Here is a 72089-nt window from a genome sequence, read left to right as displayed (position 1 = left end):
ACATCCATACGGTACGAAACCTCACCAAAAAGATGCAATACCGTACGAGTACATCCATACGGTACCAAACGACACCAAAACGGTACAATACCTTACGAGTACTTCGTTACGTTACCAAACCACACCAAAACGGTGCAATACCGTACGAGTACATCCATACGGTACCAAACCACACCAAAACGGTGCAATACCGTACGAGTACATCCATACGGTACCAAACCACACCAAAACGGTACAATACCGTACGAGCGCTTCGTTACAGTACCAAACCAAACCAAAACAGTACAATACCGTACGAGTACATCCATACGGTACCAAACCTCACCAAAACGGTGCAATACCGTACGAGTACATCCATACGGTTCCAAACCACACCAAAACGGTACAATAGCTTACGAGTACTTCATTACGGTACCAAACCACACCAAAACGGTGCAATAGCATACGATTACATCCATACGGTACCAAACCACACCAAAATGGTGCAATACCGTACGAGTACATCCATACGGTACCAAACCACATCAAAACGGTGCAATACTGTACGAGTACATCCACACGGTACCAAACAACACCAAAACGGTACAATACCTTACGAATACTTCATTGCGGTACCAAACCACACCAAAACGGTGCAATACCGTACGAGTACATCCATACGGTACCAAACCACACAAAAACGGTACAATACCGTACGAGGACATCCATACGGCACCAAACCACACCAAAACGATGCAATACCGTACAAGTACATCCATACGGTACCAAACCACACGAAAACGGTACAATACCTTACGAGTACTTTATTACGGTAACAAACCACACCAAAACGGTGCAATACCGTACGAGTACATCCATATGGTACCAAACCTCACCAAAACGGTGCAATAACGTACAAGTACATCCATACGGTACAAAACCACACCAAAACGGTGTAGTACCGTACGAGTACATCAATACGGTACCAAACCACACCAGAACGGTACAATACCGTACGAGTACTTCGTTACGGTACCAAACCACACCAAAACGGTGCAATAGCATACGAGTACATCCATACGGTACCAAACCTCACCAAAACGGTGCAATAACGTACAAGTACATCCATACGGTACAAAACCACACCAAAATGGTGCAGTACCATACGAGTACATCCATACTGTACCAAACCACACCAAAACGGTACAATACCGTACGAGTACTTCGTTACGGTACCAAACCACACCAAAACGGTGCAATACCGTACGAGTACATCCATACGGTACCAAACCACATAAAAATGGTACAATACCGTAGGAGTACATCCATACGGTACCAAACCACACCAAAACGGTGCAATACCGTACGAGTAAACCCATACGATACCAAACCACACCAAAATGGTACAATACCGTACGAGTACATCCATACGGTACCAAACCACACCAAAACGGTGCAATACCGTACGAGTACATCCATACGGTACCAAACCACACCAAAACGGTACAAAACCGTACGAGTACTTCGTTACGGTACCTAACCACACCAAAATGGTACAATACCGTACGAGTACATCCATACGATACCAAACCACACCAAAACGGAACAATACCGTTCGAGTACATCCATACGGTGCCAAACAACACCAAAACGGTGCAATACCGTACGAGTACATCCATACGGTACCAAACCACACGAAAACGGTATAATACCGTAGGAGTACTTCGTTACGGTACCAAAACACACCAAAACGGTACAATACCGTACGAGTACATCCATACAGTACCAAACCACACCAAAACAGTGCAATACCGTACGAGTACATCAATACGGTACGAAACCTCACCAAAAAGATGCAATACCGTACGAATACATCCATACGGTACCAAACGACACCAAAACGGTACAATACCTTACGAGTACTTCGTTACGGTACCAAACCACACCAAAATGGTGCAATACCGTATGAGTACATCCATACGGTACCAAACCACACCAAAACGGTACAATACCGTACGAGTACAGCCATACGGTACCAAACCACACTAAAACGGTGCAATACCGTAGGAGTACTTCGTTACGGTACCAAAACACACGAAAACGGTACAAAACTGTATGAGTACATCCATACGGTACAAAACCACACCAAAACGGTGCAATAGCGTACGAGTACATCCATACGGTACCAAACCACACCAAAACGGTGCAATACCGTACGAGCACATCCATATGGTGCCAAACCACACCAAAATGGTACAATACCGTACGAGTACATCCATACGGTACCAAACCACACCAAAATGGTGCAATACCGTACGAGTACATCCATACGGTACCAAACCACACCAAAACGGTACAATACCTTAAGAGTACTTCGTTACGGAACCAAACCACACCAAAACGGTACAATACCGTACGAGTACATCCATACGGTACCAAACCACACCAAAACGGTACAAAACCGTACGAGTACTTCGTTACGGTACCAAACCACACCAAAATGGTACAATACCGTATGAGTACATCCATACGATACCAAACCACACCAAAACGGAACAATACCGTTCGAGTACATCCATACGGTGCCAAATCACACCAAAACAGTGCAATACCGTACGAGTACATCCATACGGTACCAAACCACACGAAAACGGTACAATACCGTAGGAGTACTTTGTTACGGTACCAAAACACACCTAAACGGTGCAATACCATACGAGTACATCCATACGGTACCAAACCTCACCAAAACGGTGCAATAACGTACAAGTACATCCATACGGTACAAAACCACACCAAAATGGTGCAGTACCATACGAGTACATCCATACGGTACCAAACCACACCAAAATGGTACAATACCGTACGAGTACATTCATACGGTAGCAAACCACATAAAAATGGTACAATACCGTACGAGTGCATCGTTACGGTACCAAACCACACCAAAACGGTACAAAACCATACGAGTACATCCATACGGTGACAAACCTCACCAAAACGGTGCAATACCGTTCGCGTACATCCATACGGTACCAAACCACACAAAAATAGTCCAATACCGTTCGAGTACATCCATACGGTGCCAAACAACACCAAAACGGTGCAATACCGTACGAGTACATCCATACGGTAGCAAACCACACGAAAACGGTATAATACCGTAGGAGTACTTCGTTACGGTACCAAAACACACCAAAACGGTACAATACCGTACGAGTACATCCATACAGTACCAAACCACACCAAAACAGTGCAATACCGTACGAGTACATCAATACGGTACGAAACCTCACCAAAAAGATGCAATACCGTACGAATACATCCATACGGTACCAAACGACACCAAAACGGTACAATACCTTACGAGTACTTCGTTACGGTACCAAACCACACCAAAATGGTGCAATACCGTATGAGTACATCCATACGGTACCAAACCACACCAAAACGGTACAATACCGTACGAGTACAGCCATACGGTACCAAACCACACTAAAACGGTGCAATACCGTAGGAGTACTTCGTTACGGTACCAAAACACACGAAAACGGTACAAAACTGTACGAGTACATCCATACGGTACCAAACCACACCAAAACGGTGCAATACCGTACGAGCACATCCATACGGTACCAAACCACACCAAAACGGTGCAATACCGTACGAGTACATCCATACGGTACCAAACCACACCAAAATGGTACAATACCGTACGAGTACATCCATACGGTACCAAACCACACCAAAATGGTGCAATACCGTACGAGTACATCCATACGGTACCAAACCACACCAAAACGGTACAATACCTTAAGAGTACTTCGTTACGGAACCAAACCACACCAAAACGGTACAATACCGTACGAGTACATCCATACGGTACCAAACCACACCAAAACGGTACAAAACCGTACGAGTACTTCGTTACGGTACCAAACCACACCAAAATGGTACAATACCGTATGAGTACATCCATACGATACCAAACCACACCAAAACGGAACAATACCGTTCGAGTACATCCATACGGTGCCAAATCACACCAAAACAGTGCAATACCGTACGAGTACATCCATACGGTACCAAACCACACGAAAACGGTACAATACCGTAGGAGTACTTTGTTACGGTACCAAAACACACCTAAACGGTGCAATACCATACGAGTACATCCATACGGTACCAAACCTCACCAAAACGGTGCAATAACGTACAAGTACATCCATACGGTACAAAACCACACCAAAATGGTGTAGTACCATACGAGTACATCCATACGGTACCAAACCACACCAAAACGGTACAATACCGTACGAGTACTTCGTTACGGTACCAAACCACACCAAAACAGTGCAATACCGTACGAGTACATTCATACGGTAGCAAACAACATAAAAATGGTACAATACCGTACGAGTGCTTCGTTACGGTACCAAACCACACCAAAACGGTACAAAACCATACGAGTACATCCATACGGTGACAAACCTCACAAAAACGGTGCAATACCGTTCGCGTACATCCATACGGTACCAAACCACACAAAAACAGTCCAATACCGTACGAGTACATCCATACGGTACCAAACCACACCAAAACGGTCCAATACCGTACGAGTACATCCATACGGTACGAAACCTCACCAAAACGGTGCAATACCGTACGAGTACATCCATACGGTACCAAACCACACCAAAATGGTGCAATACCGTACGAGTACATCTATACGGTCCAAAACCACACCAAAACGGTACAATATCGTTCAAGTACTTCGTTACGGTACCAAACCACACCAAAATGGTACAATACCGTAGGAGTACATTCATACGGTACCAAACCACACCAAAACGGTACAAAATGGTACAAAACCGTACGAGTACTTCGTTACGATACCAAACCACACCAAAATGGTACAATACCGTACGAGTACAACCATACGGTACCAAACCACACCAAAACGGAACAATACCGTACGAGTACATCCATACGGTGCCAAACCACACCAAAATGGTGCAATACCGTACGATTACATCCATACGGTACCAAACCACACTAAAACGGTACAATACCGTAGGAGTACTTCGTTACGGTACCAAAACACACCAAACGGTACAATACCGTAGGAGTACATCCATACGGTACAAAACCACACCAAAACGGTGCAATAGCGTACGAGTACATCCATACGGTACCAAACCACACCAAAACGGTGCAATACCGTACGAGTACATCCATACGGTACAAAACCACACCAAAACGGTACAATACCGTACGAGCGCTTCGTTACAGTACCAAACCACACCAAAACAGTACAATACCGTACGAGTACATCCATACGGTACCAAACCTCACCAAAACGGTGCAATACCGTACGAGTACATCCATACGGTTCCAAACCACACCAAAACGGTACAATAGCTTACGAGTACTTCATTACGGTACCAAACCACACCAAAACGGTGCAATAGCATACGATTACATCCATACGGTACCAAACCACACCAAAATGGTGCAATACCGTACGAGTACATCCATACGGTACCAAACCACATCAAAACGGTGCAATACTGTACGAGTACATCCACACGGTACCAAACAACACCAAAACGGTACAATACCTTACGAATACTTCGTTGCGGTACCAAACCACACCAAAACGGTGCAATACCGTACGAGTACATCCATACGGTACCAAACCACACAAAAACGGTACAATACCGTACGAGGACATCCATACGGCACCAAACCACACCAAAACGATGCAATACCGTACAAGTACATCCATACGGTACCAAACCACACGAAAACGGTACAATACCTTACGAGTACTTTATTACGGTAACAAACCACACCAAAACGGTGCAATACCGTACGAGTACCTCCATATGGTACCAAACCTCACAAAAACGGTGCAATAACGTACAAGTACATCCATACGGTACAAAACCACACCAAAACGGTGTAGTACCGTACGAGTACATCAATACGGTACCAAACCACACCAGAACGGTACAATACCGTACGAGTACTTCGTTACGGTACCAAACCACACCAAAACGGTGCAATAGCATACGAGTACATCCATACGGTACCAAACCTCACCAAAACGGTGCAATAACGTACAAGTACATCCATACGGTACAAAACCACACCAAAATGGTGCAGTACCATACGAGTACATCCATACTGTACCAAACCACACCAAAACGGTACAATACCGTACGAGTACTTCGTTACGGTACCAAACCACACCAAAACGGTGCAATACCGTACGAGTACATCCATACGGTACCAAACCACATAAAAATGGTACAATACCGTAGGAGTACATCCATACGGTACCAAACCACACCAAAACGGTGCAATACCGTACGAGTACACCCATACGATACCAAACCACACCAAAATGGTACAATACCGTACGAGTACATCCATACGGTACCAAACCACACCAAAACGGTGCAATACCGTCAAGTACATCCATACGGTAACAAACCACACCAAAACGGTACAAAACCGTACGAGTACTTCGTTACGGTACCTAACCACACCAAAATGGTACAATACCGTACGAGTACATCCATACGATACCAAACCACACCAAAACGGAACAATACCGTTCGAGTACATCCATACGGTGCCAAACAACACCAAAACGGTGCAATACCGTACGAGTACATCCATACGGTACCAAACCACACGAAAACGGTATAATACCGTAGGAGTACTTCGTTACGGTACCAAAACACACCAAAACGGTACAATACCGTACGAGTACATCCATACAGTACCAAACGACACCAAAACCGTGCAATACCGTACGAGTACATCAATACGGTACGAAACCTCACCAAAAAGATGCAATACCGTACGAATACATCCATACGGTACCAAACGACACCAAAACGGTACAATACCTTACGAGTACTTCGTTACGGTACCAAACCACACCAAAATGGTGCAATACCGTATGAGTACATCCATACGGTACCAAACCACACCAAAACGGTACAATACCGTACGAGTACAGCCATACGGTACCAAACCACACTAAAACGGTGCAATACCGTAGGAGTACTTCGTTACGGTACCAAAACACACGAAAACGGTACAAAACTGTACGAGTACATCCATACGGTACAAAACCACACCAAAACGGTGCAATAGCGTACGAGTACATCCATACGGTACCAAACCACACCAAAACGGTGCAATACCGTACGAGCACATCCATACGGTACCAAACCACACCAAAATGGTACAATACCGTACGAGTACATCCATACGGTCTCAAACCACACCAAAATGGTGCAATACCGTACGAGTACATCCATACGGTACCAAACCACACCAAAACGGTACAATACCTTAAGAGTACTTCGTTACGGAACCAAACCACACCAAAATGGTACAATACCGTACGAGTACATCCATACGGTACCAAACCACACCAAAACGGTACAAAACCGTACGAGTACTTCGTTACGGTACCAAACCACACCAAAATGGTACAATACCGTATGAGTACATCCATACGATACCAAACCACACCAAAACGGAACAATACCGTTCGAGTACATCCATACGGTGCCAAATCACACCAAAACAGTGCAATACCGTACGAGTACATCCATACGGTACCAAACCACACGAAAACGGTACAATACCGTAGGAGTACTTTGTTACGGTACCAAAACACACCTAAACGGTGCAATACCATACGAGTACATCCATACGGTACCAAACCTCACCAAAACGGTGCAATAACGTACAAGTACATCCATACGGTACAAAACCACACCAAAATGGTGCAGTACCATACGAGTACATCCATACGGTACCAAACCACACCAAAACGGTACAATACCGTACGAGTACTTCGTTACGGTACCAAACCACACCAAAACAGTGCAATACCGTACGAGTACATTCATACGGTAGCAAACAACATAAAAATGGTACAATACCGTACGAGTGCTTCGTTACGGTACCAAACCACACCAAAACGGTACAAAACCATACGAGTACATCCATACGGTGACAAACCTCACCAAAACGGTGCAATACCGTTCGCGTACATCCATACGGTACCAAACCACACAAAAACAGTCCAATACCGTACGAGTACATCCATACGGTACCAAACCACACCAAAACGGTCCAATACCATACGAGTACATCCATACGGTACGAAACCTCACCAAAACGGTGCAATACCGTACGAGTACATCCATACGGTACCAAACCACACCAAAATGGTGCAATACCGTACGAGTACATCTATACGGTCCCAAACCACACCAAAACGGTACAATATCGTTCGAGTACTTCGTTACGGTACCAAACCACACCAAAATGGTACAATACCGTAGGAGTACATTCATACGGTACCAAACCACACCAAAATGGTACAAAACCGTACGAGTACTTCGTTACGATACCAAACCACACCAAAATGGTACAATACCGTACGAGTACAACCACACGGTACCAAACCACACCAAAACGGAACAATACCGTACAAGTACATCCATACGGTGCCAAACCACACCAAAATGGTGCAATACCGTACGATTACATCCATACGGTACCAAACCACACTAAAACGGTACAATACCGTAGGAGTACTTCGTTACGGTACCAAAACACACCAAACGGTACAATACCGTAGGAGTACATCCATACGGTACAAAACCACACCAAAACGGTGCAATAGCGTACGAGTACATCCATACGGTACCAAACCACACCAAAACGGTGCAATACCGTACGAGTACATCCATACGGTACCAAACCACACCAAAACGGTACAATACCGTACGAGCGCTTCGTTACAGTACCAAACCACACCAAAACAGTACAATACCGTACGAGTACATCCATACGGTACCAAACCTCACCAAAACGGTGCAATACCGTACGAGTACATCCATACGGGACCAAACCACACCAAAACGGTACAATACCGTACGAGTACTTCGTTACGGGACCAAACCACACCAAAACGGTACAATACCGTACGAGTACATCCGTACGGCACCAAACCACACCAAAATGGTACAATACCGTACGAGTACATACATATGGTACCAAACCACACCAAAACGGTACAATACCGTACGAGTACATCCATACGGTACAAAACCACACCATAACGGTGCAATACCGTACGAGTACATCCATACGGTTCCAAACCACACCAAAACGGTACAATAGCTTACGAGTACTTCATTACGGTACCAAACCACACCAAAACGGTGCAATAGCATACGATTACATCCATACGGTACCAAACCACACCAAAATGGTGCAATACCGTACGAGTACATCCATACGGTACCAAACCACATCAAAACGGTGCAATACCGTACGAGTACATCCACACGGTACCAAACAACACCAAAACGGTACAATACCTTACGAATACTTCGTTGCGGTACCAAACCACACCAAAACGGTGCAATACCGTACGAGTACATCCATACGGTACCAAACCACACAAAAACGGTACAATACCGTACGAGTACATCCATACGGCACCAAACCACACCAAAACGATGCAATACCGTACAAGTACATCCATACGGTACCAAACCACACCAAAACGGTACAATACCTTACGAGTACTTTATTACGGTACCAAACCACACCAAAACGGTGCAATACCGTACGAGTACATCCATATGGTACCAAACCTCACCAAAACGGTGCAATAACGTACAAGTACATCCATACGGTACAAAACCACACCAAAACGGTGTAGTACCGTACGAGTACATCAATACGGTACCAAACCACACCAGAACGGTACAATACTGTACGAGTACTTCGTCACGGTACCAAACCACACCAAAACGGTGCAATAGCATACGAGTACATCCATACGGCACCAAACCTCACAAAAACGGTGCAATAACGTACAAGTACATCCATACGGTACAAAACCACACCAAAATGGTGCAGTACCATACGAGTACATCCATACTGTACCAAACCACACCAAAACGGTACAATACCGTACGAGTACTTCGTTACGGTACCAAACCACACCAAAACGGTGCAATACCGTACGAGTACATCCATACGGTACCAAACCACATAAAAATGGTACAATACCGTAGGAGTACATCCATAGGGTACCAAACCACACCAAAACGGTGCAATACCGTACGAGTACACCCATACGGTACCAAACGACACCAAAATGGTACAATACCGTACGAGTACATCCATACGGTACCAAACCACACCAAAACGGTGCAATACCATACGAGTACATCCATACGGTACCAAACCACACCAAAACGGTACAAAACCGTACGAGTACTTCCACTACAAGAAAAATTACATTGGGTGACGAATGAAAATCGTCGCAAATTGTATGTTTTTCGTCACAAATAATATAGGTGACGAAAAAAAATTTGTCGACTAAAGGTTGTCGAGGATTCCTATCTGGTGACGAAATCTATTTTTCGTCACCTATAGTGCCTTTTGGTGACGAAAAATTTCGTCACGGAAAAATGACTTGGTGACGAAATTTTCTTCGTCACCTATTGTGCTTTTTTGATGACAAAAAATTTCGTCACAAATTATTCCCTTCGACTCGTCAAAGGTGACCCATTGGTGACGAAATTTTTCGTCACGAAAGACATTCTTATATGTGAAAAAATCTCACTTTCTTGCTCCTGCGGGGTTTCGAACCCGAGTCTCCTACGTTTTGCACGCATGCTTTAACCAACTACACCACACAAACTTTTCAGCATATGTTTGAAATATCTAATATATAACACATACATTGAATATTAAAATATATTTTGAACGTCATTTTGAACTATTAAACATTAAAATTAGCAATTTTAATAAACATGAAAGTCGTAGCTCTTTATGTTATTGTTCAAACCCAATTTAGATTATCTCAATCGGAGTTCTGAGCAAAGAGTTATGCCCGAAATATACTAGGTGACAAAGCGTAATTCATAAATTTCGTCACCAAAGGATAAATTTTTCGTCACTAAAAACGTAAAAAGAAGACGAAAATATTTTTCGTCACCAAATTGGTTCATTTGGCGACAAAATATTTTTTCCGTCACCGAATAGTTATCTTTGGTGACAAAAAATAATTTCGTCTCCTTTTTTACTCTTTTGGTGACGAAAATTTTATTTTGTCGCCAAAAAGGAGCCTTTGGTGACAAAAATATCTTTTTCGTCACTAAATAGTTATAGTTGGTGACAAAATAATTTCGTCAAGGAAGTTATCAAAACAGTGACGAATTTATTTTTTTGTCGCCAAATATACTCATTTAGCGACGAAATTAAATTTTGTCGCCACTTTTTCGTCACTAAACATATTTTTTCTTGTAGTGTTCGTTACGGTACCTAACCACACCAAAATGGTACAATACTGTACGAGTACATCCATACGATACCAAACCACACCAAAACGGAACAAAACCGTTTGAGTACATCCATACGGTGCCAAACCACACCAAAACGGTGCAATACCGTACGAGTACATCCATACGGTACCAAATCACACGAAAACGGTATAATACCGTAGGAGTACTTCGTTACGGTACAAAAACACCCCAAAACGGTACAATACCGTACGAGTACATCCATACAGTACCAAACCACACCAAAACAGTGCAATACCGTACGAGTACATCAATACGGTACGAAACCTCACCAAAAAGATGCAATACCGTACGAATACATCCATACGGTACCAAACGACACCAAAACGGTACAATACCTTACGAGTACTTCGTTACGGTACCAAACCACACCAAAATGGTGCAATACCGTATGAGTACATCCATACGGTTCCAAACCACACCAAAACGGTACAATACCGTACGAGTACATCCATACGGTACCAAACCACACTAAAACGGTGCAATACCGTAGGAGTACTTCGTTACGCTACCAAAACACACCAAAACGGTACAATACTGTACGAGTACATCCATACGGTACAAAACCACACCAAAATGGTGCAATAGTGTATGAGCACATCCATACGGTACCAAACCACACCAAAACGGTGCAATACCGTACGAGTACATCCATACGGTACCAAACCACACCAAAATGGTACAATACCGTACGAGTACATCCATACGGTACCAAACCACACCAAAATGGTGCAATTCCGTACGAGTACATCCATACGGTACCAAACCACACCAAAACGGTACAATACCTTAAGAGTACTTCGTTACGGTACCAAACCACACCAAAACGGTGCAATACCGTACGCGTACATCCATACGGTACCAAACCACACCAAAACGGTGCAATACCGTACGAGTACTTCGTTACGGTACCAAACCACACCAAAACGGTACAATACCGTACGAGTACATGCATACGGTACCAAACCACACCAAAACGGAACAATACCGTACGAGTACATCCATACGGTGCCAAACCACACCAAAACGGTCCAATACCGTACGAGTACATCCATACGGTACCAAACCACACGAAAACGGGGCAATACCGTACGAGTACATCCATACGGTACAAAACCACACCAAAATGGTGCAATAGCGTACGAGTACATCCATACGGTACGAAACCTCACCAACACGATGCAATACCGTACGAGTACATCCATACGGTAACAAACGACACCAAAACGGTACAATACCTTACGAGTACTTCGTTACGGTACCAAAACACACCAAAACGGTACAATACCGTACGAGTACATCCATACGGTACCAAACCACACCAAAAAGGTACAATACCGTACGAGTACATCCATACGGCAACAAACGTCACCAAAACGGTGCAATACCGTACGCGTACATCCATACGGTACCAAACCACACCAAAACGGTACAATACCGGACGAGTACTTCGTTACGGTACCAAACCACACCAAAACGGTACAATACCGTACGAGTACATGCATACGGTACCAAACCACACCAAAACGGAACAATACCGTACGAGTACATCCATACGGTGCCAAACCACACGAAAACGGTGCAATAGCGTACGAGTACATCCATACGGTACCAAACCACACCAAAACGGTGCAATACCGTACGAGTACATCCATACGGTACCAAACCACACCAAAAAGGTACAATACCGTACGAGCGCTTCGTTACGGTACCAAACCACACCAAAACAGTACAATACGGTACGAGTACATCCATACGGTACAAAACCTCACCAAAACGGTGCAATAGCGTACGAGTACATCCATACGGAACCAAACCACACCAAAACAGTGCAATACCGTACGAGTACATCCATACGGTACCAAACCACACCAAAATGGTACAATACCGTACGAGTACATCCATACGGTACCAAACCACAACAAAACGGTGCAATACCGTACGAGTACATCCATACGGTACCAAAGCATACCAAAACGGTACAATACCGTACGAGTACATCCATACGGTACCAAACCACACCAAAACGGTACAATACCGTAGGAGTACATCCATACGGTACCAAACCACACTAAAACGGTACAAAACCGTAAGAGTACTTCGTTACGGTACCAAACCACACCAAAACGGAACAATACCGTACGAGTACAACCATACGGTACCAAACCACACCAAAACGGACCAATACCGTACGAGTACATCCATACGGTGCCAAACCACACCAAAACGGTGCAATACCGTACGATTACATCCACACGGTACCAAACCACACCAAAACGGTGCAATACCGTACGAGTACATCCATACGGTGCGAAACCTCACCAAAACGGTGCAACACCGTACGAGTACATCCATACGGTACCAAACCACACCAAAACGGTACAATACCGTACGAGTACTTCGTTACGGTAACAGACCACACCAAAACGGTGCAATACCGTACGAGTACATCCATACGGTACCAAACCGCACAAAAACGATACAATACCGTACGAGTACTTCGCTACGGTACCACACCAAAACGGTGCAATGCCGTACGAGTACATCCATATGGTACCAAACCTCACCAAAACGGTACAATATCGTACAAGTACATCCATACGGTAAAAAACCAGACCAAAACGGTGCAATACCGTACGAGTACATTCATACGGTACCAAACCTCACCCAAACGGTGCAATACCATACGAGTACATCCATACGGTACCAAACCACACCAAAGCGGTACAATACTGTACGAGTACTTCGTTACGGTACCAAAACACACCAAAACGGTACAATACCGTACGAGTACATCCATACGATACAAAACCACACCAAAACGGTGCAATACCGTACGAGTACATCCGTACGGTACCAAACTACCCCAAAACGGTGCAATACCGTACGAGTACATCCATACGGTACCAAACCACACCAAAACGGTTCAATACCTTACGAGTACTTCGTTACGGTACCAAACCACACCAAAACGGTGCAATACCGTACGTGTACATCCATACGGTACCAAACCACACCAAAACGGTACAATACCGTACGAGTACATACATACAGTACCAAACCACACCAAAACGGTGCAATACCGTACGAGTACATCCATACGGTACCAAACAACATCAAAACGGTACAAAACCGTACCAGTACAGCCATACGGTACAAAACCACACCAAAACGTTGCAATACCGTACGAGTACATCCATACGGTACCAAACCACACCAAAACGGTACAATACCGTAGGAGTACATCCATACGGTACCAAACCACACTAAAACGGTACAAAACCGTACGAGTACTTCGTTACGGTACCAAACCACACCAAAACGGAACAATACCGTACGAGTACAACCATACGGTACCAAACCACACCAAAACGGACCAATACCGTACGAGTACATCCATACGGTGCCAAACCACACCAAAACGGTGCAATACCGTACGATTACATCCACACGGTACCAAACCACACCAAAACGGTGCAATACCGTACGAGTACATCCATACGGTGCGAAACCTCACCAAAACGGTGCAACACCGTACGAGTACATCCATACGGTACCAAACCACACCAAAACAATACAATACCGTACGAGTACTTCGTTACGGTAACAGACCACACCAAAACGGTGCAATACCGTACGAGTACATCCATACGGTACCAAACCGCACAAAAACGATACAATACCGTACGAGTACTTCGCTACGGTACCACACAAAAACGGTGCAATGCCGTACGAGTACATCCATATGGTACCAAACCTCACCAAAACGGTACAATATCGTACAAGTACATCCATACGGTAAAAAACCAGACCAAAACGGTGCAATACCGTACGAGTACATTCATACGGTACCAAACCTCACCAAAACGGTGCAATACCGTACGAGTACATCCATACGGTACCAAACCACACCAAAGCGGTACAATACTGTACGAGTACTTCGTTACGGTACCAAAACACACCAAAACGGTACAATACCGTACGAGTACATCCATATGATACAAAACCACACCAAAACGGTTCAATACCGTACGAGTACATCCGTACGGTACCAAACTACCCCAAAACGGTGCAATACCGTACGAGTACATCCATACGGTACCAAACCACACCAAAACGGTTCAATACCTTACGAGTACTTCGTTACGGTACCAAACCACACCAAAACGGTGCAATACCGTACGTGTACATCCATACGGTACCAAACCACACCAAAACGGTACAATACCGTACGAGTACATACATACAGTACCAAACCACACCAAAACGGTGCAATACCGTACGAGTACATCCATACGGTACCAAACAACATCAAAACGGTACAAAACCGTACCAGTACAGCCATACGGTACAAAACCACACCAAAACGTTGCAATACCGTACGAGTACATCCATACGGTACCAAACCACACCAAAACGGTACAATACCGTAGGAGTACATCCATACGGTACCAAACCACACTAAAACGGTACAAAACCGTACGAGTACTTCGTTACGGTACCAAACCACACCAAAACGGAACAATACCGTACGAGTACAACCATACGGTACCAAACCACACCAAAACGGACCAATACCGTACGAGTACATCCATACGGTGCCAAACCACACCAAAACGGTGCAATACCGTACGATTACATCCACACGGTACCAAACCACACCAAAACGGTGCAATACCGTACGAGTACATCCATACGGTGCGAAACCTCACCAAAACGGTGCAACACCGTACGAGTACATCCATACGGTACCAAACCACACCAAAACGGTACAATACCGTACGAGTACTTCGTTACGGTAACAGACCACACCAAAACGGTGCAATACCGTACGAGTACATCCATACGGTACCAAACCGCACAAAAACGATACAATACCGTACGAGTACTTCGCTACGGTACCACACCAAAACGGTGCAATGCCGTACGAGTACATCCATATGGTACCAAACCTCACCAAAACGGTACAATATCGTACAAGTACATCCATACGGTAAAAAACCAGACCAAAACGGTGCAATACCGTACGAGTACATTCATACGGTACCAAACCTCACCAAAACGGTGCAATACCGTACGAGTACATCCATACGGTACCAAACCACACCAAAGCGGTACAATACTCTACGAGTACTTCGTTACGGTACCAAAACACACCAAAACGGTACAATACCGTACGAGTACATCCATACGATACAAAACCACACCAAAACGGTGCAATACCGTACGAGTACATCCGTACGGTACCAAACTACCCCAAAACGGTGCAATACCGTACGAGTACATCCATACGGTACCAAACCACACCAAAACGGTTCAATACCTTACGAGTACTTCGTTACGGTACCAAACCACACCAAAACGGTGCAATACCGTACGTGTACATCCATACGGTACAAAACCACACCAAAACGGTACAATACCGTACGAGTACATACATACAGTACCAAACCACACCAAAACGGTGCAATACCGTACGAGTACATCCATACGGTACCAAACAACATCAAAACGGTACAAAACCGTACCAGTACAGCCATACGGTACAAAACCACACCAAAACGTTGCAATACCGTACGAGTACATCCATACGGTACCAAACCACACCAAAACGGTACAAAACCGTACGAGTACTTCGTTATGGTACCAAACCACACCAAAATGGTACAATACCGTACGAGTACATCCATACGGTACCAAACCACACCAAAACGGAACAATACCGTACGAGTACATCCATACGGTGCCAAACCACACCAAAAAGGTGCAATACCGTACGAGTACATCCATACGGTACCAAACCACACCAAAACGGTACAATACCTTACGAGTACTTCGTTACGGTACCAAACCACACCAAAACGGTGCAATACCGTACGTGTACATCCATACGGTACCAAACCACACCAAAACGGTGCAATACCGTACGAGTACATCCATACGGTACCAAACCACGCCAAAACGGTGCAATACCGAACGAGTACATCCATACGGTACCAAACTGCACCAAAACGGTACAATACCGTACGAGTACTTCGCTACGGTACCAAACCACACCAAAACGGTGCAATACCGTACGAGTACATCCATACGGTACCAAACCCCACCAAAACGGTACAATACCTTACGAGTACTTCGTTACGGTACAAAACCACACCAAAATGGTGCAATACCGTACGAGTACATCCATACGGTACCAAACCACACCAAAACGGTGCAATACCGTACGAGTACATCCATACGGTACCAAACCTCACCAAAACGGTACAATACCGTACAAGTATATCCATACGGTACAAAACCACGCCAAAACGGTGTAATACCGTACGAGTACATTCATACGGTACCAAACCGCACCAAAACGGTGCAATACCGTATGATTACATCCATACGGTACCAAACCTCACCAAAACGGTGCAATACCGTACGAGTACATCCATACGGTACCAAACCTCACCAAAACGGTACAATACCGTACCAGTACATCCATACGGTACAAAACCACACAAAAACGGTGCAATACCGTACGAGTACATTCATACGGTACCAAACCTCACCAAAACGGTGCAATACCGTACGAGTACATCCATACGGTACCAAACCACACCAATGCGGTACAATACCGTACGAGTACTTCGTTACGGTACCAAAACACACCAAAACGGTACAATACCGTACGAGTACATCCATACGGTACAAAACAACACCAAAACGGTGCAATACCGTACGAGTACATCCGTACGGTACCAAACCGCACCAAAACGGTGCAATACCGTACGAGTACATCCATACGGTACCAAACCACACCAAAACGGTGCAATACCGTACGAGTACATCCATACACGGTACCAAACCTCACCAAAACGGTACAATACCGTACAGTACATCCATACGGTACAAAACCACACCAAAACGGTGCAATACCGTACAAGTACATCCATACGGTACCAAACCACACCAAAACGTTACAATACCTTACGAGTACTTAGTTACGGTACCAAACCACACCAAAACGGCGCAATACCGTACGAGTACATCCATACGGTCCCAAACCACACCAAAACGGTACAATACCGTACGAGTACTTCGTTACGGTACCAAACCACACCAAAACGGTGCAATACTTACGAGTACATCCATACGATACCAAACCACATAAAAACGGTACAATACCGTATAAGTGCTTCGTTACGGTACCAAACCATACCAAAACGGTACAAAACCATACGAGTACATCCATACGGTAACAAACGTCACCAAAACGGTGCAATACCGTACGCGTACATCCATACGGTACCAAACCACACCAAAACGGTGCAATACCGTACGAGTACATCCATACCACACCAAAACGGTATAATACCGTACGAGTACTTCGTTATGGTACCAAACCACACCAAAACGGTACAGTACCGTACGAGTACATCCATACGGTGCCAAACCACACGAAAACGGTGCAATACCGTACGAGTACATCCCTACGGTACAAAACCACACCAAAACGGAACAATACCGTACGAGTACATCCATACGGTGCCAAACCACACGAAAACGGTGCAATACCGTACGAGTACATCCATACGGTACCAAACCACACAAAAACGGTACAATACGTAGGAGTACTTCGTTATGGTACCAAAACACACCAAAACGGTACAATACCGTACGAGTACATCCATACAGTACCAAACCGCACCAAAACGGTACAATACCGTACGAGTACTTCGCTACGGTACCAAACCACGCCAAAACGGTGCAATACCGTACGAGTACATCCATACGGTACCAAACCCCAACCAAAACGGTACAATACCTTACGAGTACTTCGTTACGGTACCAAACCACACCAAAATGGTGCAATACCGTACGAGTACATCCATACGGTACCAAACCACACCAAAACGGTGCAATACCGTACGAGTACATCCATACGGTACCAAACCTCACCAAAATGGTACAATACCGTACCAGTACATCCATACGGTACAAAACCACGCCAAAACGGTGCAATACCGTACGAGTACATTCATACGGTACCAAACCTCACCAAAACGGTGCAATACCGTACGAGTACATCCATACGGTACCAAACCACACCAATGCGGTACAATACCGTACGAGTACTTCGTTACGGTACCAAAACACACCAAAACGGTACAACACCGTACGAGTACATCCATACGGTACAAAACAACACCAAAACGGTGCAATACCGTACGAGTACATCCGTACGGTACCAAACCGCACCAAAACGGTGCAATACCGTACGAGTACATCCATACGGTAACAAACCTCACCAAAACGGTACAATACCGTACGAGTACATCCAAACGGCACCAAACCACACCAAAACGGTGCAATACCGTACGAGTACATCCATACGGTACCAAACCACACCAAAACGGTGCAATACCGTACGAGTACATCCATACGGTACGAAACCTCACCAAAACGGTGCAATACCGTACGAGTACATCCATACGGTACCAAACCACACCAAAACGGTGCAATACCGTACGAGTACATCCATACGGTAACAAACCTCACCAAAAGGGTACAATTCCGTACAGTACATACATACGGTACCAAACCACACCAAAACGGTGCAATACCGTACAAGTACATCCATACGGTACCAAACCACACCAAAACGGTACAATACCTTACGAATACTTCGTTACGGTACCAAACCACACCAAAACGGTGCAACACCGTACGAGTACATCCATACGGTACCAAACCACACCAAAACGGTACAATACCGTACGAGTACTTCGTTACGGTACCAAACCACACCAAAACGCTGCAATACCGTACGAGTACATCCATACGGTACAAAACCACATAAAGACGGTACAATACCGTATGAGTGCTTCGTTACGGTACCAAACCATACCAAAATGGTACAAAACCATTCGAGTACATCCATAAGGCAACAAACCTCACCAAAACGGTGCAATACCGTACGCGTACATCCATACGGTACCAAACCACACCAAAACGGTACAATACCTTACGAGTACTTCGTTACGGTACCAAACCACACCAAAATGGTGCAATACCGTACGAGCACATCCATACGGTACCAAACCACACCAAAACGGTGCAATACCGTACGAGTACATCCATACGGTACCAAACCTCACCAAAACGGTACAATACCGTAGAAGTACATCCATACGGTAGAAAACCACACCAAAACGGTTCAATACCGTACGAGTACATTCATATGGTACCAAACCTCACCAAAACGGTGCAATACCGTACGAGTACATCCATACGGTAACAAACCACACCAAAACGGTACAATACCTTACGAGTACTTCGTTACGGTACCAAACCACATGAAAACGGTGCAATACCGTACAAGTAAATCCATACGGTACCAAACCTCACCAAAACGGTGCAATACCATACGAGTACATCCATACGGTACCAAACCACACCAAAACGGTGCAATACCGTACGAGTACATCCATACGGTACCAAACCACACCAAAACGGTACAATACCGTACGAGTACTTCGTTACGGTACCAAACCACCCCAAAACGGTACAATACCGTACGAGTACATCCATACGGTACCAAACCACACCAAAACGGTACAAAACCGTGCGAGTATTTCGTTACGGTACCAAACCACACCAAAATGGTACAATACCGTACGAGTACATCCATACGGTACCAAACCACACCAAAACGGAACAATACCGTACGAGTACATCCATACGGTGCCAAACCACACGAAAACGGTGCAATACCGTACGAGTACATCCATACGGTACCAAACCACACGAAAACGGTACAATACCGTAGGAGTACTTCGTTACGGTACCAAAACACACCAAAACGGTACAATACCGTACGAGTACATCCATACGGTACCAAACCGCACCAAAACGGTACAATACCGTACGAGTACTTCGCTACGGTACCAAACCACGCCAAAACGGTGCAATACCGTACGAGTACATCCATACGGTACCAAACCCAACCAAAACGGTACAATACCTAACGAGTACTTCGTTACGGTACCAAACCACACCAAAATGGTGCAATACCGTACGACTACATCCATACGGTACCAAACCACACCAAAACGGTGCAATACCGTACGAGTACGTCCATACGGTACAAAACCACACCAAAACGGTGCAATACCGTACGAGTACATTCATACGGTACCAAACCTCACCAAAACGGTGCAATACCGTACGAGTACATCCATACGGTACCAAACCACACCAATGCGGTACAATACCGTACGAGTACTTCGTTACGGTACCAAAACACACCAAAACGGTACAATACCGTACGAGTACATCCATACGGTACCAAACCACACCAAAACGGTGCAATACCGTACGAGTACATCCGTACGGTACCAAACCGCACGAAAACGGTGCAATACCGTACGAGTACATCCATACGGTAACAAACCTCACCAAAACGGTACAATACCGTACGATTACATCCATACGGCACCAAACCACACCAAAACGGTGCAATACCGTACGAGTACATCCATACGGTACCAAACCACACCAAAACGGTGCAATACCGTACGAGTACATCCATACGGTACGAAACCTCACCAAAACGGTGCAATACCGTACGAGTACATCCATACGGTACCAAACCACACCAAAACGGTGCAATACCGTACGAGTACATCCATACGGTAACAAACCTCACCAAAAGGGTACAATACCGTACAGTACATACATATGGTACCAAACCACACCAAAACGGTGCAATACCGTACAAGTACATCCATACGGTACCAAACCACACCAAAATGTTACAATACCTTACGAGTACTTCGTTACGGTACCAAACCACACCAAAACGGTACAATACCGTACGAGTACATCCATACGGTACCAAACCACACCAAAACGGTACAAAACCGTGCGAGTATTTCGTTACGGTACCAAACCACACCAAAATGGTACAATACCGTACGAGTACATCCATACGGTACCAAACCACACCAAAACGGAACAATACCGTACGAGTACATCCATACGGTGCCAAACCACACGAAAACGGTGCAATACCGTACGAGTACATCCATACGGTACCAAACCACACGAAAACGGTACAATACCGTAGGAGTACTTCGTTACGGTACCAAAACACACCAAAACGGTACAATACCGTACGAGTACATCCATACGGTACCAAACCGCACCAAAACGGTACAATACCGTACGAGTACTTCGCTACGGTACCAAACCACGCCAAAACGGTGCAATACCGTACGAGTACATCCATACGGTACCAAACCCAACCAAAACGGTACAATACCTAACGAGTACTTCGTTACGGTACCAAACCACACCAAAATGGTGCAATACCGTACGACTACATCCATACGGTACCAAACCACACCAAAACGGTGCAATACCGTACGAGTACGTCCATACGGTACAAAACCACACCAAAACGGTGCAATACCGTACGAGTACATTCATACGGTACCAAACCTCACCAAAACGGTGCAATACCGTACGAGTACATCCATACGGTACCAAACCACACCAATGCGGTACAATACCGTACGAGTACTTCGTTACGGTACCAAAACACACCAAAACGGTACAATACCGTACGAGTACATCCATACGGTACCAAACCACACCAAAACGGTGCAATACCGTACGAGTACATCCGTACGGTACCAAACCGCACGAAAACGGTGCAATACCGTACGAGTACATCCATACGGTAACAAACCTCACCAAAACGGTACAATACCGTACGATTACATCCATACGGCACCAAACCACACCAAAACGGTGCAATACCGTACGAGTACATCCATACGGTACCAAACCACACCAAAACGGTGCAATACCGTACGAGTACATCCATACGGTACGAAACCTCACCAAAACGGTGCAATACCGTACGAGTACATCCATACGGTACCAAACCACACCAAAACGGTGCAATACCGTACGAGTACATCCATACGGTAACAAACCTCACCAAAAGGGTACAATACCGTACAGTACATACATATGGTACCAAACCACACCAAAACGGTGCAATACCGTACAAGTACATCCATACGGTACCAAACCACACCAAAATGTTACAATACCTTACGAGTACTTCGTTACGGTACCAAACCACACCAAAACGGTACAATACCGTACGAGTACATCCATACGGTACCAAACCACACCAAAACGGTACAAAACCGTGCGAGTATTTCGTTACGGTACCAAACCACACCAAAATGGTACAATACCGTACGAGTACATCCATACGGTACCAAACCACACCAAAACGGAACAATACCGTACGAGTACAACCATACGGTGCCAAACCACACGAAAACGGTGCAATACCGTACGAGTACATCCATACGGTACCAAACCACACGAAAACGGTACAATACCGTAGGAGTACTTCGTTACGGTACCAAAACACACCAAAACGGTACAATACCGTACGAGTACATCCATACGGTACCAAACCGCACCAAAACGGTACAATACCGTACGAGTACTTCGCTACGGTACCAAACCACGCCAAAACGGTGCAATACCGTACGAGTACATCCATACGGTACCAACCCAACCAAAACGGTACAATACCTAACGAGTACTTCGTTACGGTACCAAACCACACCAAAATGGTGCAATACCGTACGACTACATCCATACGGTACCAAACCACACCAAAACGGTGCAATACCGTACGAGTACGTCCATACGGTACCAAACCTCACCAAAATGGAGCAATACCGTACCAGTACATCCATACGGTACAAAACCACACCAAAACGGTGCAATACCGTACGAGTACATTCATACGGTACCAAACCTCACCAAAACGGTGCAATACCGTACGAGTACATCCATACGGTACCAAACCACACCAATGCGGTACAATACCGTACGAGTACTTCGTTACGGTACCCAAACACACCAAAACGGTACAATACCGTACGAGTACATCCATACGGTACCAAACCACACCAAAACGGTGCAATACCGTACGAGTACATCCGTACGGTACCAAACCGCACGAAAACGGTGCAATACCGTACGAGTACATCCATACGGTAACAAACCTCACCAAAACGGTACAATACCGTACGATTACATCCATACGGCACCAAACCACACCAAAACGGTGCAATACCGTACGAGTACATCCATACGGTACCAAACCACACCAAAACGGTGCAATACCGTACGAGTACATCCATACGGTACGAAACCTCACCAAAACGGTGCAATACCGTACGAGTACATCCATACGGTACCAAACCACACCAAAACGGTGCAATACCGTACGAGTACATCCATACGGTAACAAACCTCACCAAAAGGGTACAATACCGTACAGTACATACATATGGTACCAAACCACACCAAAACGGTGCAATACCGTACAAGTACATCCATACGGTACCAAACCACTCCAAAACGGTACAATACCTTACGAGTACTTCGTTACGGTACAAAACCACACCAAAACGGTGCAACACCGTACGAGTACATCCATACGGTACCAAACCACACCAAAACGGTACAATACCGTACGAGTACTTCGTTACGGTACCAAACCACACCAAAACGCTGCAATACCGTACGAGTACATCCATACGGTACAAAACCACATAAAGACGGTACAATACCGTATGAGTGCTTCGTTACGGTACCAAACCATACCAAAACGGTACAAAACCATTCGAGTACATCCATAAGGTAACAAACCTCACCAAAACGGTGCAATACCGTACGCGTACATCCATACGGTACCAAACAACACCAAAACGGTACAATACCTTACGAGTACTTCGTTACGGTACCAAACCACACCAAAATGGTGCAATACCGTACGAGCACATCCATACGGTACCAAACCACACCAAAACGGTGCAATACCGTACGAGTACATCCATACGGTACCAAACCTCACCAAAACGGTACAATACCGTAGAAGTACATCCATACGGTAGAAAACCACACCAAAACGGTTCAATACCGTACGAGTACATTCATACGGTACCAAACCTCACCGAAACGGTGCAATACCGTACGAGTACATCCATACGGTACCAAACCATACCAAAACGGTACAATACCTTACGAGTACTTCGTTACGGTACCAAACCACATGAAAACGGTGCAATACCGTACGAGTAAATCCATACGGTACCAAACCTCACCAAAACGGTGCAATACCATACGAGTACATCCATATGGTACCAAACCACACCAAAACGGTGCAATACCGTACCATTATATCCATACGGTACCAAACCACACCAAAACGGTACAATACCGTACGAGTACTTCGTTACGGTACCAAACCACACCAAAACGGTACAATACCGTACGAGTACATCCATACGGTACCAAATCACACCAAAACGGTACAAAACCGTACGAGTAATTCGTTACGGTACCAAACCACACCAAAATGGTACAATACCGTACGAGTACATCCATACGGTACCAAACCACACCAAAACGGAACAATACCGTACGAGTACATCCATACGGTGCCAAACCACACGAAAACGGGGCAATACCGTACGAGTACATCCATACGGTACCAAACCACACGAAAACGGTACAATACCGTAGGAGTACTTCGTTACGGTACCAAAACACACCAAAACGGTACAATACCGTACGAGTACATCCATACGGTACCAAACCGCACCAAAACGGTACAATACCGTACGAGTACTTCGCTACGGTACCAAACCACGCCAAAACGGTGCAATACCGTACGAGTACATCCATACGGTACCAAACCCAACCAAAACGGTACAATACCTAACGAGTACTTCGTTACGGTACCAAACCACACCAAAATGGTGCAATACCGTACGAGTACATCCATACGGTACCAAACCACACCAAAACGGTGCAATACCGTACGAGTACGTCCATACGGTACCAAACCTCACCAAAATGGTGCAATACCGTACCAGTACATCCATACGGTACAAAACCACACCAAAACGGTACAATACCGTACGAGTACATTCATACGGTACCAAACCACACCAAAACGGTGCAATACCGTACGAGTACATCCGTACGGTACCAAACCGCACCAAAACGGTGCAATACCGTACGAGTACATCCATACGGTAACAAACCTCACCAAAACGGTACAATACCGTACGAGTACATCCATACGGCACCAAACCACGCCAAAACGGTGCAATACCGTACGAGTACATCCATACGGTACCAAACCACACCAAAACGGTGCAATACCGTACGAGTACATCCATACGGTACGAAACCTCACAAAAACGGTGCAATACCGTACGAGTACATCCATACGGTACCAAACCACACCAAAACGGTGCAATACCGTACGAGTACATCCATACGGTAACAAACCTCACCAAAAGGGTACAATACCGTACAGTACATACATACGGTACCAAACCACACCAAAACGGTGCAATACCGTACAAGTACATCCATACGGTACCAAACCACACCAAAACAGTACAATACCTTTTGAGTACTTCGTTACGGTACCAAACCACCCCAAAACGGTGCAATACCGTACGAGTACATCCATACGGTACCAAACCTCACCAAAATGGTACAATACCGTACCAGTACATCCATACGGTACAAAACCACGCCAAAACGGTTCAATACCGTACGAGTACATTCATACGGTACCAAACCTCACCAAAACGGTGCAATACCGTACGAGTACATCCATACGGTACCAAACCACACCATGCGGTACAATACCGTACGAGTACTTCGTTACGGTACCAAAACACACCAAAACGGTACAATACCGTACGAGTACATCCATACGGTACAAAACAACACCAAAATGGTTCAATACCGTACGAGTACATCCGTACGGTACCAAACCGCACCAAAACGGTGCAATACCGTACGAGTACATCCATACGGTAACAAACCTCACCAAAACGGTACAATACCGTACGAGTACATCCAAACGGCACCAAACCACACCAAAACGGTGCAATACCGTACGAGTACATCCATACGGTACCAAACCACACCAAAACGGTGCAATACCGTACGAGTACATCCATACGGTACGAAACCTCACCAAAACAGTGCAATACCGTACGAGTACATCCATACGGTACCAAACCACACTAAAACGGTGCAATACCGTACGAGTACATCCATACGGTAACAAACCTCACCAAAAGGGTACAATACCGTACAGTACATACATACGGTACCAAACCACACCAAAACGGTGCAATACCGTACAAGTACATCCATACGGTACCAAACCACACCAAAACAGTACAATACCTTTTGAGTACTTCGTTACGGTACCAAACCACACCAAAACGGTGCAATACCGTACGAGTACATCCATACGGTACCAAACCACACCAAAACGGAACAATACCGTACGAGTACATCCATACGGTGCCAAACCACACGAAAACGGTGCAATACCGTACGAGTACATCCATACGGTACCAAACCACACGAAAACGGTACAATACCGTAGGAGTACTTCGTTACGGTACCAAAACACACCAAAACGGTACAATACCGTACGAGTACATCCATACGGTACCAAACCGCACCAAAACGGTACAATACCGTACGAGTACTTCGCTACGGTACCAAACCACGCCAAAACGGTGCAATACCGTACGAGTACATCCATACGGTACCAAACCCAACCAAAACGGTACAATACCTAACGAGTACTTCGTTACGGTACCAAACCACACCAAAATGGTGCAATACCGTACGAGTACATCCATACGGTACCAAACCACACCAAAACGGTGCAATACCGTACGAGTACGTCCATACGGTACCAAACCTCACCAAAATGGTACAATACCGTACCAGTACATCCATACGGTACAAAACCACACCAAAACGGTACAATACCGTACGAGTACATTCATACGGTACCAAACCTCACCAAAACGGTGCAATACCGTACGAGTACATCCATACGGTACCAAACCACACCAATGCGGTACAATACCGTACGAGTACTTCGTTACGGTACCAAAACACACCAAAACGGTACAATACCGTACGAGTACATCCATACGGTACCAAACCACACCAAAACGGTGCAATACCGTACGAGTACATCCGTACGGTACCAAACCGCACCAAAACGGTGCAATACCGTACGAGTACATCCATACGGTAACAAACCTCACCAAAACGGTACAATACCGTACGAGTACATCCATACGGCACCAAACCACGCCAAAACGGTGCAATACCGTACGAGTACATCCATACGGTACCAAACCACACCAAAACGGTGCAATACCGTACGAGTACATCCATACGGTACGAAACCTCACAAAAACGGTGCAATACCGTACGAGTACATCCATACGGTACCAAACCACACCAAAACGGTGCAATACCGTACGAGTACATCCATACGGCAACAAACCTCACCAAAAGGGTACAATACCGTACAGTACATACATACGGTACCAAACCACACCAAAACGGTGCAATACCGTACAAATACATCCATATGGTACCAAACCACACCAAAACAGTACAATACCTTTTGAGTACTTCGTTACGGTACCAAACCACACCAAAACGGTCCAATACCGTACGAGTACATCCATACGGTACCAAACCTCACCAAAATGGTACAATACCGTACCAGTACATCCATACGGTACAAAACCACGCCAAAACGGTGCAATACCGTACGAGTACATTCATACGGTACCAAACCTCACCAAAACGGTGCAATACCGTACGAGTACATCCATACGGTACCAAACCACACCATGCGGTACAATACCGTACGAGTACTTCGTTACGGTACCAAAACACACCAAAACGGTACAATACCGTACGAGTACATCCATACGGTACAAAACAACACCAAAATGGTGCAATTACGTACGAGTACATCCGTACGGTACCAAACCGCACCAAAACGGTGCAATACCGTACGAGTACATCAATACGGTAACAAACCTCACCAAAACGGTACAATACCGTACGAGTACATCCAAACGGCACCAAACCACACCAAAACGGTGCAATACCGTACGAGTACATCCATACGGTACCAAACCACACCAAAACGGTGCAATACCGTACGAGTACATTCATACGGTACGAAACCTCACTAAAACGGTGCAATACCGTACGAGTACATACATACGGTACCAAACCACACCAAAACGGTGCAATACCGTACGAGTACATCCATACGGTAACAAACCTCACCAAAAGGGTACAATACCGTACAGTACATACATACGGTACCAAACCACACCAAAACGGTGCAATACCGTACAAGTACATCCATACGGTACCAAACCACACCAAAACGGTACAATACCTTACGAGTACTTCGTTACGGTACCAAACCACACCAAAACGGTGCAACATCGTACGAGTACATCCATACGGTACCAAACCACACCAAAACGGTACAATACCGTACGAGTACTTCGTTACGGTACCAAACCACACCAAAACGCTGCAATACCGTACGAGTACATCCATACGGTACAAAACCACATAAAGACGGTACAATACCGTATGAGTGCTTCGTTACGGTACCAAACCATACCAAAACGGTACAAAACCATTCGAGTACATCCATAAGGTAACAAACCTCACCAAAACGGTGCAATACCGTACGCGTACATCCATACGGTACCAAACCACACCAAAACGGTACAATACCTTACGAGTACTTCGTTACGGTACCAAACCACACCAAAATGGTGCAATACCGTACGAGTACATCCATACGGTACCAAACCACACCAAAACGGTGCAATACCGTACGAGTACATCCATACGGTACCAAACCACACGAAAACGGTACAATACCGTAGGAGTACTTCGTTACGGTACCAAAACACACCAAAACGGTACAATACCATACGAGTACATCCATACGGTACCAAACCGCACCAAAACGGTACAATACCGTACGAGTACTTCGTTACGGTATCAAACCACACCAAAACGCTGCAATACCGTACGAGTACATCCATACGGTACAAAACCACATAAAGACGGTACAATACCGTATGAGTGCTTCGTTACGGTACCAAACCATACCAAAACGGTACAAAACCATTCGAGTACATCCATAAGGTAACAAACCTCACCAAAACGGTGCAATACCGTACGCGTACATCCATACGGTACCAAACCACACCAAAACGGTACAATACCTTATGAGTACTTCGTTACGGTACCAAACCACACCAAAATGGTGCAATACCGTACGAGCACATCCATACGGTACCAAACCACACCAAAACGGTGCAATACCGTACGAGTACATCCATACGGTACCAAACCTCACCAAAACGGTACAATACCGTAGGAGTACTTCGTTACGGTACCAAAACACACCAAAACGGTACAATACCGTACGAGTACATCCATACGGTACCAAACCGCACCAAAACGGTACAATACCGTACGAGTACTTCGCTACGGTACCAAACCACGCCAAAACGGTGCAATACCGTACGAGTACATCCATACGGTACCAAACCCAACCAAAACGGTACAATACCTAACGAGTACTTCGTTACGGTACCAAACCACACCAAAATGGTGCAATACCGTACGAGTACATCCATACGGTACCAAACCACACCAAAACGGTGCAATACCGTACGAGTACGTCCATACGGTACCAAACCTCACCAAAATGGTACAATACCAAACCAGTACATCCATACGGTACAAAACCACACCAAAACGGTACAATACCGTACGAGTACATTCATACGGTACCAAACCTCACCAAAACGGTGCAATACCGTACGAGTACATCCATACGGTACCAAACCACACCAATGCGGTACAATACCGTACGAGTACTTCGTTACGGTACCAAAACACACCAAAACGGTACAATACCGTACGAGTACATCCATACGGTACCAAACCACACCAAAACGGTGCAATACCGTACGAGTACATCCGTACGGTACCAAACCGCACCAAAACGGTACAATACCGTACGAGTACATCCATACGGTAACAAACCTCACCAAAACGGTACAATACCGTACGAGTACATCCATACGGCACCAAACCACGCCAAAACGGTGCAATACCGTACGAGTACATCCATACGGTACCAAACCACACCAAAACGGTGCAATACCGTACGAGTACATCCATACGGTACGAAACCTCACAAAAACGGTGCAATACCGTACGAGTACATCCATACGGTACCAAACCACACCAAAACGGTGCAATACCGTACGAGTACATCCATACGGCAACAAACCTCACCAAAAGGGTACAATACCGTACAGTACATACATACGGTACCAAACCACACCAAAACGGTGCAATACCGTACAAATATATCCATACGGTACCAAACCACACCAAAACAGTACAATACCTTTTGAGTACTTCGTTACGGTACCAAACCACACCAAAACGGTGCAATACCGTACGAGTACATCCATACGGTACCAAACCTCACCAAAATGGTACAATACCGTACCAGTACATCCATACGGTACAAAACCACGCCAAAACGGTGCAATACCGTACGAGTACATTCATACGGTACCAAACCTCACCAAAACGGTGCAATACCGTACGAGTACATCCATACGGTACCAAACCACACCATTCGGTACAATACCGTACGAGTACTTCGTTACGGTACCAAAACACACCAAAACGGTACAATACCGTACGAGTACATCCATACGGTACAAAACAACACCAAAATGGTGCAATTACGTACGAGTACATCCGTACGGTACCAAACCGCACCAAAACGGTGCAATACCGTACGAGTACATCAATACGGTAACAAACCTCACCAAAACGGTACAATACCGTACGAGTACATCCAAACGGCACCAAACCACACCAAAACGGTGCAATACCGTACGAGTACATCCATACGGTACCAAACCACACCAAAACGGTGCAATACCGTACGAGTACATTCATACGGTACGAAACCTCACTAAAACGGTGCAATACCGTACGAGTACATCCATACGGTACAAACCACACCAAAACGGTGCAATACCGTATGAGTACATCCATACGGTAACAAACCTCACCAAAAGGGTACAATACCGTACAGTACATACATACGGTACCAAACCACACCAAAACGGTGCAATACCGTACAAGTACATCCATACGGTACCAAACAACACCAAAACGGTACAATACCTTACGAGTACTTCGTTACGGTACCAAACCACACCAAAACGGTGCAACATCGTACGAGTACATCCATACGGTACCAAACCACACCAAAACGGTACAATACCGTACGAGTACTTCGTTACGGTACCAAACCACACCAAAACGCTGCAATACCGTACGAGTACATCCATACGGTACAAAACCACATAAAGACGGCACAATACCGTATGAGTGCTTCGTTACGGTACCAAATCATACCAAAACGGTACAAAACCATTCGAGTACATCCATAAGGTAACAAACCTCACCAAAACGGTGCAATACCGTACGCGTACATCCATACGGTACCAAACCACACCAAAACGGTACAATACCTTACGAGTACTTCGTTACGGTACCAAACCACACCAAAATGGTGCAATACCGTACGAGTACATCCATACGGTACCAAACCACACCAAAACGGTGCAATACCGTACGAGTACATCCATACGGTACCAAACCACACGAAAACGGTACAATACCGTAGGAGTACTTCGTTACGGTACCAAAACACACCAAAACGGTACAATACCATACGAGTACATCCATACGGTACCAAACCGCACCAAAACGGTACAATACCGTACGAGTACTTCGTTAACCACACCAAAACGCTGCAATACCGTACGAGTACATCCATACGGTACAAAACCACATAAAGACGGTACAGTACCGTATGAGTGCTTCGTTACGGTACCAAACCATACAAAAACGGTACAAAACCATTCGAGTACATCCATAAGGTAACAAACCTCACCAAAACGGTGCAATACCGTACGCGTACATCCATACGGTACCAAACCACACCAAAACGGTACAATACCTTATGAGTACTTCGTTACGGTACCAAACCACACCAAAATGGTGCAATACCGTACGAGCACATCCATACGGTACCAAACCACACCAAAACGGTGCAATACCGTACGAGTACATCCATACGGTACCAAACCACACCAAAACGGTACAATACCGTAGAAGTACATCCATACGGTAGAAAACCAGACCAAAACGGTTCAATACCGTACGAGTACATTCATACGGTACCAAACCTCACCGAAACGGTGCAAAACCGTACGAGTACATCCATACGGTACCAAACCATACCAAAACGGTACAATACCTTACGAGTACTTCGTTACGGTACCAAACCACATGAAAACGGTGCAATACCGTACGAGTAAATCCATACGGTACCAAACCTCACCAAAACGGTGCAATACCATACGAGTACATCCATATGGTACCAAACCACACCAAAACGGTGCAATACCGTACGAGTACATCCATACGGTACCAAACCACACCAAAACGGTACAATACCGTACGAGTACTTCGTTACGGTACCAAACCACACCAAAACGGTACAATACCGTACGAGTACATCCATACGGTACCAAACCACACCAAAACGGTACAAAACCGTACGAGTAATTCGTTACGGTACCAAACCACACCAAAATGGTACAATACCGTATGAGTACATCCATACGGTACCAAACCACACCAAAACGGAACAATACCGTACGAGTACATCCATACGGTGCCAAACCACACCAAAACGGTGCAATACCGTACGAGTACATCCATACGGTACCAAACCACACGAAAACGGTACAATACCGTAGGAGTACTTCGTTACGGTACCAAAACACACCAAAACGGTACAATACCGTACGAGTACATCCATACGGTACCAAACCGCACCAAAACGGTACAATACCGTACGAGTACTTCGCTACGGTACCAAACCACGCCAAAACGGTGCAATACCGTACGAGTACATCCATACGGTACTAAACCCAACCAAAACGGTACAATACCTAACGAGTACTTCGTTGCGGTACCAAACCACACCAAAATGGTGCAATACCGTACGAGTACATCCATACGGTACCAAACCACACCAAAATGGTGCAATACCGTACGAGTACATCCATACGGTACCAAACCTCACCAAAATGGTACAATACCGTACCAGTACATCCATACGGTACAAAACCACACCAAAACGGTGCAATACCGTACGAGTACATTCATACGGTACCAAACCTCACCAAAACGGTGAAATACCGTACGAGTACATCCATACGGTACCAAACCACACCAATGCGGTACAATACCGTACGAGTACTTCGTTACGGTACCAAAACACACCAAAACGGTACAATACCGTACGAGTACATCCATACGGTACCAAACCACACCAAAACGGTGCAATACCGTACGAGTACATCCGTACGGTACCAAACCGCACCAAAACGGTGCAATACCGTACGAGTACATCCATACGGTACGAAACCTCACAAAAACGGTGCAATACCGTACGAGTACATCCATACGGTACCAAACCACACCAAAACGGTGCAATACCGTACGAGTACATCCATACGGTAACAAATTTCACCAAAAGGGTACAATACCGTACAGTACATACATACGGTACCAAACCACACCAAAACTGTGCAATACCGTACAAGTACATCCATACGGTACCAAACCACACCAAAACAGTACAATACCTTTCGAGTACTTCGTTACGGTACCAAACCACACCAAAACGGTGCAATACCGTACGAGTACATCCATACGGTACCAAACCTCACCAAAATGGTACAATACCGTACCAGTACATCCATACGGTACAAAACCACGCCAAAACGGTGCAATACCGTACGAGTACATTCATACGGTACCAAACCTCACCAAAACGGTGCAATACCGTACGAGTACATCCATACGGTACCAAACCACACCAATGCGGTACAATACCGTACGAGTACTTCGTTACGGTACCAAAACACACCAAAACGGTACAATACCGTACGAGTACATCCATACGGTACAAAACAACACCAAAACGGTGCAATACCGTACGAGTACATCCGTACGGTACCAAACCGCACCAAAACGGTGCAATACCGTACGAGTACATCCATACGGTAACAAACCTCACCAAAACGGTACAATACCGTACGAGTACATCCAAACGGCACCAAACCACACCAAAACGGTGCAATACCGTACGAGTACATCCATACGGTACCAAACCACACCAAAACGGTGCAATACCGTACGAGTACATCCATACGGTACCAAACCACACGAAAACGGTACAATACCGTAGGAGTACTTCGTTACGGTACCAAAACACACCAAAACGGTACAATACCGTACGAGTACATCCATACGGTACAAAACCGCACCAAAACGGTACAATACCGTACGAGTACTTCGCTACGGTACCAAACCACGCCAAAACGGTGCAATACCGTACGAGTACATCCATACGGTACTAAACCCAACCAAAACGGTACAATACCTAACGAGTACTTCGTTGCGGTACCAAACCACACCAAAATGGTGCAATACCGTACGAGTACATCCATACGGTACCAAACCACACCAAAATGGTGCAATACCGTACGAGTACATCCATACGGTACCAAACCTCACCAAAATGGTACAATACCGTACCAGTACATCCATACGGTACAAAACCACACCAAAACGGTGCAATACCGTACGAGTACATTCATACGGCACCAAACCTCACCAAAACGGTGCAATACCATACGAGTACATCCATACGGTACAAAACCACACCAATGCGGTACAATACCGTACGAGTACTTCGTTACGGTACCAAAACACACCAAAACGGTACAATACCGTACGAGTACATCCATACGGTACCAAACCACACCAAAACGGTGCAATACCGTACGAGTACATCCGTACGGTACCAAACCGCACCAAAACGGTGCAATACCGTACGAGTACATCCATACGGTAACAAACCTCACCAAAACGGTACAATACCGTACCAGTACATCCATACGGCACCAAACCACACCAAAACGGTGCAATACCGTACGAGTACATTCATACGGCACCAAACCTCACCAAAACGGTGCAATACCATACGAGTACATCCATACGGTACAAAACCACACCAATGCGGTACAATACCGTACGAGTACTTCGTTACGGTACCAAAACACACCAAAACGGTACAATACCGTACGAGTACATCCATACGGTACCAAACCACACCAAAACGGTGCAATACCGTACGAGTACATCCGTACGGTACCAAACCGCACCAAAACGGTGCAATACCGTACGAGTACATCCATACGGTAACAAACCTCACCAAAACGGTACAATACCGTACGAGTACATCCATACGGCACCAAACCACACCAAAACAGTGCAATACCGTACGAGTACATCCACACGGTACCAAACCACACCAAAACGGTGCAATACCGTACGAGTACATCCATACGGTACGAAACCTCACAAAAACGGTGCAATAACGTACGAGTACATCCATACGGTACCAAACCACACCAAAACGGTGCAATACCGTACGAGTACATCCATACGGTAACAAACCTCACCAAAAGGGTACAATACCGTACAGTACATACATACGGTACCAAACCACACCAAAACTGTGCAATACCGTACAAGTACATCCATACGGTACCAAACCACACCAAAACAGTACAATACCTTTCGAGTACTTCGTTACGGTACCAAACCACACCAAAACGGTGCAATACCGTACGAGTACATCCATACGGTACCAAACCTCACCAAAATGGTACAATACCGTACCAGTACATCCATACGGTACAAAACCACGCCAAAACGGTGCAATACCGTACGAGTACATTCATACCGTACCAAACCTCACCAAAACGGTGCAATACCGTACGAGTACATCCATACGGTACCAAACCACACCAATGCGGTACAATACCGTACGAGTACTTCGTTACGGTACCAAAACACACCAAAACGGTACAATACCGTACGAGTACATCCATACGGTACAAAACAACACCAAAATGGTGCAATACCGTACGAGTACATCCGTACGGTACCAAACCGCACCAAAACGGTGCAATACCGTACGAGTACATCCATACGGTAACAAACCTCACCAAAACGGTACAATACCGTACGAGTACATCCAAACGGCACCAAACCACACCAAAACGGTGCAATACCGTACGAGTACATCCATACGGTACCAAACCACACCAAAACGGTGCAATACCGTACGAGTACATCCATACGGTACGAAACCTCACCAAAACGGTGCAATACCGTACGAGTACATCCATACGGTACCAAACCACACCAAAACGGTGCAATACCGTACGAGTACATCCATACGGTAACAAACCTCACCAAAAGGGTACAATACCGTACAGTACATACATACGGTACCAAACCACACCAAAACGGTGCAATACCGTACAAGTACATCCATACGGTACCAAACCACACCAAAATGGTACAATACCTTACGAGTACTTCGTTACGGTACCAAACCACACCAAAACGGTGCAACATCGTACGAGTACATCCATACGGTACCAAACCACACCAAAACGGTACAATACCGTACGAGTACTTCGTTACGGTACCAAACCACACCAAAACGCTGCAATACCGTACGAGTACATCCATACGGTACAAAACCACATAAAGACGGTACAATACCGTATGAGTGCTTCGTTACGGTACCAAACCATACCAAAACGGTACAAAACCATTCGAGTACATCCATAAGGTAACAAACCTCACCAAAACGGTGCAATACCGTACGCGTACATCCATACGGTACCAAACCACACCAAAACGGTACAATACCTTACGAGTACTTCGTTACGGTACCAAACCACACCAAAATGGTGCAATACCGTACGCGTACATCCATACGGTACCAAACCACACCAAAACGGTGCAATACCGTACGAGTACATCCATACGGTACCAAACCTCACCAAAACGGTGCAATACCGTAGAAGTATATCCATACGGTAGAAAACCACACCAAAACGGTTCAATACCGTACGAGTACATTCATACGGTACCAAACCTCACCAAAACGGTGCAATACCGTACGAGTACATCCATACGGTACCAAACCATACCAAAACGGTACAATACCTTACGAGTACTTCGTTACGGTACCAAACCACATGAAAACGGTGCAATACCGTACGAGTAAATCCATACGGTACCAAACCTCACCAAAACGGTGCAATACCATACGAGTACATCCATATGGTACCAAACCACACCAAAACGGTGCAATACCGTACGAGTACATCCATACGGTACCAAAGCACACCAAAACGGTACAATACCGTACGAGTACTTCGTTACGGTACCAAACCACACCAAATCGGTACAATACCGTACGAGTACATCCATACGGTACCAAACCACACCAAAACGGTACAAAACCGTATGAGTAATTCGTTACGGTACCAAACCACACCAAAATGGTACAATACCGTACGAGTACATCCATACGGTACCAAACCACACCAAAATGGAACAATACCGTACGAGTACATCCATACGGTGCCAAACCACACGAAAACGGTGCAATACCGTACGAGTACATCCATACGGTACCAAACCACACGAAAACGGTACAATACCGTAGGAGTACTTCGTTACGGTACCAAAACACACCAAAACGGTACAATACCGTACGAGTACATCCATACGGTACCAAACCGCACCAAAACGGTACAATACCGTACGAGTACTTCGCTACGGTACCAAACCACGCCAAAACGGTGCAATACCGTACGAGTACATCCATACGGTACCGAACCCAACCAAAACGGTACAATACCTAACGAGTACTTCGTTACGGTACCAAACCACACCAAAATGGTGCAATACCGTACGAGTACATCCATACGGTACCAAACCACACCAAAACGGTGCAATACCGTACGAGTACGTCCATACAGTACCAAACCTAACCAAAATGGTACAATACCGTACCAGTACATCCATACGGTACAAAACCACACCAAAACGGTGCAATACCGTACGAGTACATTCATACGGTACCAAACCACACCAATGCGGTACAATACCGTACGAGTACTTCGTTACGGTACCAAAACACACCAAAACGGTACAATACCGTACGAGTACATCCATACGGTACCAAACCACACCAAAACGGTGCAATACCGTACGAGTACATCCATACGGTAACAAACCTCACCAAAACGGTACAATACCGTACGAGTACATCCAAACGGCACCAAACCACACCAAAACGGTGCAATACCGTACGAGTACATCCATACGGTACCAAACCACACCAAAACGGTGCAGTACCGTACGAGTACATCCATACGGTACGAAACCTCACCAAAACGGTGCAATACCGTACGAGTACATCCATACGGTACCAAACCACACCAAAACGGTGCAATACCGTACGAGTACATTCATACGGTACCAAACCACACCAATGCGGTACAATACCGTACGAGTACTTCGTTACGGTACCAAAACACACCAAAACGGTACAATACCGTACGAGTACATCCATACGGTACCAAACCACACCAAAACGGTGCAATACCGTACGAGTACATCCATACGGTAACAAACCTCACCAAAACGGTACAATACCGTACGAGTACATCCAAACGGCACCAAACCACACCAAAACGGTGCAATACCGTACGAGTACATCCATACGGTACCAAACCACACCAAAACGGTGCAGTACCGTACGAGTACATCCATACGGTACGAAACCTCACCAAAACGGTGCAATACCGTACGAGTACATCCATACGGTACCAAACCACACCAAAACGGTGCAATACCGTACGAGTACATCCATACGGTAACAAACCTCACCAAAAGGGTACAATACCGTACAGTACATACATACGGTACCAAACCACACCAAAATTGTGCAATACCGTACGAGTACATCCATACGGTACCAAACCACACCAAAACGGTGCAATACCGTACGAGTACATCCATATGGTACCAAACCACACGAAAACGGTACAATACCGTAGGAGTACTTCGTTACGGTACCAAAACACACCAAAACGGTACAATACCGTACGAGTACATCCATACGGTACCAAACCGCACCAAAACGGTACAATACCGTACGAGTACTTCGCTACGGTACCAAACCACGCCAAAACGGTGCAATACCGTACGAGTACATCCATACGGTACCAAACCCAACCAAAACGGTACAATACCTAACGAGTACTTCGTTACGGTACCAAACCACACCAAAATGGTGCAATACCGTACGAGTACATCCATACGGTACCAAACCACACCAAAACGGTGCAATACCGTACGAGTACGTCCATACGGTACCAAACCTCACCAAAATGGTACAATACCGTACCAGTACATCCATACGGTACAAAACCACACCAAAACGGTGCAATACCGTACGAGTACATTCATACGGTACCAAACCTCACCAAAACGGTGCAATACCGTACGAGTACATCCGTACGGTACCAAACCGCACCAAAACGGTGCAATACCGTACGAGTACATCCATACGGTAACAAACCTCACCAAAACGGTACAATACCGTGCGAGTACATCCATACGGCACCAAACCACACCAAAACGGTGCAATACCGTACGAGTACATCCATACGGTACCAAACCACACCAAAACGGTGCAATACCGTACGAGTACATCCATACGGTACGAAACCTCACTAAAACGGTGCAATACCGTACGAGTACATCCATACGGTACCAAACCACACCAAAACGGTGCAATACCGTACGAGTACATCCATACGGTACGAAACCTCACTAAAACGGTGCAATACCGTACGAGTACATCCATACGGTACCAAACCACACCAAAACGGTGCAATACCGTACAAGTACGTCCATACGGTACCAAACCGCACCAAAACGGTGCAATACCGTACGAGTACATCCATACGGTACGAAACCTCACTAAAACGGTGCAATACCGTACGAGTACATCCATACGGTACCAAACCACACCAAAACGGTGCAATACCGTACGAGTACGTCCATACGGTACCAAACCTCACCAAAATGGTACAATACCGTACCAGTACATCCATACGGTACAAAACCACACCAAAACGGTTCAATACCGTACGAGTACATTCATACGGTACCAAACCTCACCAAAACGGTGCAATACCGTACGAGTACATTCATACGGTACCAAACCACACCAATGCGGTACAATACCGTACGAGTACTTCGTTACGGTACCAAAACACACCAAAACGGTACAATACCGTACGAGTACATCCATACGGTACCAAACCACACCAAAACGGTGCAATACCGTACGAGTACATCCGTACGGTACCAAACCGCACCAAAACGGTGCAATACCGTACGAGTACATCCATACGGTAACAAACCTCACCAAAACGGCACAATACCGTACGAGTACATCCATACGGCACCAAACCACACCAAAACGGTGCAATACCGTACGAGTACATTCATACGGTACCAAACCTCACCAAAACGGTGCAATACCGTACGAGTACATCCATACGGTACCAAACCACACCAATGCGGTACAATACCGTACGAGTACTTCGTTACGGTACCAAACCACACCAAAACGCTGCAATACCGTACGAATACATTCATACGGTACCAAACCTCACCAAAACGGTGCAATACCGTACGAGTACATCCGTACGGTACCAAACCGCACCAAAACGGTGCAATACCGTACGAGTACATCCATACGGTAACAAACCTCACCAAAACGGTACAATACCGTACGAGTACATCCATACGGCACCAAACCACACCAAAACGGTGCAATACCGTACGAGTACATCCATACGGTACCAAACCACACCAAAACGGTGCAATACCGTACGAGTACATCCATACGGTACGAAACCTCACTAAAACGGTGCAATACCGTACGAGTACATCCATACGGTACCAAACCACACCAAAACGGTGCAATACCGTACGAGTACATCCATACGGTAACAAACCTCACCAAAAGGGTACAATACCGTACAGTACATACATACGGTACCAAACCACACCAAAACGGTGCAATACCGTACAAGTACATCCATACGGTACCAAACCACACCAAAACGGTACAATACCTTACGAGTACTTCGTTACGGTACCAAACCACACCAAAACGGTGCAACACCGTACGAGTACATCCATACGGTACCAAACCACACCAAAACGGTACAATACCGTACGAGTACTTCGTTACGGTACCAAACCACACCAAAACGCTGCAATACCGTACGAGTACATCCATACGGTACAAAACCACATAAAGACGGTACAATACCGTATGAGTGCTTCGTTACGGTACCAAACCATACCAAAACGGTACAAAACCATTCGAGTACATCCATAAGGTAACAAACCTCACCAAAACGGTGCAATACCGTACGCGTACATCCATACGGTACCAAACCACACCAAAACGGTACAATACCTTACGAGTACTTCGTTACGGTACCAAACCACACCAAAATGGTGCAATACCGTACGAGCACATCCATACGGTACCAAACCACACCAAAACGGTGCAATACCATACGAGTACATCCATACGGTACCAAACCTCACCAAAACGGTACAATACGTAGAAGTACATCCATACGGTAGAAAACCACACCAAAACGGTTCAATACCGTACGAGTACATTCATACGGTACCAAACCTCACCGAAACGGTGCAATACCGTACGAGTACATCCATACGGTACCAAACCATACCAAAACGGTACAATACCTTACGAGTACTTCGTTACGGTACCAAACCACATGAAAACGGTGCAATACCGTACGAGTAAATCCATACGGTACCAAACCTCACCAAAACGGTGCAATACCATACGAGTACATCCATATGGTACCAAACCACACCAAAACGGTGCAATACCGTACGAGTACATCCATACGGTACCAAACCACACCAAAACGGTACAATACCGTACGAGTACTTCGTTACGGTACCAAACCACACCAAAACGGTACAATACCGTACGAGTACATCCATACGGTACCAAACCACACCAAAACGGTACAAAACCGTACGAGTAATTCGTTACGGTACCAAACCACACCAAAACGGTACAATACCGTATGAGTACATCCATACGGTACCAAACCACACCAAAACGGAACAATACCGTACGAGTACATCCATACGGTGCCAAACCTCACGAAAACGGTGCAATACCGTACGAGTACATCCATACGGTACCAAACCACACGAAAACGGTACAATACCGTAGGAGTACTTCGTTACGGTACCAAAACACACCAAAACGGTACAATACCGTACGAGTACATCCATACGGCACCAAACCACACCAAAACGGTGCAATACCGTACGAGTACATCCATACGGTACAAAACCACACCAAAACGGTGCAATACCGTACGAGTACATTCATACGGTACCAAACCTCACCAAAACGGTGCAATACCGTACGAGTACATTCATACGGTACCAAACCACACCAATGCGGTACAATACCGTACGAGTACTTCGTTACGGTACCAAAACACACCAAAACGGTACAATACCGTACGAGTACATCCATACGGTACCAAACCACACCAAAACGGTGCAATACCGTACGAGTACATCCGTACGGTACCAAACCGCACCAAAACGGTGCAATACCGTACGAGTACATCCATACGGTAACAAACCTCACCAAAACGGCACAATACCGTACGAGTACATCCATACGGCACCAAACCACACCAAAACGGTGCAATACCGTACGAGTACATTCATACGGTACCAAACCTCACCAAAACGGTGCAATACCGTACGAGTACATCCATACGGTACCAAACCACACCAATGCGGTACAATACCGTACGAGTACTTCGTTACGGTACCAAAACACACCAAAACGGTACAATACCGTACGTGTACATCCATACGGTACCAAACCACACCAAAACGGTGCAATACCGTACGAGTACATCCGTACGGTACCAAACCGCACAAAAACGGTGCAATACCGTACGAGTACATCCATACGGTAACAAACCTCACCAAAACGGTACAATACCGTACGAGTACATCCATACGGCACCAAACCACACCAAAACGGTGCAATACCGTACGAGTACATCCATACGGTACCAAACCACACCAAAACGGTGCAATACCGTACGAGTACATCCATACGGTACGAAACCTCACTAAAACGGTGCAATACCGTACGAGTACATCCATACGGTACCAAACCTCACCAAAAGGGTACAATACCGTACAGTACATACATACGGTACCAAACCACACCAAAACGGTGAAATATTGTACAAGTACATCCATACGGTACCAAACCACACCAAAACGGGACAATACCTTACGAGTACTTCGTTACGGTACCAAACCACACCAAAACGGTGCAACACCGTACGAGTACATCCATACGGTACCAAACCACACCAAAACGGTACAATACCGTACGAGTACTTCGTTACGGCACCAAACCACACCAAAACGCTGCAATACCGTACGAGTACATCCATACGGTACAAAACCACATAAAGACGGTACAATACCGTATGAGTGCTTCGTTACGGTACCAAACCATACCAAAACGGTACAAAACCATTCGAGTACATCCATAAGGTAACAAACCTCACCAAAACGGTGCAATACCGTACGCGTACATCCATACGGTACCAAACCACACCAAAACGGTACAATACCTTACGAGTACTTCGTTACGGTACCAAACCACACCAAAATGGTGCAATACCGTACGAGCACATCCATACGGTACCAAACCACACCAAAACGGTGCAATACCGTACGAGTACATCCATACGGTACCAAACCTCACCAAAACGGTACAATACGTAGAAGTACATCCATACGGTAGAAAACCACACCAAAACGGTTCAATACCGTACGAGTACATTCATACGGTACCAAACCTCACCGAAACGGTGCAATACCGTACGAGTACATCCATACGGTACCAAACCATACCAAAACGGTACAATACCTTACGAGTACTTCGTTACGGTACCAAACCAAACCAAACCAAAATGGTGCAATACCGTACGAGTACATCCATACGGTACCAAACCACACCAAAACGGTGCAATACCGTACGAGTACATCCATACGGTACCAAACCTCACCAAAACGGTACAATACCGTAGAAGTACATCCATACGGTAGAAAACCACACCAAAACGGTTCAATACCGTACGAGTACATTCATACGGTACCAAACCTCACCAAAACGGTGCAATACCGTACGAGTACATCCATACGGTACCAAACCATACCAAAACGGTACAGTACCTTACGAGTACTTCGTTACGGTACCAAACCACATGAAAACGGTGCAATACCGTACGAGTAAATCCATACAGTACCAAACCTCACCAAAACGGTGCAATACCATACGAGTACATCCATATGGTACCAAACCACACAAAAACGGTGCAATACCGTACGAGTACATCCATACGGTACCAAAGCACACCAAAACGGTACAATACCGTACGAGTACTTCGTTACGGTACCAAACCACACCAAAACGGTACAATACCGTACGAGTACATCCATACGGTACCAAACCACACCAAAACGGTACAAAACCGTACGAGTACATCCATACGGTACCAAACCGCACCAAAACGGTACAATACCGTACGAGTACTTCGCTACGGTACCAAACCACGCCAAAACGGTGCAATACCGTACGAGTACATCCATACGGTACCAAACCCAACCAAAACGGTACAATACCTAACGAGTACTTCGTTACGGTACCAAACCACACCAAAATGGTGCAATACCGTACGAGTACATCCATACGGTACCAAACCACACCAAAACGGTGCAATACCGTACGAGTACGTCCATACGGTACAAAACCACACCAAAACGGTGCAATACCGTACGAGTACATTCATACGGTACCAAACCTCACCAAAACGGTGCAATACCATACGAGTACATTCATACGGTACCAAACCACACCAATGCGGTACAATACCGTACGAGTACTTCGTTACGGTACCAAAACACACCAAAACGGTACAATACCGTACGAGTAAATCCATACGGTACCAAACCACACCAAAACGGTGCAATACCGTACGAGTACATCCATACGGTAACAAACCTCACCAAAACGGTACAATACCGTACGAGTACATCCAAACGGCACCAAACCACACCAAAACGGTGCAATACCGTACGAGTACATCCATACGGTACCAAACCACACCAAAACGGTGCAATACCGTACGAGTACATCCATACGGTACGAAACCTCACCAAAACGGTGCAATACCGTACGAGTACATCCATACGGTACCAAACCACACCAAAACGGTGCAATACCGTACGAGTACATCCATACGGTACCAAACCACACGAAAACGGTACAATACCGTAGGAGTACTTCGTTATGGTACCAAAACACACCAAAACGGTACAATACCGGACGAGTACATCCATACAGTACCAAACCGCACCAAAACGGTACAATACCGTACGAGTACTTCGCTACGGTACCAAACCACGCCAAAACGGTGCAATACCGTACGAGTACATCCATACGGTACCAAACCCAACAAAAACGGTACAATACCTTACGAGTACTTCGTTACGGTACCAAACCACACCAAAATGGTGCAATACCGTACGAGTACATCCATACGGTACCAAACCACACCAAAACAGTGCAATACCGTACGAGTACTTCGTTACGGTACCAAACCACAATAAAACGGTACAATACCGTACGAGTACATCCATACGGTACCTAACCACACCAAAACGGAACAAAACCGTACGAGTAATTCGTTACGGTACCAAACCACACCAAAATGGTACAATACCGCACGAGTACATCCATACGGTACCAAACCACACCAAAACGGAACAATACCGTACGAGTACATCCATACGGTGCCAAACCACACGAAAACGGTGCAATACCGTACGAGTACATCCATACGGTACCAAACCACAGGAAAACGGTACAATACCGTAGGAGTACTTCGTTACGCTACCAAAACACACCAAAACGGTACAATACCGTACGAGTACATCCATACGGTACCAAACCGCACCAAAACGGTACAATACCGTACGAGTACTTCGCTACGGTACAAAACCACGCCAAAACGGTGCAATACCGTACGAGTACATCCATACGGTACCAAACCCAACCAAAACGGTACAATACCTTACGAGTACTTCGTTACGGTACCAAACCACACCAAAATGGTGCAATACCGTACGAGTACATCCATACGGTACCAAACCACACCAAAACGGTGCAATACCGTACGAGTACATCCATACGGTACCAAACCTCACCAAAATGGTACAATACCGTACCAGTACATCCATACGGTACAAAACCACGCCAAAACGGTTCAATACCGTACGAGTACATTCATACGGTACCAAACCACACCAAAACGGTGCAATACCGTACGAGTACATCAATACGGTATCAAACAACAAAAAAACGGTAAAAAACTGTACCAGTACAGCCATACGGTACAAAACCACACCAAAACGTTGCAATACCGTACAAGTACGTCCATACGGTACCAAACCACACCAAAACGGTACAAAACCGTACGAGTACTTCGTTATGGTACCAAACCACACCAAAATGGTACAATACCGTACGAGTACATCCATACGGTACCAAACCACACCAAAACGGAACAATACCGTACGAGAATATCCATACGGTGCCAAACCACACCAAAACGGTGCAATACCGTACGAGTACATCCATACTGTACCAAACCACACCAAAACGGTACAATACCTTTCGAGTACTTCGTTACGGTACCAAACCACACCAAAACGGTGCAATACCGTACGTGTACATCCATACGGTACCAAATCACACGAAAACGGTACAATACCGTAGGCGTACTTCGTTACGGTACCAAAACACACCAAAACGGTACAATACCGTACGAGTACATCCTACGGTACCAAACCGCACCAAAACGGTACAATACCGTACGAGTACTTCGCTACGGTACCAAACCACGCCAAAACGGTGCAATACCGTACGAGTACATCCATACGGTACCAAACCCAACCAAAACGGTACAATACCTAACGAGTACTTCGTTACGGTACCAAACCACACCAAAATGGTGCAATACCGTACGAGTACATCCATACGGTACCAAACCACATCAAAACGGTGCAATACCGTACGAGTACGTCCATACGGTACCAAACCTCACCAAAATGGTACAATACCGTACCAGTACATCCATACGGTACAAAACCACACCAAAACGGTGCAATACCGTACGAGTACATTCATACGGTACCAAACCTCACCAAAACGGTGCAATACCGTACGAGTACATCCATACGGTACCAAACCACACCAATGCGGTACAATACCGTACGAGTACTTCGTTACGGTACCAAAACACACCAAAACGGTACAATACCGTACGAGTACATCCATACGGTACAAAACCACACCAAAACGGTGCAATACCGTACGAGTACATCCGTACGGTACCAAACCGCACCAAAACGGTGCAATACCGTACGAGTACATCCATACGGTAACAAACCTCACCAAAACGGTACAATACCGTACGAGTACATCCATACGGCACCAAACCACACCAAAACGGTGCAATACCGTACGAGTACATCCATACGGTACCAAACCACACCAAAACGGTGCAATACCGTACGAGTACATCCATACGGTACGAAACCTCACCAAAACGGTGCAATACCGTACGAGTACATCCATACAGTACCAAACCACACCAAAACGGTGCAATACCGTACGAGTAGATCCATACGGTAACAAACCTCACCAAAAGGGTACAATACCGTACAGTACATACATACGGTACGAAACCACACCAAAACGGTGCAATACCGTACAAGTACATCCATACGGTACAAAACAACACCAAAACGGTACAATACCTTTCGAGTACTTCGTTGCGGTACCAAACCACACCAAAACGGTGCAATACCGTACGAGTACATCCATACGGTACCAAACCACACAAAAACGGTAGAATACCGTACGAGTACTTCGTTACGGTACCAAACCACACCAAAACGCAGCAATACCGTACGAGTACATCCATACGGTACAAAACCACATAAAAACGGTACAATACCGTATGAGTGCTTCGTTACGGTACCAAACCATACCAAAACGGTACAAAACCATTCGAGTACATCCATAAGGTAACAAACCTCACCAAAACGGTGCAATACCGTACGCGTACATGCATACGGTACCAAACCACACCAAAACGGTACAATACCTTACGAGTACTTCGTTACGGTACCAAACCACACCAAAACGGTGCAATACCGTACGAGTACATCCATACGGTACCAAACCACACCAAAACGGTGCAATACCGTACGAGTACATCCATACGGTACCAAACCTCACCAAAACGGTACAATACCGTACAAGTACATCCATACGGTAGAAAACCACACCAACACGGTTCAATACCGTACGAGTACATTCATACGGTACCAAACCTCACCAAAACGGTGCAATACCGTACGAGTACATCCATACGGTACTAAACCATACCAAAACGGTACAATACCTTACGAGTACTTCGTTACGGTACCAAACCACACGAAAACGGTGCAATACCGTACGAGTAAATCCATACGGTACCAAACCTCACCAAAACGGTGCAATACCATACGAGTACATCCATAGGGTACCAAACCACACCAAAACGGTGCAATACCGTACGAGTACATCCATACGGTACCAAACCACACCAAAACGGTACAATACCGTACGAGTACTTCGTTACGGTACCAAACCACACCAAAACGGTACAATACCGTACGAGTACATCCATACGGCACCAAACCACACCAAAACGGTGCAATACCGTACGAGTACATCCATACGGTACCAAACCACACCAAAATGGTGCATACCGTACGAGTACATCCATACGGTACCAACCCACACCAAAACGGTACAATACCATACGAGTACTTCGTTACGGTGCCAAACCACACCAAAACGGTACAATACCGTACGAGTACATCCATACGGCACCAAACCACACCAAAACGGTGCAATACCGTACGAGTACATCCATACGGTACGAAACCTCACCAAAACGGTGCAATACCGTACGAGTACATCCATACGGTACCAAACCACACCAAAATGGTACAATACCGTACGACTACTTCGTTACGGTACCAAACCACACCAAAACGGTGCAATACCGTATGAGTACATCATACGGTACCAAACCACATAAAAATGGTACAATACCGTACGAGTGCTTCGTTACGGTACCAAACCACACCAAAACGTTACAATACCATACGAGTACATCCATACGGTACCAAACCATACCAAAACGGAACAATACCGTACGAGTACATCCATACGGTGCCAAACCACACGAAAATGGTGCAATACCGTACGAGTACATCCTTACGGTACCAAACCACACCAAAACGGTACAATACCGTAGGAGTACATCCATACGGTACAAAACCACACCAAAAGGGTGCAATACCATACGAGTACATCCATACGGTAACAAACCTCACCAAAACTGTACAATACCGTACGAGTACATCCATACGGTAACAAACCTCACCAAAACGGTACAATACCGTACGAGTACATTCATACGGTACCAAACCTTACCAAAACGGTGCAATACCGTACGAGTACATCCATACGGTGCCAAACCACACGAAAACGGTGCAATACCGTACGAGCACATCCATACGGTACCAAACCACACGAAAACGGTACAATACCGTACGAGTACATCCATACGGTACAAACCACACCAAAACGGTGCAATACCGTACGAGTACATCCGTACGGTACCAAACCGCACAAAAACGGTGCAATACCGTACGAGTACATCCATACGGTACGAAACCTCACCAAAACGGTGCAATACCGTACGAGTACATCCATACGGTACCAAACCACACCAAAACGGTGCAATACCGTACGAGTACATCCATACGGTAACAAACCTCACCAAAACGGTACAATACCGTACGAGTACATCCATACGGTACCAAACCACACCAAAACGGTGCAATACCGTACGAGTACATCCATACGGTACGAAACATCACCAAAACGGTGCAATACCTATCAGTACATCCATACGGTACGAAACCTCACCAAAACGGTGCAATACCGTACGAGTACATCCATACGGTACCAAACCACACCAAAACGGTGCAATACCGTACAAGTACATCCATACGGCAACAAACCTCACCAAAACGGTACAATACCGTAGGAGTACATCCATACGGTACAAAACCACACCAAAACGGTGCAATACCGTACGAGTACATCCGTGCGGTACGAAACCTCACCAAAACGGTGCAATACCGTACGAGTACATCCATACGGTACCAAACCACACCAAAACGGTGCAATACCGTACGAGTACATCCATACGGTAACAAACCTCACCAAAACGGTACAATACCGTACGAGTACATTCATACGGTACCAAACCTCACCAAAACGGTGCAATACCGTACGAGTACATCCATACGGTGCCAAACCACACCAAAACGGTGCAATACCGTACGAGCACATCCATACGGTACCAAACCACACGAAAACGGTACAATACCGTACGAGTACATCCATACGGTACAAACCACACCAAAATGGTGCAATACCGTACGAGTACATCCGTACGGTACCAAACCGCACAAAAACGGTTCAATACCGTACGAGTACATCCATACAGTACGAAACCTCACCAAAACGGTGCAATACCGTACGAGTACATCCATACGGTACCAAACCACACCAAAACGGTGCAATACCGTACGAGTACATCCATACGGTAACAAACCTCACCAAAACGGTACAATACCGTACGAGTACATCCATACGGTACCAAACCACACCAAAACGGTGCAATACCGTACGAGTACATCCATACGGTACGAAACATCACCAAAACGGTGCAATACCTATGAGTACATCCATACGGTACGAAACCTCACCAAAACGGTGCAATACCGTACGAGTACATCCATACGGTACCAAACCACACCAAAACGGTGCAATACCGTACGAGTACATCCATACGGTAACAAACCTCACAAAAACGGTACAATACCGTACGGTACATCCATACGGTACCAAGCCACACCAAAACGGTGCAATACCGTACAAGTACATCCATACGGTACCAAACCACACCAAAACGGTACAATACCTTACGAGTACTTCGTTACGGTACCAATCCACACCAAAACGGTGCAATACCGTACGAGTACATCCATACGGTACCAAACCACACCAAAACGGTACAATTCCGTACGAGTACATCGTTACGGTACCAAACCACACCAAAACGGTACAATACCGTACGAGTACATCCATATGGCACCAAACCACGCCAAAACGGTGCAATACCGTACGAGTACATCCATACGGTACCAAACCACACCAAAATGGTGCATACCGTACGAGTACGTCCATACGGTACCAAACCACACCAAAACGGTACAATACCGTAGGAGTACATCCATACGGTACAAAACAACACCAAAACGGTGCAATACCGTACGAGTACATCCGTGCGGTACGAAACCTCACCAAAACGGTGCAATACCGTACGAGTACATCCATACGGTACCAAACCACACCAAAACGGTGCAATACCGTACGAGTACATCCATACGGTAACAAACCTCACCAAAACAGTACAATACCGTACGAGTACATTCATACGGTACCAAACCTCACCAAAACTGTGCAATACCGTACGAGGACATCCATACGGTGCCAAACCACACGAAAACGGTGCAATACCGTACGAGCACATCCATACGGTACCAAACCACACGAAAACGGTACAATACCGTACGAGTACATCCATACGGTACAAACCACACCAAAACGGTGCAATACCGTACGAGTACATCCGTACGGTACCAAACCGCACAAAAACGGTGCAATACCGTACGAGTACATCCATACGGTACGAAACCTCACCAAAACGGTGCAATACCGTACGAGTACATCCATACGGTACCAAACCACACCAAAACGGTGCAATACCGTACGAGTACATCCATACGGTAACAAACCTCACCAAAACGGTACAATACCGTATGAGTACATCCATACGGTACCAAACCACACCAAAACGGTGCAATACCGTACGAGTACATCCATACGGTACGAAACATCACCAAAACGGTGCAATACCTATGAGTACATCCATACGGTACGAAACCTCACCAAAACGGTGCAATACCGTACGAGTACATCCATACGGTACCAAACCACACCAAAACGGTGCAATACCGTACGAGTACATCCATACGGTAACAAACCTCACAAAAACGGTACAATACCGTACGGTACATCCATACGGTACCAAGCCACACCAAAACGGTGCAATACCGTACAAGTACATCCATACGGTACCAAACCACACCAAAACGGTACAATACCTTACGAGTACTTCGTTACGGTACCAATCCACACCAAAACGGTGCAATACCGTACGAGTACATCCATACGGTACCAAACCACACCAAAACGGTACAATTCCGTACGAGTACATCGTTACGGTACCAAACCACACCAAAACGGTACAATACCGTACGAGTACATCCATATGGCACCAAACCACGCCAAAACGGTGCAATACCGTACGAGTACATCCATACGGTACCAAACCACACCAAAATGGTGCATACCGTACGAGTACGTCCATACGGTACCAAACCACACCAAAACGGTACAATACCGTAGGAGTACATCCATACGGTACAAAACAACACCAAAACGGTGCAATACCGTACGAGTACATCCGTGCGGTACGAAACCTCACCAAAACGGTGCAATACCGTACGAGTACATCCATACGGTACCAAACCACACCAAAACGGTGCAATACCGTACGAGTACATCCATACGGTAACAAACCTCACCAAAACAGTACAATACCGTACGAGTACATTCATACGGTACCAAACCTCACCAAAACTGTGCAATACCGTACGAGGACATCCATACGGTGCCAAACCACACGAAAACGGTGCAATACCGTACGAGCACATCCATACGGTACCAAACCACACGAAAACGGTACAATACCGTACGAGTACATCCATACGGTACAAACCACACCAAAACGGTGCAATACCGTACGAGTACATCCGTACGGTACCAAACCGCACAAAAACGGTGCAATACCGTACGAGTACATCCATACGGTACGAAACCTCACCAAAACGGTGCAATACCGTACGAGTACATCCATACGGTACCAAACCACACCAAAACGGTGCAATACCGTACGAGTACATCCATACGGTAACAAACCTCACCAAAACAGTACAATACCGTACGAGTACATTCATACGGTACCAAACCTCACCAAAACTGTGCAATACCGTACGAGGACATCCATACGGTGCCAAACCACACGAAAACGGTGCAATACCGTACGAGCACATCCATACGGTACCAAACCACACGAAAACGGTACAATACCGTACGAGTACATCCATACGGTACAAACCACACCAAAACGGTGCAATACCGTACGAGTACATCCGTACGGTACCAAACCGCACAAAAACGGTGCAATACCGTACGAGTACATCCATACGGTACGAAACCTCACCAAAACGGTGCAATACCGTACGAGTACATCCATACGGTACCAAACCACACCAAAACGGTGCAATACCGTACGAGTACATCCATACGGTAACAAACCTCACCAAAACGGTACAATACCGTACGAGTACATCCATACGGTACCAAACCACACCAAAACGGTGCAATACCGTACGAGTACATCCATACGGTACGAAACATCACCAAAACGGTGCAATACCTATGAGTACATCCATACGGTACGAAACCTCACCAAAACGGTGCAATACCGTACGAGTACATCCATACGGTACCAAACCACACCAAAACGGTGCAATACCGTACGAGTACATCCATACGGTAACAAACCTCACAAAAACGGTACAATACCGTACGGTACATCCATACGGTACCAAGCCACACCAAAACGGTGCAATACCGTACAAGTACATCCATACGGTACCAAACCACACCAAAACGGTACAATACCTTACGAGTACTTCGTTACGGTACCAATCCACACCAAAACGGTGCAATACCGTACGAGTACATCCATACGGTACCAAACCACACCAAAACGGTACAATTCCGTACGAGTACATCGTTACGGTACCAAACCACACCAAAACGGTACAATACCGTACGAGTACATCCATATGGCACCAAACCACGCCAAAACGGTGCAATACCGTACGAGTACATCCATACGGTACCAAACCACACCAAAATGGTGCATACCGTACGAGTACGTCCATACGGTACCAAACCACACCAAAACGGTACAATACCGTAGGAGTACATCCATACGGTACAAAACAACACCAAAACGGTGCAATACCGTACGAGTACATCCGTGCGTTACGAAACCTCACCAAAACGGTGCAATACCGTACGAGTACATCCATACGGTACCAAACCACACCAAAACGGTGCAATACCGTACGAGTAAATCCATACGGTAACAAACCTCACCAAAACAGTACAATACCGTACGAGTACATTCATACGGTACCAAACCTCACCAAAACTGTGCAATACCGTACGAGGACATCCATACGGTGCCAAACCACACGAAAACGGTGCAATACCGTACGAGCACATCCATACGGTACCAAACCACACGAAAACGGTACAATACCGTACGAGTACATCCATACGGTACAAACCACACCAAAACGGTGCAATACCGTACGAGTACATCCGTACGGTACCAAACCGCACAAAAACGGTGCAATACCGTACGAGTACATCCATACGGTACGAAACCTCACCAAAACGGTGCAATACCGTACGAGTACATCCATACGGTACCAAACCACACCAAAACGGTGCAATACCGTACGAGTACATCCATACGGTAACAAACCTCACCAAAACGGTACAATACCGTACGAGTACATCCATACGGTACCAAACCACACCAAAACGGTGCAATACCGTACGAGTACATCCATACGGTACGAAACATCACCAAAACGGTGCAATACCTATGAGTACATCCATACGGTACGAAACCTCACCAAAACGGTGCAATACCGTACGAGTACATCCATACGGTACCAAACCACACCAAAACGGTGCAATACCGTACGAGTACATCCATACGGTAACAAACCTCACCAAAACGGTACAATACCGTGCAGTACATCCATACGGTACCAAACCACACCAAAACGGTGCAATACCGTACAAGTACATCCATACGGTACCAAACCACACCAAAACGGTACAATACCTTACGAGTACTTCGTTACGGTACCAATCCACACCAAAACGGTGCAATACCGTACGAGTACATCCATACGGTACCAAACCACACCAAAACGGTACAATACCGTACGAGTACTTCGTTACGGTACCAAACCACACCAAAACGGTACAATACCGTACGAGTACATCCATATGGCACCAAACCACGCCAAAACGGTGCAATACCGTACGAGTACATCCATACGGTACCAAACCACACCAAAATGGTGCATACCGTACGAGTACGTCCATACGGTACCAAACCACACCAAAACGGTACAATACCGTACGAGTACTTCGTTACGGTGCCAAACCACACCAAAACGGTACAATACCGTACGAGTACATCCATACGGCACCAAACCACTCCAAAACGGCGCAATACCGTACGAGTACATCCATACGGTACGAAACCTCACCAAAACGGTGCAATACCGTACGAGTACATCCATACGGTACCAAACCACACCAAAACGTTATAATACCGTACGAGTACTTCGTTACGGCACCAAACCACACCAAAACGGTGCAATACCGTATGAGTACATCCATACGGTACCAAACCACATAAAAACGGTACAATACCGTACGATTGCTTCGTTACGGTACCAAACCACACCAAAACGTTACAATACCGTACGAGTACATCCACACGGTACTAAACCACACCAAAACGGTACAAAACCGTACGAGTACTTCGTTACGGTACCAAACCACACCAAAATGGTACAATACCGTACGAGTACATCCATACAGTACCAAACCACACCAAAACGGAACAATACCGTACGAGTACATCCATACGGTGCCAAACCACACGAAAACGGTGCAATACCGCACGAGCACATCCATACGGTACCAAACCACACGAAAACGGTACAATACCGTACGAGTACATCCATGCGGTACAAACCACACCAAAACGGTGCAATACCGTACGAGTACATCCGTACGGTACCAAACCGCACAAAAACGGTGCAATACCGTACGAGTACATCCATACGGTACGAAACCTCACCAAAACGGTTCAATACCGTACGAGTACATCCATACGGTACCAAACCACACCAAAACGGTGCAATACCGTACGAGTACATCCATACGGTAACAAACCTCACCAAAACGGTACAATACCGTACGAGTACATCCATACGGTACCAAACCACACCAAAACGGTGCAATACCGTACGAGTACATCCATACGGTACGAAACATCACCAAAACGGTGCAATACCTATGAGTACATCCATACGGTACGAAACCTCACCAAAACGGTGCAATACCGTACGAGTACATCCGTACGGTACCAAACCACACCAAAACGGTGCAATACCGTACGAGTACATCCATACGGTAACAAACCTCACCAAAACGGTACAATACCGTACAGTACATCCATACGGTACCAAACCACACCAAAACGGTGCAATACCGTACAAGTACATCCATACGGTACCAAACCACACCAAAACGGTACAATACCTTACGAGTACTTCGTTACGGTACCAATCCACACCAAAACGGTGCAATACCGTACGAGTACATCCATACGGTACCAAACCACACCAAAACGGTACAATACCGTACGAGTACTTCGTTACGGTACCAAACCACACCAAAACGGTACAATACCGTACGAGTACATCCATATGGCACAAAACCACACCAAAACGGTGCAATACCGTACGAGTGCATCCATACGGTACCAAACCACACCAAAATGGTGCATACCGTACGAGTACATCCATACGGTACCAAACCACACCAAAACGGTACAATACCGTACGAGTACTTCATTACGGTGCCAAACCACACCAAAACGGTACAATACCGTACGAGTACATCCATACGGCACCAAACCACACCAAAACGGTGCAATACCGTACGAGTACATCCATACAGTACGAAATCTCACCAAAACGGTGCAATACCGTACGAGTACATCCATACGGTACCAAACCACACCAAAACGGTACAATACCGTACGACTACTTCGTTACGGTACCAAACCACACCAAAATGGTTCAATACCGTACGAGTACATCCATACGGTACCAAACCACACCAAAACGGAACAATACCATACTAGTAGATCCATACGGTGCCAAACCACACGAAAACGGTGCAATACCGTACGAGTACATCCATACGGTACCAAACCACACGAAAACGGTACAATACCGTAGGAGTACTTCGTTACGGTACAAAAACACACCAAAACGGTACAATACCGTACGAGTATATCCATACGGTACCAAACCACACCAAAACGGTGCAATACCGTACGAGTACATCCATACGGTACCAAACCACACCAAAACGGTACAATACCGTACGAGTACTTCGTTACGGTACCAAACCACACCAAAACGGAACAATACCATACTAGTAGATCCATACGGTGCCAAACCACACGAAAACGGTGCAATACCGTACGAGTACATCCATACGGTACCAAACCACACCAAAACGGTACAATACCGTATGAGTACTTCGTTACGGTGCCAAACCACACCAAAACGGTGCAATACCGTACGAGTACATCCATACGGTACCACACCACATAAAAACGGTACAATACCGTACGAGTGCTTCGTTACGGTTCCAAACCACAACAAAACAGAACAAAACCATACGAGTACATCCATACGGTAACAAACCTCACCAAAACGGTGCAATACCGTACGCGTACATCCATACGGTACCAAACCACACCAAAACGGTGCAATACCGTACGAGTACATCCATACGGTAACAAACCTCACCAAAACGGTACAATACCGTACAGTACATCCATACGGTACCAAACCACACCAAAACGGTGCAATACCGTACAAGTACATCCATACGGTACCAAACCACACCAAAACGGTACAATACCTTACGAGTACTTCGTTACGGTACCAATCCACACCAAAACGGTGCAATACCGTACGAGTACATCCATACGGTACCAAACCACACCAAAACGGTACAATACCGTACGAGTACTTCGTTACGGTACCAAACCACACCAAAACGGTACAATACCGTACGAGTACATCCATATGGCACAAAACCACACCAAAACGGTGCAATACCGTACGAGTACATCCATACGGTACCAAACCACACCAAAATGGTGCATACCGTACGAGTACATCCATACGGTACCAAACCACACCAAAACGGTACAATACCGTACGAGTACTTCGTTACGGTGCAAAACCACACCAAAACGGTACAATACCGTACGAGTACATCCATACGGCACCAAACCACACCAAAACGGTGCAATACCGTACGAGTACATCCATACAGTACGAAATCTCACCAAAACGGTGCAATACCGTACGAGTACATCCATACGGTACCAAACCACACCATAACGGTACAATACCGTACGACTACTTCGTTACGGTACCAAACCACACCAAAACGGTGCAATACCGTATGAGTACATCCATACGGTACCAAACCACATAAAAACGGTACAATACCGTACGAGTGCTTCGTTACGGTACCAAACCACACCAAAACGTTACAATACCGTACGAGTACATCCATACGGTACCAAACCACACCAAAATGGTGCATACCGTACGAGTACATCCATACGGTACCAAACCACACCAAAACGGTACAATACCGTACGAGTACTTCGTTACGGTGCCAAACCACACCAAAACGGTACAATACCGTACGAGTACATCCATACGGCACCAAACCACTCCAAAACGGTGCAATACCGTACGAGTAGATCCATACGGTACGAAACCTCACCAAAACGGTGCAATACCGTACGAGTACATCCATACGGTACCAAACCACACCAAAACGGTACAATACCGTACGAGTACTTCGTTACGGTACCAAACCACACCAAAACGGTGCAATATCGTCTGAGTACATCCATACGGTACCAAACCACATAAAAACGGTACAATACCGTACGAGTGCTTCGTTACGGTACCAAACCACACCAAAACGTTACAATACCGTACGAGTACATCCATACGGTACTAAACCACACCAAAACGGTACAAAACCATACGAGTACTTCGTTACGGTTCCAAACCACACCAAAATGGTTCAATACCGTACGAGTACATCCATACGGTACCAAACCACACCAAAACAGAACAATACCATACGAGTAGATCCATACGGTGCCAAGCCACACGAAAACGGTGCAATACCGTACGAGTACATCCATACGGTACCAAACCACACGAAAACGGTACAATACCGTAGGAGTACTTCGTTACGGTACCAAAACACACCAAAACGGTACAATACCGTACGAGTATATCCATACGGTACCAAACCACACCAAAACGGTGCAATACCGTACGAGTACATCCATACGGTACCAAACCACACCAAAACGGTACAATACCGTACGAGTACTTCGTTACGGTACCAAACCACACCAAAACGGTACAATACCGTACAAGTACATCCATACGGCACCAAACCACACCAAAACGGTGCAATACCGTATGAGTACATCCATACGGTACGAAACCACACCAAAACGGTGCAATACCGTACGAGTACATCCATACGGTACCAAACCACACCAAAACGGTACAATACCGTACGAGTACTTCGTTAAAGTGCCAAACCACACCAAAACGGTGCAATACCGTATGAGTACATCCATACGGTACCACACCACATAAAAACGGTACAATACCGTACGAGTGCTTCGTTACGGTTCCAAACCACAACAAAACGGAACAAAACCATACGAGTACATCCATACGGTAACAAACCTCACCAAAACGGTGCAATACCGTACGCGTACATCCATACGGTACCAAACCACACCAAAACGGTGCAATACCGTACGAGTACATCCATATGGTACCAAACCACACCAAAACGGTATAATACCGTACGAGTACTTCGTTACGTTACCAAACCACACCAAAACGGTACAATACCGTACGAGTACATCCATACGGTACCAAACCACACCAAAACGGTACAAAACCGTACGAGTACTTCGTTACGGTAGCGAACCACACCAACATGGTACAATACCGTACGAGTACATCCATACGGTACCAAACCACACCAAAACGGAACAATACCGTACGAGTACATCCATACGATGCCAAACCATACCAAAACGGTGCAATACCGTACGAGTACATCCATACGGTACCAAATCACACCAAAACGGTACAATACCTTACGAGTACTTCATTACGGTACCAAACCACACGAAAACGTTGCAATACCGCACGAGTAAATCCATACGGTGCCAAACCACACAAAAATGGTACAATACCGTACGAGTACATCCATACGGTACCAAACCACACCAAAACAAAACAATACCGTACGAGTACATCCATACGGTGCCAAACCACACTAAAACGGTGCAATACCGTAAGAGTGCATCCATACGGTGCCAAACCAAACCAAAACGGTGCAATACCGTACGAGTACATCCATACGGTTCCAAACCACACGAAAACGGTACCATACCATAGGAGTACTTCGTTACGGTACCAAAACACACCAAAGCGGTACAATACCGTACGAGTACATCCATACGGTACCAAACCACACCAAAACAGTACAATACCTTACGAGTAATTCATTACGGTACCAAACCACACGAAAACGGTGCAATACCGTACGAGTAAATCCATACGGTGCCAAACCACACCAAAATGGTACAATACCGTACGAGTACATCCATACGGTACCAAACCACACCAAAACGGAACAATACCGTACGAGTACATCCATACGGTGCCAAACCACATCAAAACTGTGCAATACCGTACGAGTACATCCATACGGTACCAAACCACACGAAAACGGTACAATACCGTAGGAGTACTTCTTTACGGTACTAAAACACACCGAAACGGTACAATACCGTACGAGTATATCCATACGGTACCAAATCACACCAAAACGGTACAATACCTTACGAGTACTTTGTTACGGTACCAAACCACACGAAAACGGTGCAATACCGTACGAGTACATCCATACGGTACCAAACCACACGAAAACGGTACAATACCGTAGGAGTACTTCGTTACGGTACCAAAACACACCGAAACGGTACAATACCGTACGAGTATATCCATACGGTACCAAACCACACCCAAACGGTACAATACCTTACGAGTAATTCGTTACGGTACCAAACAACACGAAAACGGTGCAATACCGTACGAGTACATCCATACGGTACCAAACCACACCAAAACGGTGCAATACCATACGAGTACATCCATACGGTAACAAACCTCACCAAAACGGTACAAACGGTGCAATACCGTACGAGTACATCCATACGGTAACAAACCTCACCAAAACGGTACAATACCGTACGAGTACATCCATAAGGTACCAAACCACACCAAAACGGTACAATACCATACCAGTACAGCCATACGATACCAAACCACACCAAAACGGTGCAATACCGTACGATTACATCCATACGGTACCAAACCACACCAAAACGGTACAATACCGTACGAGTACATACATACGGTACCAAACCACACCAAAACGGTGCAATACCGTACGAGTACATCCATACGGTACCAAACCACGCCAAAACGGTGCAATACCGTACGAGTACATCTATACGGTACCAAACCACCCCAAAACGGTGCAATACCGTACGAGTACATCCATACAGTACCAAACCGCACAAAAACGGTACAATACCGTACGAGTACTTCGCTACGGTACCAAACCACACCAAAACGGTGCAATACCGTACGAGTACATCCATACGGTACCAAACCACACCAAAACGTTGCAATACCGTACGTGTACATCCATACGGCACAAAACCACACCAAAACGGTTCAAAACCGTACGAGTACTTCGTTATGGTACCAAACCACACCAAAATGGTACAATACCGTACGAGTACATCCATACGGTACCAAACCACACCAAAACGGAACATTACCGTACGAGTACATCCATACGGTCCCAAACCACACCAAAACGGTGCAATACCGTACGAGTACATCCATACGGTCCCAAACCACACCAAAACGGTACAATACGTTACGAGTACTTCGTTACGGTACCAAACCACACCAAAACGGTGCAATACCGTACGTGTACATCCATACGGTACCAAACCACACCAAAACGGTACAATACCGTACGAGTACATACATACGGTACCAAACCACACCAAAACGGTGCAATACCGGTACCAAACCACACCAAAACGGTGCAATACCGTACGAGTACATCCATACGGTACCAAACCACACGAAAACGGTCCAATACCGTAGGAGTACTTCGTTACGGTACCAAAACACACCGAAACGGTACAATACCGTACGAGTACATCCATACGGTACCAAACCACACCAATACGATACAATACCTTACGAGAACTTCGTTACGGTACCAAACCACACCAAAACGGTGCAATACCGTACGAGTACATCCATACGGTACCAAACCACACCAAAACGGTGCAATACCGTACGAGTACATCCATACGGTAACAAACCTCACCAAAACGGTACAATACCGTACTAGTACATCCATACGGTACCAAACCACACCAAAACGGTACAATACCATACCAGTACAGCCATACGGTACCAAACCACACCAAAACGGTGCAATACCGTACGAGTACATCCATACGGTACCAAACCACACCAAAACGGTACAATACCATACGAGTACATACATACGGTACCAAACCACACCAAAATGGTGCAATACCGTACGAGAACCAAACCACACCAAAACGGTGCAATACCGTACGAGTACATCCATACGGTACCAAACCACCCGAAAACGGTGCAATACCGTACGAGTACATCCATACGGTACCAAACCACCCGAAAACGGAGCAATACCGTACGAGTACATCCATACGGTACCAAACCGCACGAAAACGGTACAATACCGTACGAGTACTTCGCTACGGTACAAAACCACACCGAAACGGTGCAATACCGTTTGAGTACATCCATATGGTACCAAACCACACCAAAACGGTACAATACCGTACCAGTACAGCCATACGGTACAAAACAACACCAAAACGTTGCAATACCGTACGAGTACATCCATACGGTACCAAACCACACCAAAACGGTACAAAACCGTACGAGTACTTCGTTACGGTACCAAACCACACCAAAATGGTACAATACCGCATGAATACATCCATACGGTACCAAACCACACCAAAACGGTACAATACCGTACCAGTACAGCCATACGGTACAAAACAACACCAAAACGTTGCAATACCGTACGAGTACATCCATACGGTAACAAACCACACCAAAACGGTACAAAACCGTACGAGTACTTCGTTACGGTACCAAACCACACCAAAATGGTACAATACCGTACGAATACATCCATACGGTACCAAACCACACCAAAATGGTGCAATACCGTACGAGTACATCCATACGGTACCAAACCACACGAAAACGGTCCAATACCGTAGGAGTACTTCGTTACGGTACCAAAACACACCGAAACGGTACAATACCATACGAGTACATCCATACGGTACCAAACCACACCAAAACGGAATAATACCGTACGAGTACATCCATACGGTGCAAAACCACACCAAAACGGTGCAATACCGTAAGAGTGCATCCATACGGTGCCAAACCAAACCAAAACGGTGCAATACCGTACGAGTACATCCATACGGTTCCAAACCGCACGAAAACGGTACCATACCGTAGGAGTACTTCGTTACGGTACCAAAACACACCAAAGCGGTACAATACCGTACGAGTACATCCATACGGTACCAAACCACACCAAAACGGTACAATACCTTACGAGTAATTCATTACGGTACCAAACCACACGAAAACGGTGCAATACCGTACGAGTAAATCCATACGGTGCCAAACCACACCAAAATGGTACAATACCGTACGAGTACATCCATACGGTACCAAATCACACCAAAACGGAACAATACCGTACGAGTACATCCATACGGTGCCAAACCACACCAAAACGGTGCAATACCGTAAGAGTGCATCCATACGGTGCCAAACCAAACCAAAACGGTGCAATACCGTACGAGTACATCCATACGGTACCAAACCACCCGAAAACGGTTCAATACCGTACGAGTACATCCATACGGTGCCAAACCACACCAAAACTGTGCAATACCGTACGAGTACATCCATACGGTACCAAACCACACGAAAACGGTACAATACCGTAGGAGTACTTCTTTACGGTACCAAAACACACCGAAACGGTAAAATACCGTACGAGTATATCCATACGGTACCAAACCACACCAAAACGGTACAATACCTTACGAGTACTTTGTTACGGTACCAAACCACACGAAAACGGTGCAATACCGTACGAGTACATCCATACGGTACCAAACCACACGAAAACGGTACAATACCGTAGGAGTACTTCGTTACGGTACCAAAACACACCGAAACGGTACAATACCGTACGAGTATATCCATACGGTAGCAAACCACACCCAAACGGTACAATACCTTACGAGTACTTCGTTGCGGTACCAAACAACACGAAAACGGAGCAATACCGTACGAGTACATAACGGTACCAAACCACCCGAAAACGGTGCAATACCGTACGAGTACATCCATACGGTACCAAACCACCCGAAAACGGTGCAATACCGTACGAGTACATCCATACGGTACCAAACCACACCAAAACGGAACAATACCGTACGAGTACATCCATACGGTGCCAAACCACACCAAAACGGTGCAATACCGTAAGAGTGCATCCATACGGTGCCAAACCAAACCAAAACGGTGCAATACCGTACGAGTACATCCATACGGTACCAAACCACCCGAAAACGGTGCAATACCGTACGAGTACATCCATACGGTACCAAACCACCCGAAAACGGTACAATACCGTACGAGTACATCCATACGGTTCCAAACCGCACGAAAACGGTACAATACCGTACGAGTACTTCGCTACGGTACCAAACCACACTGAAACGGTTCAATACCGTAGGAGTACATCCATAGGGTACCAAACCACACCAAAACGGTACAATACCGTACCAGTACAGCCATACGGTACAAAACAACACCAAAACGTTGCAATACCGTACGAGTACATCCATACGGTACCAAACCACACCAAAACGGTACAAAACCGTACGAGTACTTCGTTACGGTACCAAACCACACCAAAATGGTACAATACCGTATGAATACATCCATACGGTACCAAACCACACCAAAACGGTACAATACCGTACCAGTACAGCCATACGGTACAAAACAACACCAAAACGTTGCAATACCGTACGAGTACATCCATACGGTAACAAACCACACCAAAACGGTACAAAACCGTACGAGTACTTCGTTACGGTACCAAACAACACCAAAATGGTACAATACCGTACGAATACATCCATACGGTACCAAACCACACCGAAATGGTGCAATACCGTACGAGTACATCCATACGGTACCAAACCACACGAAAACGGTCCAATACCGTAGGAGTACTTCTTTACGGTACCAAAACACACCGAAACGGTACAATACCGTACGAGTACATCCATACGGTACCAAACCACACCAAAACGGAACAATACCGTACGAGTACATCCATACGGTGCCAAACCACACCAAAACGGTGCAATACCGTAAGAGTGCATCCATACGGTGCCAAATCAAACCAAAACGGTGCAATACCGTACGAGTACATCCATACGGTTCCAAACCACACGAAAACGGTACCATACCGTAGGAGTACTTCGTTACGGTACCAAAACACACCAAAGCGGTACAATACCGTACGAGTACATCCATACGGTACCAAACCACACCAAAACGGTACAATACCTTACGAGTAATTCATTACGGTACCAAACCACACGAAAACGGTGCAATACCGTACGAGTAAATCCATACGGTGCCAAACCACACCAAAATGGTACAATACCGTACGAGTACATCCATACGGTACCAAACCACACCAAAACGGAACAATACCGTACGAGTACATCCACACGGTGCCAAACCACACCAAAACTGTGCAATACCGTACGAGTACATCCATACGGTACCAAACCACACGAAAACGGTACAATACCGTAGGAGTACTTCTTTACGGTACCAAAACACACCGAAACGGTACAATACCGTAAGAGTATATCCATACGGTACCAAACCACACCAAAACGGTACAATACCTTACGAGTACTTTGTTACGGTACCAAACCACACGAAAACGGTGCAATACCGTACGAGTACATCCATACGGTACCAAACCACACGAAAACGGTACAATACCGTAGGAGTACTTCGTTACGGTACCAAAACACACCGAAACGGTACAATACCGTACGAGTATATCCATACGGTAGCAAACCACACCCAAACGGTACAATACCTTACGAGTACTTCGTTGCGGTACCAAACAACACGAAAACGGTGCAATACCGTACGAGTACATCCATACGGTACCAAACCACACCAAAACGGTGCAATACCGTACGAGTACATCCATACGGTAACAAACCTCACCAAAACGGTACAAACGGTGCAATACCGTACGAGTACATCCATGCGGTAACAAACCTCACCAAAACGGTACAATACCGTACGAGTACATACATACGGTACCAAACCACACCAAAACGGTGCAATACCGTACGAGTACATCCATACGGTACCAAACCACACGAAAACGGTACAATACCGTAGGAGTACTTCGTTACGGTACCAAAACAAACCGAAACGGTACAATACCGTACGAGTACATCCATACGGTACCAAACCACACCAAAACGGTACAATACCTTACGAGAACTTCGTTACGGTACCAAACCACACCAAAACGGTGCAATACCGTACGAGTACATCCATACGGTAACAAACCTCACCAAAACGGTACAATACCGTACGAGTACATCCATACGGTACCAAACCACACCAAAACGGTACAATACCATACCAGTACAGCCATACGGTACCAAACCACACCAAAACGGTGCAATACCGTACGAGTACATCCATACGGTACCAAACCACACCAAAACGGTACAATACCATACGAGTACATACATACGGTACCAAACCACACCAAAATGGTGCAATACCGTACGAGAACCAAACCACACCAAAATGGTGCAATACCGTACGAGTACATCCATACGGTACCAAACCACCCGAAAACGGTGCAATACCGTACGAGTACATCCATACGGTACCAAACCACCCGAAAACGGTGCAATACCGTACGAGTACATCCATACGGTTCCAAACCGCACGAAAACGGTACAATACCGTACGAGTACTTCGCTACGGTACCAAACCACACTGAAACGGTTCAATACCGTAGGAGTACATCCATAGGGTACCAAACCACACCTAAACGGTACAATACCGTACCAGTACAGCCATACGGTACAAAACAACACCAAAACGTTGCAATACCGTACGAGTACATCCATACGGTACCAAACCACACCAAAACGGTACAAAACCGTACGAGTACTTCGTTACGGTACCAAACCACACCAAAATGGTACAATACCGTACGAATACATCCATACGGTACCAAACCACACCAAAACGGTACAATACCGTACCAGTACAGCCATACGGTACAAAACAACACCAAAACGTTGCAATACCGTACGAGTACATCCATACGGTAACAAACCACACCAAAACGGTACAAAACCGTACGAGTACTTCGTTACGGTACCAAACCACACCAAAATGGTACAATACCGTACGAATACATCCATACGGTACCAAACCACACCAAAACGGTGCAATACCGTACGAGTACATCCATACGGTACCAAACCACACGAAAACGGTCCAATACCGTAGGAGTACTTCGTTACGGTACCAAAACACACCGAAACGGTACAATACCGTACGAGTACATCCATACGGTACCAAACCACACCAAAACGGAACAATACCGTACGAGTACATCCATACGGTGCCAAACCACACCAAAACGGTGCAATACCGTAAGAGTGCATCCATACGGTGCCAAACCAAACCAAAACGGTGCAATACCGTACGAGTACATCCATACGGTTCCAAACCACACGAAAACGGTACCATACCGTAGGAGTACTTCGTTACGGTACCAAAACACACCGAAACGGTACAATACCGTACGAGTATATCCATACGGTACCAAACCACACCCAAACGGTACAATACCTTACGAGTACTTCGTTACGGTACCAAACCACACGAAAACGGTGCAATACCGTACGAGTACATCCATACGGTACCAAACCACACCAAAACGGTGCAATACCGTACGAGTACATCCATACGGTAACAAACCTCACCAAAATGGTACAAACGGTGCAATACCGTACGAGTACATCCATACGGTAACAAACCTCACCAAAACGGTACAATACCGTACGAGTACATCCATAAGGTACCAAAGCACACCAAAACGGTACAATACCATACCAGTACAGCCATACGATACCAAACCACACCAAAACGGTGCAATACCGTACGATTACATCCATACGGTACAAAACCACACCAAAACGGTACAATACCGTACGAGTACATACATACGGTACCAAACCACACCAAAACGGTGCAATACCGTACGAGTACATCCATACGGTACCAAACCACGCCAAAACAGTGCAATACCGTACGAGTACATCTATACGGTACCAAACCACCCCAAAACGGTGCAATACCGTACGAGTACATCCATACAGTACCAAACCGCACGAAAACGGTACAATACCGTACGAGTACTTCGCTACGGTACCAAACCACACCAAAACGGTGCAATACCGTACGACTACATCCATACGGTACCAAACCACACCAAAACGTTGCAATACCGTACGTGTACATCCATACGGCACCAAACCACACCAAAACGGTACAAAACCGTACGAGTACTTCGTTATGGTACCAAACCACACCAAAATGGTACAATACCGTACGAGTACATCCATACGGTACCAAACCACACCAAAACGGAACATTACCGTACGAGTACATCCATACGGTGCCAAACCACACCAAAACGGTGCAATACCGTACGAGTACATCCATACGGTCCCAAACCACACCAAAACGGTACAATACGTTACGAGTACTTCGTTACGGTACCAAACCACACCAAAACTGTGCAATACCTTACGTGTACATCCATACGGTACCAAACCACACCAAAACGGTACAATACCGTACGAGTACATACATACGGTACCAAACCACACCAAAACGGTGCAATACCGTACGAGTACATCTATACGGTACCAAACCACACGAAAACGGTACAATACCGTAGGAGTACTTCGTTACGGTACCAAAACACACCGAAACGGTACAATACCGTACGAGTATATCCATACGGTACCAAACCACACCCAAACGGTACAATACCTTACGAGTACTTCGTTACGGTACCAAACCACACGAAAACGGTGCAATACCGTACGAGTACATCCATACGGTACCAAACCACACCAAAACGGTGCAATACCGTACGAGTACATCCATACGGTAACAAACCTCACCAAAACGGTACAAACGGTGCAATACCGTACGAGTACATCCATACGGTAACAAACCTCACCAAAACGGTACAATACCGTACGAGTACATCCATAAGGTACCAAAGCACACCAAAACGGTACAATACCATACCAGTACAGCCATACGATACCAAACCACACCAAAACGGTGCAATACCGTACGATTACATCCATACGGTACCAAACCACACCAAAACGGTACAATACCGTACGAGTACATGCATACGGTACCAAACCACACCAAAACGGTGCAATACCGTACGAGTACATCCATACGGTACCAAACCACGCCAAAACGGTGCAATACCGTACGAGTACATCTATACGGTACCAAACCACCCCAAAACGGTGCAATACCGTACGAGTACATCCATACAGTACCAAACCGCACGAAAACGGTACAATACCGTACGAGTACTTCGCTACGGTACCAAACCACACCAAAACGGTGCAATACCGTACGACTACATCCATACGGTACCAAACCACACCAAAACGTTGCAATACCGTACGTGTACATCCATACGGCACCAAACCACACCAAAACGGTACAAAACCGTACAAGTACTTCGTTATGGTACCAAACCACACCAAAATGGTACAATACCGTACGAGTACATCCATACGGTACCAAACCACACCAAAACGGAACATT

The sequence above is a fragment of the Rhododendron vialii genome, chromosome 9a (assembly GCF_030253575.1).
Source record: "Rhododendron vialii isolate Sample 1 chromosome 9a, ASM3025357v1".
Classification (NCBI taxonomy): Eukaryota; Viridiplantae; Streptophyta; class Magnoliopsida; order Ericales; family Ericaceae; genus Rhododendron; species Rhododendron vialii.
This window is presented reverse-complemented; position numbering follows the sequence as displayed.